Source organism: Sarcophilus harrisii, chromosome 2 (genome assembly GCF_902635505.1).
Source record: "Sarcophilus harrisii chromosome 2, mSarHar1.11, whole genome shotgun sequence".
Lineage (NCBI taxonomy): Eukaryota > Metazoa > Chordata > Mammalia > Dasyuromorphia > Dasyuridae > Sarcophilus > Sarcophilus harrisii.
This window is the reverse complement of record NC_045427.1, coordinates 661664418-661734249: the sequence shown is the minus strand read 5'-3', so window position 1 is coordinate 661734249 and position 69832 is coordinate 661664418. Positions and strand designations below refer to the sequence as shown.

The 69832-nt window shown below is 49.4% G+C and overlaps 1 protein-coding gene and 2 non-coding genes across 3 annotated transcripts; 1 reads left to right on the top strand and 2 right to left on the bottom strand.

Annotated features, from left to right (window-relative positions):
• Positions 1-18226: 18226 nt before the first annotated feature.
• On the top strand, positions 18227-18309 carry TRNAL-UAA. Its single transcript has one exon. It is a non-coding gene; the product is annotated as a tRNA-Leu (tRNA).
• Positions 18310-18846: 537 nt separating this feature from the next.
• Positions 18847-18918, bottom strand: TRNAW-CCA. Its single transcript has one exon. It is a non-coding gene; the product is annotated as a tRNA-Trp (tRNA).
• A 1827-nt stretch (positions 18919-20745) lies between these two features.
• On the bottom strand, positions 20746-51084 carry LOC100930484 (scavenger receptor cysteine-rich type 1 protein M130). The gene is made up of 17 exons (XM_031957083.1): positions 50926-51084; positions 49701-49790; positions 47819-48139; positions 44549-44869; positions 43132-43440; positions 39254-39568; positions 32602-32916; positions 32045-32353; positions 31726-31818; positions 31335-31649; positions 29571-29888; positions 26431-26739; positions 26184-26213; positions 25449-25556; positions 24819-24911; positions 23727-23857; positions 20746-21153 (listed from the first exon to the last, which is right to left on the bottom strand). The coding sequence occupies exons 1-16, from the start codon at positions 50969-50971 to the stop codon at positions 23751-23753; spliced, it is 3399 nt and encodes a 1132-aa protein (XP_031812943.1). The 5' UTR covers positions 50972-51084; the 3' UTR covers positions 20746-21153; positions 23727-23750.
• Positions 51085-69832: the final 18748 nt, after the last annotated feature.

Sequence of the window (69832 nt, the reverse complement as noted above, 5' to 3'; positions counted from 1 at the left end):
CATCCATCCCTCCATTCATTCATGTATCCATCTATCCATCCATCCATCCATCCCCCTAGAAGCAAAATGAGGAAAAGGCAGCACGCAGCCCACACTTGTCACAGACGGACCACTCTGCTTTGCTCTCTGCTTTGTTCTACTATTTAGCCCCCACCCCTCATAAAGAGAGTAAGACAATTCATCTTGTTGTGGGTTTTCTGTTTGCCGCATCAGAAGATTTGGGCAAAGGTGGCGAGAAAAAGCAGAAGACACATCCAGTCTCAGAGCAAAGCCCAGGGAGACTGCGATGATCTTGTCTTCCCCTCCCCCTCCTCCTCTCACCTGAATTACACACGGATGCCAGTCTGCAGCAATATTGCCTAGCCGGATCAAGAAAGGTGAGCAGCAGGGGGAGATTAATGGCCTGCTGCCCTTAGGAAGAGGGCGAGAATTGTGCAGACCAGCCTGGGACCACGGAGGAGCCTCTCGTGGGCATTAAGCTGGTCCTCCTTGGATCCATTGCTAATGTCCACAGAGGCTCTCCCAGACAGACTTCCCCTCCCACTCACGAGTGGGAGAGAATTACTGGGGAAGGAGTCCCCTGGAGCCACAGCCATATAGCAATCCCACAGGGAGGGAAAGCCAGCTCTCTATGCCCACCAACACTCGCACACACGGACACACGGACACACACACTCAGAAGCACACGCACATCTGCACTATGTCAATATTTACATGGACAGTCACATGTAAGCGAATATTACGTGTGACAGCGGGGACTGGATCAGCTTTCCTCATCTCCCTCCGTCTCTTTTATTCTCTTACGGTAAAAAAAAAATCGCCCAAAGCAGGAATCGGGGCTTTCACATATCACCTTTCTGGTGAGTCTGCATCTGGAAAGGCTCAGCTTCGTGGATGTTTGTCAGGGGAAAAACTGGGGAAAATGAGAACGACAACGGCCGAGCGGGGAGAGAACTGAGGGGCCCCCGCCTTTCTCCCAGCTCCCCTGGCAACCTCTCCACGCGCATTCTCTCATTCTGCCCTCTCCCCAGGCTCCCCCGGGAGGCAGGACTGCGGACCTGCCAAGTGCCATAATGGCGATGACAGTCACCGATAGCCTGACAAGCATCAGGGAGGGGCAGAGGCACAAGTCTGGGGCCCCCAAATGTCAGAGAACATCCTCCCACGCGCGGTAACCCACGAGCAAAGGCTACCATGTATCGGGCACTTATTACGCGCCAGGCCCTGGGCTAACTGCCTCACAATGCTTCGCTCACTTCTATCCCACCCGGGAGGGAAGAGCTGTCGGGAGCTCCCCGTTGCAGAGGAGAAAACTGAGGCCGGAGGGACTTGTCCCCCAGCCTGCGCCCGAGGCCGCGTTTGAGCCCCGAGGCCCTCACCGCTGGCAGACGGAGCTCCCAACGCCGCAGAGCGCAGGGAAGCCTGGGCAGCCGGGAGCGCGCTCCCGCAGCCCCGGGGCTCCATCAGCCCGCATCTGGCCACACACAAAGGAGGGCTTTCACATAAAGCCGAGCGCGCTCCGGAATCGCCCATAATGCGCCGCAGCCTCTTATCCAACATTCATAGCTGCACATTAATAATTGGCATTGTATGGTCTCCTTGGCAACCACTTGTCCCATTTTTCTGGGAACAGCCTGAATAGAGCTGCTTCTGGTGAAATAAGCCCGGCCCTGCCCCCACAGCCCCTTGAAGTCGGGGGCCGGCCCCCATACGGGCCCCCACAGATCTCCAGTCCTGCCGGCCCTGGTGAGTGGGGGCGGGGCACAGACTCCGCAGCTTGGAGCCTCCTCACCCGGCGATGAGGAAACCGAGGGGCCGCGCTCAACCCTCCCCCCCAGCCCGAGCCCCCTCAAAACCCGGGTCCGCTGGCCGGGCACACTGGCCCTTTGCTGCCCCCAGACCTTCTTCCTCCGGCGCCCAGGCGACGCCAGGAGAAAGAGCCGGCCCTGGAGGCAGAAAGACGAGTTCAAATCCCGCCTCGGATGCGTCCCAGCTGGGCAGGGTGTCTGGAGGAGCCCCGAGATCGTAGATGTCGGGGGCTGGCGAACCTGAAGGTGCCATTACGTCACCTGAAGGTGCCCGCGGGGCGCACCCCCCAGCAGGGGGTCTCTGCTCCCAACCGCTGTGTGAGGGGAGGGCGCCCGTGCTGACTTTCTGCCCCGCTTCCCTATTCTGGAGGAGCCCCTTAGGCCACGAGAGAGGTCATTTCTCCCCCTTTCCTCCAGCGGGAGCCTCCCCAGCCCTTTGGAAGGCTCACACAAGAATGGCTTTGTAGGGAAAGGGTGAGGGATCGCGGAGCTGTCCTCAGTCCTGATCAAGAAAAGGGAGCTTCCGAAGGGCCATTTGGGGAAAAATGCAAGATTTCCCTCCGGGAAGGGTTCCAGAAGTGAGAGCAGGCCCTGGAACTGATGGGGAAGGGGGAGGAAGGAGGAATGGCCAGTGTGGAAAATCAGGAACACCTGTAAAGCTGGTTACTGAGAGCAGCAGTCTACCCGACCTAGTCACATTCAGCCGAGCCCCGAAGGGAAGAAGCATTTGCAGAGTGCCCACTGTACTGTGCCTTTAGAAACGTGAACTCGGTGATCCTCAACGGCTTGCAAGATTGTTTTATTATCTCCATAATAATGGGTATGACATCTCCACTTTACAATGGAATAAATGAAGGCAAATAGGCTGGATGATTTGCCGAGCTAGAAAGTGTCTGAAGCCGGTTTCAATTCAGGTTTCCTTGATTCTGGGATCAATGCTTTAGCCACTGGGCTTCCTAATTATAGCCAAAATAAAGCCATATTAAGATAATTAATAAAATGAATGCAAAGAGACAAATTACACTTCTTTAACCTCTCTCTCCCTCTCTCTCCCTCCCTCCCTTCCTCTCCCTCTCTCTCTCTCTCTCTCTCTCTCTCTCTCTCTCTTTCTCTCCCTCTCTCTCACACAAACACAGACACACACGTGTTCTTTTATTGTTTGCTGGGGGACTGACAAGAGAACAATTTTTAATGATTATATTGACCTCACCATTATTTTCTGTATAAAAATGTTTAAAAGGCAGATGAAGGGCATTAGGGTCTGAGAAATAAGACATTGGGCATTTAGGGTTAGAAATAATGATGGGCTCAAAGGTTCAGATGCTCTTTTCAAAATTTGGCAAAGAATGGATAGCAATCAGTATTCACTTCACAAAAGGTCAGTAGGCATTCAATAGAATGGGTTAAAACAAATCCCCAGCATGGTCTGAGGCTCTTTCCAGTCTAAATCTAAGATTCTGTGATTAGAGATACATGAGCAACAAAATGGCAGACTAACCATTTCCTTACTCCCACAACCCCTCAAACCTCCTCAAAACAGAAATTATGCAGCAAAATAAAGCAACGTCAGCGGTTTCTATGGGTTGGAACACCCCAAGTCCAAAAGACTGTTTTAAAAATCCATGAACTGACACACTCCCTGAGCTCACTCAGTACCCCTCCCCCACCTCCATGTTACCAGCACCAGGGCTACACTAGCAGACTCAGGGAAACACATGGGCTCATATTAAAGGCTATCTCTGTACCACAGTCCCCTCCTTCCTCTTTCCAGTGCCAGGGAGACTTTGTTCAGGTTTCTGCAGTATGACCACAATCCTTTGGAGCAAAACCCGGTGATCCAAAGCTCTGCCTCTGCAGTGGCAGGAAAAGCAGGGTCTGAACTGGACCCAAGGCTACGTGTGGGGTTATGTGCAGCACTCTGCCAAGCCCAAGACGAGCATAGCATCCTGCTGACCTCCTAAAAGTCACTTGGAACAATGAATCAGGAATTGTCTTGTATGGGAGAAGCTGAAATCGTCTGATATCGAGGCCCCCCAGGATACTAATCATCCAGAGAGGGGGGAATCAGAAAGTAAGCAATTAAGAAAAAAGGAGGAAAAAAAAAAAAACTAAAAGGACTAAAAGGAAGAAGTAATCTCAAAGACCTTGAACAAAAACAGATAAATCAACAGTGAAAGTAGTAACAACAGAAGGAAATATGGCCTCTAGATTGAACAAACAAGCTCAGCCATCAAAGAATCAATGCTGCAAGCAAAGAAAAATTATGTGATGAGACAGAATTCTGGAGAATGGGGAATGTGTCCCCATGTGGTTTCAAAGGAAAACGAAAATTATGAAAATGAACAGGATTTCTGGCCTGAATAACAGTTCTAGTGGGCAGCCCAGAAGATTGGGATTGTGTGAATGGTGATCTAGAAGACAAGAAGAAAAAAAAAAAAAAGACCCTCCAGAGAAAATCTATGCCAGGATGCATAGAAAAAAACAGAACAGGGCAAAAGACCTTGTTGTTCATCCTTCAATTTTGAAGAGGATCAATGACATAGATTGAAAGGAAGCAGAAGTGCATGAAATCATTCACCTCTCTCTCTCTCTCTCTCTCTCTCTCTCTCTCTCTCTCTCTCTCTCTCTCTCTTTCTCTCTCTGTTTCTTTTCTCTTTCTCTGTGTGTGTGTGTGTGTCTCCCCCCACTCCTATCTTCAAAGCCTGGTGACAGAACAAAAGTCCAGATGACAGGTCACAGCCCAGGGCGCCCAGATGCTCCCGACGTTTTCTGTATCTGGCCAAGTTCCAAGCACTCCACAGCACCTGCAGCAACCACCTTCCTGCCCATGGAAACAAATTGTTCTCATTCTCCCTTTCCACCAGGGGAATTATTCGCCTGCTTAGAGAACACAGGCACGTTTGAGGCTCCTAGAGTTACTCTTCACTTGGTTTAGTCTGTCTGCTGAGAGGTTTTACTGGGGTATGGCCTCTGTGCATGTTACAGCTTCTTGGAGCCAGAGGGGAGAGCTGAGTGACAGGTGCATGAGCGGCCCTGCCAAGGCCTCAGAAAGCCTTTATCCCAGAGGTGCTAGTTCTCTCTGCTCACCCCATGCACTCTCCCTCCAAAAAATCCTTAACATCATAGTGAAAGAAATAATAGGATTGCCCAGCACTTCTGACTATGGAAAATGTAATTCTAATTGAAAAAAGTTTACAGGTCATTTCTGGGGGAAAAAAAACAACCAATCTCAAGACTAAAAAGTCCAAGAGTTTGTTCTGAAAGCCATCAAGAGAAAGACCTTCAGATACAAATAGAGCGGAGGAATAGAATTATATGTTTTGAAGAACAATGGAGCTCAGGCTGCAGCCCACAGTGAGCTCTACTGCAGATCTGAGCTTAAACATAAAGAGAAAATTGAAGCATTTTTCAAAAGCAAGCCAGAACTGAAGAGGTTCTTTGCTTCTCCAACGGAAATGCAGGAGCAGTGACTCAACACAGATAATAGCAACAATGATAACAGAAAGTCAGTAAGAAAGAGGCTTCTAAATATATGCAAGAAGACCATGGGGCAGGTGAAAAATCTAGGAGAGGCAGCAGTGATGAGGGGACCAGGGACCATGATGGATGGAACAGGCCCACAAGTGAAAGAGGGAGATAAAGAGCAGTCGGGCGAAATCAAGAATGAGCAACATAGTCTCAGAAAAAAAGAGAGGGGAGTGGGTGAGGAGGAAGAGGGAAAGAGGGAAAGGGAGGAAGAAGACCTTACTCTGGAGGTGGGAAAATGTTCCACTGAGGGAAAGAGGGAAAGGGAGAAAGAAGGCCCTACTCTGGAGGTGGGAAAATGTCCCACTGAGGGAAAGAGGGAAAGGGAGAAAGAAGGTCTTACTCTGGAGGTGAGAAAATGTCCCACTGAGGAAAAGAAGGAAAGGGAGGAAGAAGGCCTTACTTTGGAGGTGGGAAAAGGTTCCACTGATAAATAAGCCTCTAAGTGAAAGGAAGTGAGGACTTCATGAAGGGTGAGGCCTTGAGCACTTGGTGCTTAGAAAGGTGCTCATCAGGAAGAGAGGGTCAGGACCTCTGGGGGCAACTGGCACCTGGAGGAGTGGGAGATCATGAGCACAGAGAGGAGATTCCCAAGGAAATGTAAAAGTAAAACAAAAGTCAACAAGAGAGTGCCTAGATCTGAGATATCCTCTCTGACACAGCAATGACTGGCATTGTCCTGCCCCTAAGGAATGATGACCTAAACCCTAAAAGGCAGTGCTGCAAAGAGCCTTTAGGGGAGAGCCTAGAAATGAGATCTTGGAAGCTTTGACTATATGAAGAAAAAAAAGAAGAGAGACCAAATAAGTATGAGGATCATGAATCAGAGAATAAGGGTCTAGAGTTAACTGGAAAAAGATGGATAATGAAGCATGAGAAAAAAAATCCTTTTTTAAGAGAGGTGCAAGCATGATAAATGAGGAAATACATTGGGAAGAATTGCACATGTTTAATCTATATTGGATTGCTTGCTGTTTGGGGCAGAGGGTGAAGGGAAGGGAGAGAAAAAATTTGGAACACAAGGCTTCGCAAAGGTGAATGTTGAAAATTATCTTTGCATGTATTTTGAAAACAATTATTATTAAAAAACATTTTAAAGAGCAAATAATAAAGCAAAAAAAAAAATGTAAAGACTAATGACATTAATAAGACTAGCTGAGGGGGAGGGAAGGAAGAGGGAATTTACTTTACTGAGAGGACCAGATAAAATCAGGAGAGGAAAGTTAAGAAACAAAAACCTAAAGGGAAAGGGATGACAAATGAGAGGAGAAGATCAGGCATGAGGGAAGAGAGCCCATGGAACCAGAGTCATCTTTTTTTAAAATAAATAAAGTGATTGAAGGAACATAACACACTGTATTTATAGCAGAAGGGGGGAGAGATCATAACTTAATAAAAACAATTTTAGAGATGGAGGAAAATATAAACCTAAATCATAACTTAAATCTGAATAGATTAAACAAGATTGGATAAGAAAACAAAACTCTGAGTTGTTGCTTTGCGCTGGCAGAACGAGTCAGTAGATCCTTTATAGAACATAATGTATAAGAATAAAAATTGTTTCAGTGACCACAAATAAAAGATACAGACCCAAATGAGACTTAACAATGAATCTTAAATAACATATGGGTCAGGGAACAGATTAAAAAAAAATAACTATGTAAAATAAAATGATAATGATAAAACTACATACCAAAATTTCTGAGATGAAGCTAAAGCAGTCCTCAGGGGGGAAATCATAGCCTTACAATCATACATTAACAAAATGGAAAAAGAATTAATGAACTAAAACTGCATTTTAAAAAATCAGAGATGGAGGATTCTGGGAAGACGCTGGAGTAGGTCAAAAAAGGTCTAAACTCTCCAGATTTCCCCCCACAAACAAAACAAAATTGTACCTTAGGGCTAACAGACTAGTAGAGGAAAAGAAATAAGAGTTGGGGCAGAATAGAGGTCCTCCTGGGACTACCAGAGAAGACCCAAAGAAAGACTCCAGGACTAGGGTTTGACTAGTGTGAAGTATAAACAACCCCAAACGAGCTCCACTGAAACCACAAGCTAAATCTGGAGTTAGGCTCAGTCCCAGCTGGGACCACAGGAACTTTCACCACCTGGACAGCATGGGGAGTCAGCAGTCTGAGTGCAGGAAGTCTGCGGGGGCCTGGGCTGATAAGGAACACCAGGCCCAGCTATGCTGCAGAGACAGGCCTCTAGGCCAGAAGGAGCCAGCCCAGCTGGTGGGTGAGTGGGGCAGAGAAGCTGCTGGCTGCCAGTACCTGCAGAAGGATGTGGTTCTTAGCTCAGGTTCCAGATCAAAAGGAGAACTGAAGTGAAACCAGAGGTGCCATCCCCACCACCACCCCAGAACTGGAAGTGGTTACACACTACTAAGTGCCCCTAAAAGTAATAATGAGCAGGCAAAGAAAGACCCCAGCCATAGGGGGTACTATGAGAGCAGGGAAGGCTGGGCTCATCTTTAGAGAAGAACATTGAAGTAAAAAAGAAAAAGCTACTCCTATCTTAAAAAGCAACATTAAAGGGTTACCTGCTCTGAAAGAACTCAAAAAAGATTTAAAAAAAAAAAAAATGAGAGAGATCAAGGGTGGAAAAAAAAGCAATCTAAGAAAAACAAGATTATGAAAGGAAAGTCAACCAACTAGAAAAGGAGATTGGGAGTCTTAAAAAAGATAATGACTCTTTAAAAATTAAGATTAGGCAAGGAGAAGTCATGAAGCTATGAGAGACCAAGAAACAACAAAACAAAATATAAAGAATGAAAAAATAGAACAGAATGTGAAACGTGTTATAAGAAAAACAACAGATTTGGAAAACAGACCCAGAAGAGAAAAAAAAAAAGAATAATTAGACTGCTTGAAAGCTTTACCAAAAAAATAATCTTGACACAATAATGCAAAAAATAACAATAATAATAATTGAAGAAAATTTTCCTGGAGTAATAGAACAAAGAGGAAATTAGAAATAGAAAAAATCCACCAATCACCACGTCAAAGAAATCCTACAAGGAAAAGATGGAGGAACATCACTGGTAAATTTCAAAACCTCCAGATAAAAGAAAAAATTTTATAACAAAAAAGAAACAATTCAAATATGCTGGAGCTAGAATTAAAATTGTACAGGATTTATATGCAACTACTATTAAAGTTCACAGGACCTCAAATACTATATGTTGACAATCAAAAGAAGTAGGGTTGTGGCTGAAAATATTATAATTCAGAACAATTAAGTATAATATTAAATGAAAAAAACAAAAAGACATCCAATGAACTCTCTATTTGGGGTATTTTCTTTTAAGCAAACCTGAACTCAATAGAAAATTTAACCTGTAAGAGTTGATATCAAAGACCAACTTCAAGGGACTCAATAAGGACAAACTGTTTATATTTTATATGTGGAAATGTAAACCATATGTCCAAGGTTGACAATAGTAGTCAGGTAGTTCAAAAGAAAGATTGGGGCAGAGCTTAATATGAGGTAAGTCTGAAAAACCAAAACTATCAAGGAAAAGGTTGTGTGAGTGTGCACACATAAGCACATCCATGGTTTTTTTTGTTTGTTTTGCTGAGGCAGTGGGGTAAAGTGACTTGCCCAGGATCACACAGGTTAAGTATTAAGTGATTGAGACCAGACTTGAACTCAGGTTTTATGGACTTCAGGACCAGCACACTATCTACTGTACCATCTAACTGCCCTGATGTATCCATGTTTAATTGTAGACTGCAGAGGGGAGATAGGAGGAAAGAAAGGGGGGGAAAGTATAAAGCAAAAAGTACACAACAGAGAACAAGAGAACTTACAAGGAAGCAAAGAAAAGGTGGGTAGTCATGAATATGATTCTAATCTTCTAATATTATATAAACTTGCTTGAAATGGAAATTTATTATTATATATTTTGAATCCTCCCTGATGTTCTGTGGACACATAATTTTTTTTCTTTTTATATTTTGTGTTTTCTTTCTTTATGTTTGTTTTAAATAAACTAAAAGCCAACAAATAAACTTTTTTTTAAAAAGAGGAATGTTAAATGTTAGAGAGGATATAGATATATTGAAAATAAAAAATATATAGAAATAACCCAATCAAAAGATGGTGCTTTGAAAATATTGATAAGACTTTAGCTAATCTAATTAAAATGAAGAGAGTAGAAAATCAAATCAATAAAGTAGCAATTGAGCAGGGTGAATTCACAGCAAAATCAGGATAAATAAGAATAATATCAAAACATTATATGGACACTTTTATGTTAATAAAACTGAGGATATAAAAGCAAAGGAGAAGTATTTTAAAAGAATATAACATCTCAAATTATGAGAAGACCAGATAGAGAAGTTAAATAACCCCCATCTCAGAAAAGGAGATAAAGGGAACATCCCCCAAATCCCAACCTTACTTCCAAATCAACGTTTTGAAAGAGTAGAAGTAAGTAATGGGGGCACTCTTTCAGTCCCTTAGTTGTTTGGGGAATCTAAGAATTTATATAGAGGGAAGCAACCCAGGCCTGCTTTGTAATTATGATGTGGGTGTGGTCCCTTTAAGAATTGATTATACCTTTCTTTCTGATTCCCAATCCCTCCTAGTTGATGTAATTATCAATCAAGGACCTTTTGATTCATAAATCCTGGTCCCTTTGAATTCCAATAGAAGATCCGGATCTGAGCCAACTTGGGGCTGCACCCACTGGCCCCCCTAGCTAAATCTCCCATTATAAAAGGGCCATGCGGGGGACCCCCCCTTTGCAGAGGTCCCAAACATGGCAGCCTCAAGCCTGGCATGTCAGGACCCTCTGTCTGCTGGAACTCTGTGTCTGGTGCCCTCTTATCTCTTCCTTCACCTATTTCCTTAACTATACTTTAACCTTACTTCCAAAGGCCATAATGAACCTCTTTTATCAGTCTAGCTTTTCAGGCCAATAAATGCTTTTATTGGGGACTCACACCGCCACTAGACTTATTTAACTCAGTATCCTGGGGTTGCAGGGGAGCTCTATTTGACTTCCTGTACCCCGAACCTGCCACTAGACCTCAATAGGTACCCCATATCTAGACCTCATCAATTACAGAAAAAGGAAAAGGGACCCCCTTTTCCTTTCTGCATCAAGAGTTTGACAATTTGTAGGTCCCTTCCCTGAGTTTCCCTAAATGAATAGCCTGATTAACAGAATGTCAGTCACATGGGCTCCATTCTCCTGTTGAGACATGTTCCAATTTTAGGTAGCCAGGGTGGGTTGATTAGACATTTCTCAATCTGAATGTGGTATCATATTCAATTTCACAACGTTAAAATGCTGACATTTAGCTTGAACAAATCAGGCTCTTTGGGAATTCTTCGTTATTAGCGAGGCAGAATCAATTTCAGGGAAGGATTAAGTTAAGAGTACCAATGCTGTGGGTAAGTAAGAACCAAACTACACGGAGTAGATAAAATTTTGAGAAAAATTCACATTGCTGTCCTTTTTACACTTTCTTTTTTATATTAAATAGGCTCCCATAAGCCAAGTTGTCATCATCCTGTTCATCTTTAATGGTATGAAGGAGAAAACCATTCATGAAAATTAGCATTTACTCAATTACCATTTAACAAAAGCAGTGTTTGTGCTGATAAATAACTCTTGATTGTAATGATTCATACTCACATGAGAGAATAATTAGCCCTGGCTCACCTGGCTAAGCCCAGGAGGCTTTTTATCCAGTAATTATCTAGACATGGCCAGATCAAGAAAGGGTTATAATTCTTATGAGTTTGGAAACTGATAAATAAATCCAGCAGTCCATGACTGTTTTGGCTTTGTCAAGTCAGCTGCTTACCTGACTGATCTTCAAAAACAGATGCTGGAAGAGAATTGTATAAATGTGTTTACATATATTGGATTTAACATATATTTTAACATGCATAACATATATTGGATTGCTAGCCATCTAAGGGAAGGAGTGGGGGAAGGAGGGGAAATTTTGCAGCACAAGGCTATGCAAGAGTCAATGTTGAAAAATTATCCGTGCATATGTTTTGAAAATAAAAAGCTTTAATAAAAAAGAAAGAAAGAAAGAAGGGGAGGAAAAAAGAAGAAAATTGGCAGAATGTGATACCTAACTTAGAAAGGGTTCCTGCCTCCAATTTTCCTTTTCCTTTAAATTGGTTTCAGTATAGAATGCTATGCATAAGGTACACTTCTGATTTGAAACAAAGATTATGAATTTGTGAATTTACTTTATTATAGAACCTTGTAAAATAAAAGATTAGAAACAAAATTAAAAAACAAAAACAGAGGCTGTGCAATTTCATGGCTGAACACTGCAGGGTGGGGCCCCCCCACAGAGGAGGGGGAACCTCCCCAGAGGGTGGGACCAAACTGATCCCTATCAATGCCCTGCCCCAGAGAGCAATTCCATCAATATTTCATTCTTTCTTTGACAACCGGGATCTCATCAACTTCATACATGACAAAGATGGTCTTAGAGGAAAAACCCAATGGCGAGCGCTTTTAAAAGAGTTCTTTGTATTTTTTATTTTTACTCAGTGTAAGATATCTGAGTGTGAGAGATTTAGGATTAGGTGAAACTTTGCGGCAATCTAGTTTAACAAAAGAATCTGCTAGAGGCATGATGTCAGAGTATTCCAAAGCTTGGGAAATCTGTTTTAGGAAGTCAAAAGACCCAGAGAGCAGGTTTGCATTTTTATCTGATTTGGGACAAAAGGGGCACACTTTGGTTCAGCTCCAGTGGCCTAGAAATTATTAGGCCTAAGTCTTGATGTCTCATTTTTAAAATCCCAGGAAGATAGGGAGGGAGAAGGGAACATTTTTCAGTAACGTGAATTTCCACCCAAGTTCCCTTAGTTCAGTTTTTAGAAGAAAATCAGAATGATTTTCCCATGGAATGGAAATGGGGGGTTCCTTGTGATTTTCTTATTAGAATAAGTCTCTGCAAATGATTTCCTTCAGTCAAGTTGATTTTGGCCACATGAGGGTGAACAGCGAGAATGGTGAGAGAAATTCAATAAAACTGGCCAATGAAATCTACATGGCCATACCCAGTAATTTCTGTTTTTTCAATTCTCACACAATTCTCTCCATGAAATAAGTTTGTTTTTTTAAAAGCCTCTTATTCTTTAATGGCATAAAGGGAAAAGTGTAAAACCACTTTCTGTTACTACAGATAAAGCCTTAATCTTTTTCTTCTACATTAGCCACAGATCCCCATCCCTGGACAAAATTTTAGAGGAATTGGTTATGGCAATGCTGTGAGCAAGAGTGGGGTTTCTGTTCCAGTGATTATCAGAAACCTGCCAAGTCAAGAGAGAGAGACTCGAACTCCTAGGATGTTAAATAATCATAGACCTTCAGAACTGGACTTGGCCCCAGTAGAACACCGCAGGTGTTAAAGAAATGCTTTCCATTAATTATCGGCACCTTTGAAAGCTCACTTTTGCTGGGTAGCCCTATTTGTCAAACCCACTTTTTCCCTGTTGTGGGAGATTACCGGGTTGATGAGTTGGAATCTGCCAGGTCACCACAGAAAGAATGAATGTCCTGAGAAGGCTGGTCTGTCACATGATCTTAGCGCCCCAGTTGAGCCTCTGTTTATAGATCATACATGGACTTGATGTATAGACCTGAGTAGGGAATTTTCTCAGAGTTTAGCTTTCCTATTCCTATGGGATTTCTAATCCCAAATTTGGCACTTTTGCTTATTGCACATTAAAGAAACTAAGAATGGCCACGGAATGATGTGGGGCAGCCCTGGCTGATGGGCCACGTCCATTGCTCTTGGAAGGGTCTGCTTCTGACTCTTCTGTCCTGACTGGGGGGTCCCCTCCAGCCCATTATTTACTACTCCTCCCTATTCCTTCCACTGTGGTAGAACCCTAACTTCTTCCAGACAAAAGGGACCAGGTGCTGTGGTTTTCTTTTCTAAAAGACATTTATAACTGATGCTACCCAGGTGGGGAAAATGATACACTTAAAACTCTCTTTTGTTAACCCACAAATTATCCAACATGAAGGAAGAGAGAAAGAAAATTTATAGAAACCTGATTCAATCTTGGCCACTGCCCAAATGTCTCTGGCTCCTTTTTGAGCCTCGCCACAAGGGAATGGAACGTTTTTATTGCCACAAAAGAAAGCATTTTTACTAGAGATTGCAGAAAGAAAAAAGAGGGATTTCCAGAATAAGAATAAAAATGAGATACTGGAAGAATCTAAGAAAAATTTACAGCACGAAAATATGGGTTTAAACATCTGTCTTGTCTGTATGTTGTGCTTGTTCACTTTCCACGGCCTAACAATTCAATCTACCTTTTTTCCTTTAGTTTGATCGGCCAAGAGAAAGATTGTAAAAAGTGAAACTTCCAAAAGTCTTCAGAAAAGACAAGTCTCCTTTTTCTCTATAGATTTGCAACCCTGGACACACTGACAATTGCAGAGATGGGAGACAGATACAAAAACGAATTAGAGACTAAATTTGAGATCAACATGATTTTTTCTCCTGAAAATCTCTAAATTATGATTGGAATGTTTTTTAAAATTTTTGGTGAGTGTTAGGGGTTTCAGGCTATAGAGAGTCTCTGAATAGCAATAAAATATTGTTAAGTTTGATGAAAACAAAAATCGACAGATTAGGTTACTTAGAAAAAAAGAAATATGTTTGCTATTTAACATAGGTAACATGCTGGTGAATTTAAGGCTAAGATTAGATCACTACCTGCTCAGCTCCACCTGCCCAAAGCTGTTTCAGTTTGTTAGCCTATGAGTCTAAAGTTTTGGGGTGCCATTGTATGAAAAAGACTAACCCCTAAATGGAACTTAAAAGGAATGACAAATTAATTTCAAGAGAGAAATAGGAATTTTTTTCCTTATTAAAAGGCAGAAGAGGAAAATTTTACACTTTCAGTTCCCTTTCTCCAAAATAATAAAAGTAAGTAAAGTTGGAATTTATTTACTCTTCTTTTTTTTTAAAAACAACAAACCTGAAAACACCAAGTGAGCTGAGCCCTGTTATCGGCTCCTACACAGCGCCTCCAGATTGCAGACAAATAACAAAGAGTAGACAGGGAAAACTTGTTTTGAAAACAGAAAGAAACTGCAAAGTGTTGGGATTTGGGAGTGAGCCCACTAAATGATGGGATCCAGGGTTTGAAACAAACAACAAAAAAATTGGAGTTTCAGGACTCCCTGTACAATCCACCAAATATTGGGGGGCGGGGAGGGGGGAAGTGTTGGACTTTAAAAGTGTGAAGGGGTTTTAAGTGAGTCTCTGGCTTCGAGGTTTCTCAAAAGAATTTGTAGGCTTAGACTTTATCCAAATCAAGAGGTAATGATTTTATTATCATAAACAGCAGTTTATTTTCCAGATGGATTTTAGTTGATTACCAGGGAACATACTCCCTGTAAGAACTTGCCATTGATAAAGGGGGAAGACTTCATAACAAGGGGGAGGAAAGCAATGCTCCTGAAGAACTTACTACCATAAGGTGAGCAGTTCCTAATGAACTGGCAACACCATCAGGCAGACTAAATTCCTGTAAAGGAGTTTAATGGGGCAGTTACACCATTAACTGACTGGCTAACCTAAAGCCATTTAGGGAGTTAGCCAGGGACTGGGGTACAAGTAGGTTCTTTTATAGGAAAAGAATAATTTGGGGGATTGACATCATAACTTGGCCTTCTGATTGGATCCAGTAACTGTGAGGTCACAATAATTTTGTCAACCTGAGGAACTAGACAAGAAACAAAAGACCCACTTAGAGATAATTGTCTCAGTGCTCCTTCCTGCTTACCTTCTGGGAGTAGTTTGGACAGTAATTCAGGCTCTGTCTTTTCAATTCCCCACTAGCTGCCAAGGACCAAGGGTCCCATTAAAAAGTAAGCAAAATGTAATGTTTTCCTGTGAAGGTTATAAGTTAGGCTCAGTTACCAAGGAAGAACACTGAAGAAATGGATTAGCCTTTGCAGTTTCAAAGGAAATAGAGAGCTCTTGAGCTTTTCAGAAAATTACAATGAATCCCAGGCAGAAGCTCCCCAAGGTCAGGGGACCACAAAATCATATTACATCAAAGCTAATTGAAATTTTTAATTCTGGCAGATACACACACACACACACACATACACACACACACACACACACACACATATATATATATATATATATATATATATATAATAGTTGGGATTTGAAATTGTTAACATTAGTGGTTATATATCTATCTTGGATTTAGTTGAATTCAAAAATTAATGTGATCAGTGATGTGATCTCTGGTGTGGGGTTTGTCATCGAATGATGAAGGAACCAAAAGTTGGGGTTCGATCTTGTGAAGAATCCACCATGGCCATTCTCTTTGGCAAAAGGCAGGTTTGTTCAGGGGAGAGGTTACAGACCAAATAAAGGGAGACAATAAACAACTGGAAAGGTAGATAGGAAATAGAGTGGGAGAGCATATGAAAGACATATTCCTCCATGGACTCACAATTATCCAATAGAAAGGGAGCTCCCCAGGAGGTGCCCTTGGCTGGCAGGCTCAATCCCAAAGGGAACTCAGCACCCCAGAAGAGTTAGTTAGCTGTAAAGAAGAGAATTGGGGTTGGGAAGCCTGGTGGAGTTAGGGGAGATAGCCTGTGGCATGGGGAAAGGGGAAGGAGAACGACACCACAATTATATCGCCAGTTGAAGCAGGCTAAATTCCAAAATAATTTAGCAAAGAACCAGGGCCAAGAAAACAAATTTAGAGCTCAAGTTAGAGAGACCAGAGCTTCATATTACTTATTTGCTCATTTTATGGCTCCCTGGCAGGTTCCAGCTGTGGTTTGTTCACTATTGTCTCAGGAACTTGGTGATCACTGACCAACAGATTGTAACCAGATTATTATCTTCTTAAAGCCAGGAGACTTTAGAATCATCTACAGATTGTTAGAACTCTTAAGGTCAGAGGACTTTGGGGATTACTGCTATATTTCCCCTGGGAGCTGTAGCCCATCAATAAGGATTTCTATTCATTTAAAATCATCACAGATTAGTTCTTCTTTTGATGAGAGACAAATATAAAACTCCCAACTGCTTAATTAGGTACAATTATTTAATAACCTACAGTACCGGAAAATAACACAAATTTTGTAAAAGGGGAGGTAATTAGGAACAAAGATCTTTCACAGTTAAAGAAAAATGCTTCCTAGTTTCTTGACACATTTAAGTACCAGCAGTCAACATGGGAGTTGCTTTTATACAATAGACTAGACACTGAGAAAGAAAATAGTAAAAATGAGAAGAAAGCTGTTGGATGTCTGACAAAGTTGACAGCAATAAAAATTTCCTGCTCTGGGAGGAGCAGCAGAGAACCTGGAAGGTGGCAATTTTGGTGACATTCTGGTGTCCTGGTTGGACTCGGGCCCATGCCCCTGGTCTCCTTTGTGAACTTCTTTTGTGAATGTCTCTCTAGTAGAGGGAAGGGTACTTTGGGAGCGAGGGGAATGACGTCTTTCCAGGGTTATCCTGCTTACTGCACATCCTGATACTAGATTGGGGAAGCAGGAAGGAATCCCCAACTTTGGGAGGAAGTTAGTTCAGAAATCCCCCCCAAAGGATGAGCAAACACCCACTTTTACTTGGCCGTTAGCTTCAGGAACTGCAATCTTCACAATTAGACTCTGTGGAAAGGATTCTCTAGGACTTGGTGGTATCTGTCTCCTTCATAAACAAAAGTAGAATGTGGGACGTTAGGTTGGAATCCTAAAGGAAGGATCCAGGCAGAACTCTGTTCCCCTAACTGTAAAGTGTAGACTGCAGTGCTTGTCATGGGCTAAGCAGCAACTGCTGTGACTTAGGGCTCTTGAATGAATGAACGTCATGAAAACTAATGTGGAAACTTGTTCGGTGGAATTAACGGGCCCCAGATTGTCAGAAGCCTCGGTTCTCGTTTTATAATATATGAGATTGTGGTGAGAGACGACTTCCCTTCATCTTCCGCATTGGGCTGGGAGTTGCTGACTAGCTAACGAGCTCTCATTAACCTACACCTTAATCCTTGAATGAGGCATTTATCTTCTGAAATAATTAATGACAACGTACAGTGGGGAACTTCCTTAGACTTTTCACACCAGAAGTCCTGAGATCTTGTTAGCCAACAGCTGAAGTCGATCGAAAATCTAAGAAAGGAAACAAACCATCGGGAGACTCTCTGGGAGGCCATTGGCTTGCGCCTACTCTAAGTAATCGGTGACATTGATAGCCAGTGAGGAAATCTGTGTGACCATAAAGTCCTATCCTAGGCCCACTTAGGAACAATGGGCTTTAAATGGAATCCTTCCACAAGTGTCTCATTCATGACTTCATCCCATTTCCTTCCTTCCTTCCTCTCTTAAATTCGTCCACAGACTTCTCTCCTTCCTTCTTTCTGTCCTTGCTTCATCCTTCCACAAATGTCTCCTGCATTCTTTCTTCCTACTTTCATTAAGTACTAGATTCTTCCCTCTGTCCTTCCATTTTTCATTCCTTCCTTCTTCCTTCCATTCTTCCCACATTCCTGGCACAAATGTTCTCCTTCGGCCTTTCCTTCTTCCCATTCTTCCTGCAGCCCTTCTTTCCTTCCATGCTTCCTTCCTTTATCCACCTGCTTCCCCAAAGGCCTCCTGCACCCCTTCCTTCTGTGATGCCTTATATCCCTCCTATTTTTGTTCCATCTTTCTTTCCTTCTTTCCCACCTTCCTCCCATCCCACCTGCTTTCCTTCCTTCCTTCCTTCCTGCTTCTCTTCTATAAGCATCTCCCCATCGCTTCTCCGACATTCCTTCTCTCCGCGCCCCCTCTTCCCAGGGACATTTCAGGCGCCTCCAGAGACGCCCTGGGAGCCGGAGAATGACATGGAGGACATTATGGGAGGAGTAGCGTGTGGACCAGGGTGGCCGAGTGGTTAAGGCGTTGGACTTAAGATCCAATAAGCGTCTGCTTTCGTGGGTTCGAACCCCACCCCTGGTAGTCCCGGGCAACGTTTTGGCCCCTGCTGCCGGTAAAAATCACACACGCTTTGTCTACACCCGCGCACCCCACGGACCCCCTGAGGGGCCCGAGGCCCAGCTGCCCGGCCCTTCCTCCAGAGCTCGGGGCCCCCGCCCGCCCCGCACTGCCGACCTTTACTCAGGGCTGGGAAGAAGTAAAACCCCAGGAGAGCTTTCCCGGGATGGGGGCGGAGGGGCCGGGGGGAGCCCGGGACAGGCTCTGACCCGAGGAGGAAGGAGGGGGCTTGGAGCCCGGAAAGGCGGGGAAGGAGTAGGGCGGGCAGCCCCCTTCGTGTCCCGCTCCCTCCCCTGCTTTGCAAAGAGTGGGGGTGGGGCGGGCACTGTCCGCCGCGGCTCCGATTTCCCCAGCACTTGGAAGATTACGCTGAATTTTCGTTTTTCTGGTTTAAAACTTCGGTCACAATTTGGCGGGGGGGAAGGGAGAGGGCGGGACGTCGGGGCTGCGGATCTGCCGCAGGTTCCAAAATGTGTAACTGGAAAAAAACCTCCGCCGCGCTGACCTCGACGTGACTCGAACACGCAACCTTCTGATCTGGAGTCAGACGCGCTACCGTTGCGCCACGAGGTCCGTGCGGAGTTCTCCTGGCGCCGGCCCTTAGGACGTTAGGTCGCTCTTTGCCCCCGGGCAGACGCCCGATGGCGACCTTCCCAAGCGCGGTCCCGGCTGTCTGGCATCCCTGCAGCCCATCCCCCAGCTCTCCACGCTCTCCCGGGAGTAAAGGAAAGGGGGGAGGGGCCCCGGAACCCCCCTCCCCCAACCCCTTCCCCAGGGCCATTCGGGAAAAACGTCCGGACTATTCCCTCCCACAGAGGCTGGAGAGCGGCCCCCGCCCCCGGGCTCCCGCCGGCCTGGCTTGGGGGGAACCACAGTACCGGGGAAGCGGGGGGAGGGGACCTCTGTGCTCCCTCACCGCTACCCAGGCCCAGGCTCTCGTGAGCGTCTCTTAGACCCCGAGGGGGAATGGAACTAGGCCCGGGGGGGGGGGGGGGGGTGGGGAGGGAGGGAAAGGGGTCTTCCCCGCCCGCAGTCACCCCGCCGCCCCCGAAGGCTCTGCGCCCCCAAGCCCGCCCCGCCTGCCTCCAGGGTCCCGAGGCCGCGCTAGGTCCTTGCGGAGGCCTGATCCCCGGCCCCGCCGCGGCCCCTTCCAGCGGGGGTGCCTCGGGCCAGCAAGGGTGGCCCTGCTGCCCGAGACAGGATGGGGCGCCCGGCCCAGCTGGCCCTGCGGCCCCGCCCGCCCTTCCCCGGCCTCCGAGGAGTCATTTCTCCCCAGCTCTCCTCGAGCCCGAGGCCCGGCCTGGGCCTTGCCCGACTCTCGGGCCACCGGCGCCCTGGAGCGCCCGCTGCTACCTCTCGAGGCCTTTCTCCGGGGCCGCTTCCTCCTGCCCCGGGAGCTGCTCTTGGGCGGTTCGGGGGGTGACAGAGAGCGCTCCCGCCCCTTCTGTCCCTGCCTGCCCTTCGCCAGACTGAGAAGCGGGGACCCCCCCCCTCTCCTCCCCGGGGGTAGAATCCTCTGTGCTCCCCCAGACATCGTCAGTGTGAAGGAGCCCGGGAGGGGGGGGACCCCGTGCTGGGGGCTCGGAGCCCGACTCCCGCACCCCGAGGTACACGGGGGAGAAAGGCCACTCAGCCAAACGGGCAGAAAAGCAGAAAGCGGAGGAAGCGAATGTAGGAGCGCATGGGCCGGCAGGCAGCGGGAACGGCCTCCGCCGGCTTCGGGCCCGGCGCTCCCTCGGGGGCCAGTCCCCCAGGCCGGGCCGGAGCGCGATGGGCCGGCGGTAACAGCTCCATTTGTTAGCAAGGCCCGCGGCCGGCCAAGGCCCGAGTCCGGGCGCTCTGCGGGGGCCCAGAGGCGCAGCCAGGCCCCTTTAAATGTAGCTCTTCCCCAGCCCGCTCCTCGCAGGCCGCCCCTAGCAACACGGCCAGTCCCGGTTGGGGGAGGCTCAGGGACGGGGTGGGCCGAGCCCTCAAGTCCCATGACTTCTTTGGGAGAGAAGAATAGCTGGGGAACGTGGCCTGGGCCCCTGCGGCCATCCGGGCAGCCCCCTCTTCTGGGGCCCCCTCTTCTTTCCCCCGGCCCCAGTCCGTGTCCCCAAGCGCAAACAGGCCTAGGCCCAGGAGAGTGATGTGACCACTCAGGAGCAAAAGAGTTGGCGCAGGGACTAGCGAGCAAAGGTAACAGTAACAAAAGCGAGCACTCCCGGCCTCCCTGGGCTATTACCGTATCCCGCCTCCCCCACTGCTGTTCATGCCCATTTCACAGATGAGACAAACGGATGTTGAGGGACTCACTGCTAGCAAGTATGGGAGCTGGATTTGGACTGGGGCCTTTGGACTGGGGCCGGCCCAGCCCTGCTCCATTGTGCCCAAGTTGTCCCCAAGGAAAGAGAGGAAAGATCTCATTGGGACCCATTTATTTACATGTAAATAGTTACCAAGAAATGTGATTGTGACTCTGCTCCCCGATGTCTAAAACAATTCAGCCTCTTTGCCCCCAAATGGCCAACGACCCTAAAGGTCCCGGGGCTACAAGGCCCATGATTTTTATAGTCTACAAACAGCAACTGTTGCTGCTCCCACCGAGAGCTCTGTTGTCCAAAGAGCAGGAAACGATGTGCCTTAGGTCACCGGAGCCATCCTCGGACAGCCGAGGACGCAGGGGCTCCTGGGAAGCGGGTCTCCCGGCTCCCCTTGCCCAGGGAGGCCGACAGTTGCGGTGGCCACTTCCTCCTCCTCTCCAGGGTTCAGGATGATGAAGGAAATGGAAAAGGCCCAAGTGAAGGGCAGCGGCTCATGCACCAACATCTGTGAAAGGGGGACAGAAGAAACCGTGAAGGTCGCTCCGACAACGGAGCCAAGGAGATGGTCGCCGCCCTCGCAGAGCTGTTTCTGGGCCCCTTTTCCCAGGGGACTTGCCCCCAGAAAGGTTCGAGAAACATCTCAAAATATGGGGGGGGGGGTTAGGAAATAAGAGAGGACTGTGGCTCCTGCCCTTCTCCACCGTGAGCCAGGTGAGCAGCCAACACACAGAGGAGGCAGAACAAGACCAGGGCCATCAGAGCCGTCCTGTGGGAGCAGAGACCAAAAGCCAACTGCATGGACAAAACCCAAAGCCAACACAAAACTGCCTCCACCTCAGCTGGAGAAGGCCCCTGACGAAGGCCGGCCCCCAGGCCCACGGACACCCTACGGGCCCACGGGGCAGCCCCACAGGGCAGCCCCACAAGGCAGCCCCACAGGCCCATAGGCACCTCACAGGCCCACGGCCCCCCCACAGGCAGCCCCACAAGATGGAGGAATTTTCCAAGAGTTTCTGTCCTCCCAAGGAGGGAAGACGACAACCAGTGGGACACTTTTTGGGAGAGAAAGATGTCATAGGAAGGAAGAAGTCGAGTCCCCCAAAGTACGAAGCTTCTCTGCCATGTCCCCAAGCACATCTGGTCTCCCCTGAAACAAGGGCCCAAGTGTGAGTCTCTGCGGCCTCCAACGCCCTGCGGCCTCTGCCCCCACTGTGCCACGGAAGACCACCGGAACAGCTCTATCCCCTTTCTGAAGGAAACCAATGGCGGTCCGAAGGGGGATCCCCGACTTCTCTGGGTCCTGCTCTTCCTCATGTGGTGGAGGCCCCAGAAGGACCCTTGGGATCAGAAACCTTTTGACCCGGCTGATTTTACTAGTACCCCAGTGGAATTGGGGCTGGGGGGGCCAGAGCCCAGACAGGGTATAGTGCCGTCTCCCTCCCCACCAAGGGGAGCCCTTAACCGCTCTTGTGTCCGGGATGGCTTGGGCAGGTTGGGTAAGTTTTCTCATAATACTTTGAGAAACATAACATTAAACACATGGTAACAGGAAGGAAAACAGATTGAAATCTAATGATCCAACTAAAGAATCAGGGTGTGCACCCCACGTCAGCGCACCCCAGGCCCTTCCAAGTGGCATGGGGATGACTCCCAGGGAGAGGCTCTCAGGAGATCATTGACAGAAATGTAGACCACTCCCGGGAGGGTCTTCTGGGGAGAGGAAGTAGGTTGGAGGCCATTTGGGCTCTTTCCGAAATCTTTTTTTTGTATAATCATCGTTTCTATAAATCACTGGTCTTTTACCCCCAGTAAGACCCCTTGGAAAAACCTTTCTGCAGGGGCTTTATAATTTGTGGTCTCCCTCCCGGAGCCCCTGTGTGTGTCCCTGGTCCGGTTCTGCATCCCACCCAGCTTTTCCAGCCGCCATTTCAGCTTCCCACGGACAGGGAGCATGGAAGTTGGCTGCTAGAACAGATTGGGAGGTGACTCCATTCCCTGGGGTGCAGTGCTCTGGGGACAAGCTGGCTTGGGTGACTCGGACCCCCGGAATCTTCCCCTTCACCCAGAAGCCCGACTCCCCAGAGCCAGAGATGCTCTTCTCCCATCATTGCCTCCCAACCATTCTGTGAATGTCTCTTTTCTTGCCCTGAGGACGCTTTAAACCCCCTGGCCTCGGGTCAGGAGCCTCCTCGCCCTCCAGGCCCCGCATCCTGCCAGGACGTCCTCCCGCTGGCTGAACCACAGGCTCTCCCTCCGAGGCCGTTCAGCCCCACAACCGTTTAAATCACCGAGCAACCCAGCGCCAGTCCATCTCTCCGGTGACGGAGCCGCCACTGCGGGGACGGCTTCAGTGGGGGCAGGGATTCTGAGAGGAATGGGGGGGGGGACTGGCGCTGGGTTGCTGCGGGGGAGGGGTGTGGGGCACAGCTGTGCAAAGGCAGAAGCCGCAACGCATCCGGCCCGTGGCTGGCACCCCAGGGATGGGACGGCAGAGATGGCAGCCCCAGAGCCCAAGAACCAGGGCGGAGAGGGCAAAACCAGTGTGGAGGCCGGGAGGGGGTGCGGGGGGGGCTTGTCAGAACACTCCCGCGGCAGGCAGGGGACCCTGGGGAGCTGAGAGGAGCCTCAGCAAGGGCCGGGGTCAGCTTTGCGGGGAAGGGAGAGGCTCGGAGCGTGGCAGCCCCTCTGGGACACATGGGAGGGACCGGCTGGCAGGGCTCCCAGGCCACGGGCCACGGGCCACAGGCCATCTCAGTTTGAGGGATCTGGGTGCTATCCCCCACGGGCGAGAGGAGTGGGCAGAGCGGCGGCAGCGCCAGCCGGGGCCTCAGAGGCAGACAACGGAAGAGCCTTAGGTCACTGGAGCCATCCCCAGACGGACGAGGACTCCGGAGCCAGGGCAAGGGGTTTGGGCTCTGGGATAAGGGCAAGATTGGGGCGACATCCCAAGCAGGAGCGGCCCCAGAGCAGGGGCTGAGAGCAGGCAGAATCTTCCCTAGTCTCTGCTTGGGGTTGGGGGGTCTCTGTTCCCCGGGGGAGCCCCCGTAGGTGCAGGGGTTGCCAAACTGGCTTCCTCACCTGAAAGGACTTGCTTCCCCGCAGCTACCTCCTGAGCTGGGTCTTGTTTCTCCAAGGATTGAGAGGAGTTTCTGACTTGGACACCAGACTGGGACTGCTGTCTGAGGGGTCGGCGAGTCCCTCCAGAGTCTCTGGGGAGAGTCAGAGGGTCACAGGTGTAGCACCCCACGGAGCCGCAGGAACTGGAAAATGCAACTAGGCCCCACGGGTCGTGCAAACCACGCCCTGGACAACTGGGGCTTTGTCCGGGCGCCCCTAGAGAGGACCAGGCCTTACGCCTTATGTGCCCCATGGCGGCTGGCCCTGGGGGGCGGCAGGAAGGAGGACAAGCATGTCCCTGGGAAACCTGGGCCCCCCTCCAGGAGAGGGCACTGAGGTCCCTGAGAACTGCCCCCTTCCCTCCCCACTTTTAACCTGTGCTCCCCCCAAAGCACCCCGGCTCACAAGCAGGGTCTTCTGCCGGCTCCCACAAAGGGGCTCCGAGGGTGGGACTGAGGGGAGGGGGGAGCGCCGGCTTCATCAGTGCCCCCCCCCCACGTGCAGGCGGAGCACCTTGGCAGAGTCCTCTGGTGCGTTAAGTGCCTTGTCCATACTAATTGTCATGTGATAAATTAATCGTTACTTGGGAGGTGCGGGTATTGCTGTCCCCACTTTAGAAGGGGAGACTGAGGCAGGCAGGGGTGGTCACAGAGGCCCGAACCTGGCTCTCCCTGCCCAGGCCCACGGGTCCCAGGTAGAGTTTGAAGCCAGAGCCCCCAGGAGGGAGCAGAGGCTTTCCTGAATGGCCCCATCCCAGGGCACGGGGACCGAAGGTGGCCACTGCCGGGTGTGCCATCTCCCTGGATAAAATGGGGGCCCGTGGGGTCAGCATCCCCATTTTTCTATTTGTTCCCCAGCAAAGCTCCCAGAATGCTTCTTCCTTCCTCGCTCTGGGGACCCTGGATTGGGGACCCTGGCAGGACGGCATCTTCAGAGGCATCAAAAGCTGTTCTTTTTGGTTAATGCTACGAGCGACCCCTCTGCTGCCGTGTGAAGGGCCTTATGGGGGGGGGGTCCTCCCCCTCCGAGACAGTGGCCACTAAGCCCACAGACCTTCACTGCTCAGCAAGTTTTGGTCGTCCTTCCATTTGAAATCCGCCTTCTGGTACAGGTCCATGCGGTTCAGGTCCCCTCCGTTGGAAAGGGCTGTGGACAGAGCATCCTCCTGATCGGGGGCTTCAGAGACCGCTCCCCGACCCTGGCCCGCCCCGCCCAGGCTCAGTCACCCCCCCCGCCCGACTTCCTGCCTGCCCCCTGCAGCTGGGCCCAGGAAGGCCTCCCACTGCCCTCGGCCTTCACAAAGCTGCTGTCCTGCCCGGCCTGGCTCGAGCCCAATCCCACCTTCTTTGGGGGCAAGGTGGAGCCCCCCAACATGCTCCTCCCCTTCCCCCAGGAATTCAGGGGGGAGTTAGCCAAGATTCCTGGGACGGTGTGAAGTGGGGAGCAAGGCAGAGCTTCTCCTCCGAATTTCAGCCCCCCACTCTTCCAGGCCCATTGCAGAGCAATACCCAGGATTCCCCTCAGCTGCCTTCCTCCTTACCAGTCCCCATGATCCCCAGGAAGGCAGATCTACTCTCCCACCCATTAGTCCCCCCCCCCAGCCGAGAGACTGATCATCCTCCTGCATCCTCACAGCCTGGGGGAGGGTTCTGGGGTCCAAGGGGTCTGGGGGGAGGGCCACACCTCTGACTTGCTGCCTCCGTCTTTTAGTCCAAACCCAAAAGGAGAGAACAAAAAGGAGGAGAACCACAACAAACACTGCGAAGATCCAGGACACCTCAAACCTCCGTCCTGCGAAAAGGAAGGGAGGGGGGGGGGGGGGGGGGGGGGGGGGGGGGGCGGGGGGGGGGGCGGGGGGGGGGGGGGGCGGGAAAAAAAGGGGGGGGGAAGGAAAGGGGGGAAGGAAAGAAGGAAGGGGGAAAGAAGGCGGGGGGGAAGGAGGGGAAGGCCAGGGGGGAGGAAGGAAGGGAAGGAGGTGGGGAGGAAAGGAAGGAAGGAGGGAGGAAGGAGGAAGATAAGAAAGTGGTGGCCGGGCAAAGGCCAGGGAGCAAGGTCGGGGCTCTGAGGGGCCCCAGGAAGGCCAGAGCATGCCAGTGCCCAGCCTGCCCTAACCCTCTCCCGAGCCCCAGGCTGCAGCTGTCACCAGGGAATCTTTGGGGTTCGGGAGCGCCACCCCAAAGATCGTTCTCATAGCCCCTGCTGGGAACCGTGGGATACTGGCCAGATTCCTGGAACAGTCAGCATGAGGGCTGAAGGAACAGGAACAAGAACCGGGTGGGGGGAGGGGGTCTGTTGGAGGAAGCCAGGAGCTAGCCAGCCTGAGACCCGGGCAAGGAGGGTGGGCAGGGCTGACCCCCACCCCCGCTTGTCTAGTGGCCTCCTCGGCACCCCGTCGCTGCATGGGCAGGGATGTCGTACCTTCAGAATGTTCAGGGGTCTTGGAAGTACCTGCAGGAAGGAGGAGAGGGAAAGCTGCAGTTGGGCCTGGGGGTCAGGGGTGGCCGATTCCTCCCTAAGACCCCCGGGGCCACCCCCAGGACTGAGGAGCTTCTGGGCAAAGGCAGCCTCCCGGGATGCCTGGGTGAAGGGCCCCTTCCTCCTCCCCTTGCCAGCCCAGCCCAGCGCCCAGCTCCCCTTGGGGGCCACGGTGCCAGCAGACCCTTACCAGAGCAGTGCACGCTGGCATCTTCCTTGTGCCCACAGGCTGCCTGCCCCCAAGAGTCCACAGGGCAGTCCCACAGAGATGACTCGTTTCCTTGACAACGGACATTGCTCAGCCAGACGGGCCCGGTGCCTTGCCCAAAGGCGGCCTCCAAGGGGGCATCCAGGGGGTCACCGCAGCCCAGCTGGCGGCACACCACCTCGGCGTCAGCCAGGTCCCAGGAGTCCCCACACACCGTGCCCCAGGAGCCTCCGTGCCAGACCTCCACACGCCCCGAGCACGAGGAGTTTCCCCCTTGCACGCGAATCTTCCCTGCAAAGACAGAAGCGTCTCGTCTGACTGGCAGGAAGGGCAGGGGGAGCTCACTCCCGGGCGCCGGGCACTCTGCTGGGCCGAGAGTCAGGGGGGCGCACGGGGGACGTGGGGGAATGAGCTTTCCCAAGATGCTTCCTGGGTGGTCACCAGGGGGGAGAGAGGAAAGCCCCGTGCCAGGGGGCAGCACGGGGGCATGGGCTGGTCCCGGCCAGTCGGGGGAAGGGTCAGCCCAGGCTGCTCATGGATGTAGAACCGAATCTCAGTGGATGCGGAGAAAGGAGACCAAAACCACCAGCTCAGCAGAGCTGGCAAAGCCTCCCTTCCCCCCTGCCCCGGATGAGGAGCCTTTCAGGACCTCTTTTGTGGCCCCTGAGGCAAGGGCCCCGGAGAGCAAAACGGGGGAGGTCCTGGTCTCCTGCGGGGCTGGCCCTAGGCCCCAGCTGTCAACAAGGTTTGAAGATGTCATGGGAGTCCTGTTTCTTTTCTCCTCGGAAGCAGGAGGGGCTCGCACCAGGGCTGCCTTTCTAACCATTTGGGTCTCAATGGACCAGTCATTTGGGGGGTGCTTAACAAAGGCCTCCTTCCTGCTCCCTCCCCCGGCCCAGTGGTGATGGAGCCGATGACCCAAAGACTGCCCTCGGAGTCCCCTCAGGATCATGGTCCGTAGGGGGCTTTCATCAGTACGGCCACGCCCTGGACAGAGACACGGACTGGGTGGGGCTCACAATAGAAAAGGCCAGAAGGGCTTCAAATGTTTGGGGGCCCCTTTGTGCCCCCCAGCAGCTCCCTGAATGAAGACCGCTGCTTGCCCCACCAGCGTTCTCTCAGTGTCCCTGGGAGTTCTCAGGCACTGGGCCTCGATGGTGGGAGGATGGGAGGGATTTGGTGGGTATGAGGCGGCCATATTTCTTCCCCAATAAGAAATTACCCCCACCCCAAAAAAAATCGGGACCTGGATATCAGAAAATAAATGAAAATGGAGAACTGGTCACACAGTGCAAGCAGCCCCAGCCCCCCGGGGCAGGGCCGCCACACTGACAAGAGCTAGATGGGACAGATCCATCCTGGAGCGGAGGACTGTGGGAACTGGACACTTTCAAGTGGGATTGGCAGGGACGGAGCAAGTGCTCCTCCGGGCCCCGGCTTCCCTCTGTGCTGTGGGAGTTCTTAACCCGTGGCTGCCGAACCTCGGGCACGGTCCCTTCCAGCCCCCACTGACCCACTCTCTCCTGCTCAGGGAAGCCAGGGAAAATCCCCCCAGTCTGCAGCCTGGGCCCCTTCCCTGTCCCTCGCCATCAGCTCAGCTGGGGCAGGAGCTTCATCCTAGCCCCTCCTAACAGCCTTCCCGGTGGGCGGCTCTGCCCGCGGCCGCCCAGCCTCTCCTGCTGCCACGGGGCCCTTTCTCCATCCTCGTCCTCCTTGACTCCCTGCCCATCAGCCTTCTCTTCAGCCTTCTGTGACCACTGTCTCCTCACTCTTCTGTGAGTGTCTTCTGTCTCCTGGAGAGATCCACCCAAACCATTCCCACTCACTGCCAGTGTCGGACCCATTCTGGGGCCCTTCTCCTTCCAGGCAATCTTCCTTCCCAGGATGCATCTGTGGTGATGGCTCACAGATCTCTGGCCCAACGGCTTACCCGGCCCCCAACCCAAATCCCTGACTGGCCACTGGGCATCTCGGACGGAACGTCTTCCAGAACAGAGATGTCGCTAAATTAAAATGTCGTCAGGAAATCTTCAATAATGAAGTAAAACCAACCGCGACAGAGGGCAGGTTCCCTCGGGGGTTTCCAGCCCAGAGCGGTTTCTATTTGGGTCCCCGGCTACTTGCTCTAGGCAGTTTAGACTCGAAGAGACCCATGCTCCTTTTCCCCCAGCCAGCCCCTCTTCCGGATCACTTTTTAGGGTATCACCCTCTTCCCAGCCCCTCATATTTACAAGGCAGGACATGGGAGCTCAGCCCCTGCGTCTGACCCATCGCCTGGCTTCTCGACTTGTAACCAGGCTCCCATAGCAGCCCCCTTCTCCCCACTGCTGCCGCCTCCACCCTGGGGCAGACCCCCATCGCTTCACACTTGCAATAGCCACTGGGGGCTCTCCCCCCAAGTCCCCCTCTAGTTACTCAGCCACCAAAGTGATTTTCCTAAAAATGGAGGTTTTATCCTGTGCGAATTTAGGGCTAGGGTTAGGGTGGCTCTGTCCCCTTCAAGACCAAATGCAAACTGCTTTGTCCGGGCTCCAAAGCCCTTCCTAACCCAGCCCCCGCCAGCTTTCCCCCACCTCCCTCCCCAGCATGTATTCTGGGATGCAGCAACACTCCAGCCACCATTTTCTCCTCTGTATCCCTGGAGACCTCCCCGTCTCCCTTCAAGTCCCCCTAAAACCCGTCTTCTCGGGGACGCTTTTCCTGCCCCCGTCTCTGCTTCTGGTTCTTCTGCTTCTTGCTCCCCGCTTCTGGGCTCCTTAAGTAGGAACTGTTGGTTCTTTTGAGCCAGTGCCCGCCCTCGGGCGCAATGATTTCTCAGTTTTACTGACTTAATCAATAGCTTGTATTGACCCTAAGTGTGATCACCTGGATAAACCCTGATTGACTGACTCCCCGGTGATGGAACTTGGAGCTGCCTGGGATTATTAAGATCCCATTAAACCAGAAGTTCTCCTATTAAAAAGGGGAAACCGAGACTCGGCGAGCACCAGTGACTTTCCCACACTGATACATAAATGCTGGGTCTGATGGCTGCCATGGGGAGAGAAGGGGGAAAAAAAGGGGCCCCCAGGCCTGCGACAGAGAGAAAAGGAAACGCGGGAATGGAGCCCAGGGCCACTGACCTGTGCAGGTGAGCCAGGCCTCCTCTGAGGGCCTCAGGTACTTCCTGTCCCAGGATGAGGACGGGCACTGCCAGAGGGTGGCCGGCCCCTCTGGGCACTCGACGTCATTCACCCAGGTGCGCTGGTAGTTCACCTGGCGAGAAGCGCTTTGCAGCTCCCCGCTATCTCCGCAGCCCAGCTGCCCGCACACCAGCCCCACGGTGAGCGAACTCATCTTGTTCTTGCCCACACTTGCCCAGCTCCCGTTGTAAAGCACCTCCAAGCGTCCAGCGCAGCCCTGAGTGCTGGCCCCGTTGTTCAGCCTCAGGTCCAGGACCCCTAGAGAGGAGAGGCGTCAGTGAGAGATTTCGGGGTGCTCACTCTGGCGTGGGCCTTCACACCAGGCCATTCCCACACTCAAAGTGATGCTCCCTTCAAGTACCCGAGTCCTCAGGGCTTCTCCTCAGAGCCCGCCCCATTGGGGATCCACCACAGAGACACAGCCCATTGGAGATCCTACACCCAGACACGGTCCCATCGGGGATCCTACACACAGAGACGGTCCCATCGGGGATCCTACACACAGAGACGGCCCCATCAGAGATCCATCACCCAGAGACAGCCCCATTGGGGATTTGGGATCCAGTACACACAGTTTCAGCCCCATTGGGGATTCTACACACAGAGACAGCCCCATCCAGGATCCAAGTCCATGAATTCTGGAATTCCTTTCTCTGATGACTAGTTCTTCTCATTCCAGTTTTCAATGTCTTCAGATCCTTTACCCCATTCTCCATCCTCTCTGGAAGCCTCCCGTCCTCTACCTCTCACCCTGCTGTGGCTACATATTCATTTTCAAATCCTGGCCTTTCCTGGAAAGATTTGCATGAACTGACGCAGAGTGAAACAAACAGAACCAGGAAAGCATTATACACAATCACAGCAAGAATAGGCCATGATCAGCCACAAAAGGCTTGGTCCTTCTCAGCGGTTCAGCAATCCAAAGCAATCCCAACAGACTTTGGACAGAAGATGCCATCTGCATCCAGAGAGTGAACTAGGGAGACTGAATGTAAATCAACACAAGCCATGTTCACATCTTTTCTCATTTTTTAAAAAAATCTCTCCCACAGTTTTTCCCTTTTGCTCTGATTTTTCTCCCAACATGATTCATAACGTGTATTAGAAATCAATAAATTTACCAGGAAAAAATTCTAAAAATTGCAAATAATAACAATAAAATTCTGGCCTCTTGGAGTATCAGGGCTACTCTGTAGCATGCTACTTACTCCCCAATTTCCCCTTGTCCAGTGGCCCATCACACTTGCTAAACACCCCGCCGAATGATTCCCCCCCTTCACTCTGATTCTTCTGTACAAGTGTAACAATTTGGATCAGATTGCCCACTATTTGACCAAGGGCGGGAAGGGGAGGGAGGCGGGAAGGGGAGGGAGGCGGGAAGGACAGAATTTGGAACTCAGCATTTTTTAAAAATGTTCCCAAGTGTTTTAACATATAATCAGGGGGGAAGTAAAATATTGTTGCCAACAACAAGCAACCAGAGCTTGTAGCACTTGTGTCACTTCCAGGGGATTCTTTGTACAAGGGATAGGACTCCCACCTCCGCCCCCCATCCCGTTACTGTGCCCGGACATCCCGCCCTTTGGGAGGAGCGCCCCCCCCTCACAGCGCCAGATGGGACTTGTAGCCCACACCCACCCGTTTAAGGCCGGGGTTCAGTCTGGGGGTCCTCCCTCCCCTGTCCTTTCTTTTCTCTGGACAGACCTGCGCAGATGACTCCCGCGTCCTCCTTGTGACGACAGTTGTGTCGACCCCAGCCTCGAAAAGGACACTGCCACACCTGGGATTCGTTCCCAGAGCACTGCACGTCATCCAGCCAGACGGGCCCCGAGCCGGGTCCAAAGTGGGCTAAAACGGTGGCGTTGGAGGCCGCCCCGCAGTCCAGCTGCCTGCACACCACCTGGGCGTCGTTCAGGTCCCAGAAGTCGTCGCAGACGGTGCCCCAGGTGCCCTCGTGGAAGACCTCCACCCGCCCGGCACAGCGGTCTCCTCCGCCCACCAGGCGGATCTCCCGGATCTCTGCGGGGAGGCGTGGGGTGAGACCTCGGGCCGCTCCCCCTCGGAGCGCTGGCTCCCGGGGCGGGCCCCTTCTCACCTGAGCACGTGGTCGAGTTCCGAAGGCGCGTCCTGGCCCCGGCCGGGCTGTGCTGGGAGTCTCTGCAGGGCACCCACGGCTTAGTCCGGTTTCCTACAAACAGGAGATGTTCTGGGCCCACACCTGTGGGCCAGCGGGGAGGGGGAGGAGCTCCTGAGGTAGAGGTGGGGTCGCCCAGCAGGAATACGCTCCTCCTCCTGCTCCCTCTGAATGGTTCCCTCCCTTCTCCCAGGGGTGCCCCTCCATTTCCTGTTTTACCTGGGGCTGCCCCCCCTTCACCCCCAGAGTCCTCTGGCCCCCAGCCCATTCTCTCTCTCACCTGAGCAGATCACGGAGGCTGTGAGGGAACACGAGGGAGCGCCCAGAGCAGTCACGGGGCAGTCCCCCAAGTGGTGCTCCATCCCTGAGCAGTGAAACCTGTGCCCCCAGGTCGGGTTGTCTTCCTTCCCCAGATAGGCTCCTTTGGGAATTGAGAGAGCCACCCCGCAGTCGAGCTGGTTGCAAAGGACGTTGGCGTTAGCCAGGTCCCAGGAAGAGTCACACAGGGCTCCCCACTTGTTTTGGATCTTAATTTCCACTCGGCCTTCGCATTTAGAGTTTCCATCCACCAGCTGGGAGTCTATGTACCCTGGAGAGGAGACGGCGTGTCCAGCGGCGCCCAGAGCCAAATGCGGCTGGAGGGGGCCACAGGCCAGGGGGAGGTCTAAGGGCGGGCAGGAGGGCCCTCTTTACAGGATCCGGGAAACGGTGCCCCAGGCCGAGCTGGCGGAGAATCACCGGAACCCACTGGGGATCTGGGGAGGAAGCGCAGCTGGCCAGATGTGCCGGCCGGGGAGGGGGCGGAGGGGGGCAGCCCGGGGGCTCGCTAATCCTCACGTGAGCAGATGACTCCGATGTCCCTGCCGTCTTGGCAGCTGCCCTCGGGGAGGAGCACCCTGGGACACAGCGACAGGTTGGTCTCGTTGCCCGTACACCGGAGCTCTTCGTCCAGGATCGAGCCACTTCTTTTTCCAAAACGACTCCCCTCCACCACCGAGGTCAAGGAGCCGCACCCCAGCTCGCGGCACAGCACCTGGGCCGTGGCCAGGGGGAAGTCGTGGGCGCACACGGAAGCCAACTGGTCTTTGTGCTTGACCTGAACGCGGCCGGAGCACTGGAAGTCTCCACCCACCAGCGACGGCTGCATGTGGCCTGGGGGACAAAGGGAGCAGAGTGGGCGCTGGGACCCAGCCGGACAGGGGCGCCGCGGCCGAGGCCGAGGTCCCACCACCGCGCTCCAAGTGAGGAACAACTGTGAGCGTTGGCTGTGAGGCTGGAGCCCCAGGTTCCGTTCCTTGGCCCCTCCCGAGTTAGGGAGATTCTAGGGGCGCCCCTGGACAGCATGCCCGTGTTTGTCCCTCTGTGTCTGACCAAACGCAGGTGCGGGGCCAAAATGTGCCAGAAAGGAAAGTCACCCTTAAGTCTCTGTGGCTCCCCCACCCCCAAGGCTCCCCTTTGCCCTTGTTCCTTGCCAGACGGTGCAGGCTGCCTATTCTGCCCAAGGGCTCTCCTTTCCTCTGTACCATGGCCTCCACAAGCAGTTATCGAACCCCTCCGAGGTGCTGGGGGAGCGGACAAACCCATGAGCTGCTGAGCCCGCTGGGTTCAGCTCCCAGTGAAGAGAAAGCCCTCTGGTTAGCTTCCAAGACAGAAGTGAGGATGTGAACGCTACAGGAGAGTCTTCTCTTGGTATTAATGTCAGCAATGATTTACACAATCCCCTGGAGGAGGGGGGTCGGGGCCCATGAACACACAGCACCTCTCCTTCTTGCCTGTTTGGACTTGCTTGGTGTTCCTAATATTAGAGTCCCAGAAGACTGGGCTTTTTGACCTTTTGAGCTTCAAAGGGTCAGGAGAGAAGAAACTGAGAAGAAACTAACCAAGATGGCGGGACACTGAAGCCCACTGGGCGCCACTTCCACAACTACAACAGAGACTCCAGACCCAGGATTCGGTGGGAAATCCAAGAGAAAATCAGCATTAGCCATTTTTTCTAGCCCAGATAGATAGAAGTAGACCAGGGAACACAGACACCGGAGACAAGATTTAGTCAGAACACCCGGTGGCAAGGGGCACTGAGCCGGGGCTCGAGGCTGTGCATTTGGCACAGAGGCCAGAGCTACGAGCTAAGCCAGCCTGGGATGGTGTGCCAATTGTCACTTCTGTTCCAGCCCAGAGCCGGGTCACAGGTCCAGAGCCGGGTCACAGGTCCAGAGCCAGGTCACAGGTCCAGAGCAGACGCAGCGACTGTGTACCTCAGAGCAGAGGGCTACCCAGCCACAGGTCCCAGGCTATGGCCAAGGAGCAAGATCACAAGGGACCTGAAAGCAAGGCTCCCAACCCTGACCTGAAACCTACAGTTAAATAACTAGGACTGATAGCTGAGAGGGAAGTTAGCCTTCAGCCCTGTCTCTGAATCTACCCCAATTTACAGTTGGCTAATGGCTGCCAGGACCAGCTGAGTCTGTGGGAGCCCCAGCCAGGGCCAAGCAGATGGTTGAAAAGCTCAGCTCAGCAGGGCAGTGATCAGACTTTGCAAGGAATCAGACAGCTCTGGACACACTACAGACTCACTGGTCTCCACAATGAGTTTCCCCAGAGATTTCTGAAGAATACAGCACTCCATGCCTTGAAAAAGCAGCAATAGGACCCAAGAGTATAAAAGATCTATTCAAGACCCAGACATTCCCTTTAGAAATTTCCCAAAGCAGGCCCTAACACAAAATCCCAACCCAGGAAGTAAGTCTGGAAGAATAAGTAAACTCAAAAAAATCCCACCACAAAACATTGTTAACATGACAGATAAGCCAGAAAAAGAGAATGACTCAAAATATCTACTAGTAAAACCTAAGGAAAAAAAAAATGCACAGGCACAAATTCAAGTAGAATTCCTAGAAGAAATGAAGGGAAAAAATTGTTAAAGAGTTTAAAATTATTTCCTACATTAAATGAGAGTGATAGAGGAAAGAATTGGAAAGATATGAGAACAATGGAGGAAATACTTGGAAAAATAATTAATACATTAGCACATTAAGTATAAAATTTTACTCAAACAACAAGTCCCTTGAAAAGCAAATTGCTAAAATACATTTAATCAAGAGAAAGATAGGAAAACTATACTATGTGTCAGCCATCTTAGTCAATATTGGTTAAGACTACTTAAAACTAGACAGTATAAGTTACTTGAGAGTACATCTGCCAAAACAGACAAGGGAACCAAAACATAAACATAAGCATAAAGTACTTTTTATCCAAATAACTGAAATAGTACTTCTTGTTCATGAGTAAGTAAAAATGACGATTTTACTTAAATGATCTATTTATGTAATGCCATCCCAATCAAATTACTAAACAAATTATCTTACTGAGTTAGAAAAAAAAAATAACAACAAAGTTCATTTGGAAGAACAAAAGGACAAGAACTTAAAAAAAACAACAGGGAAAATAAGATGTAAAAGAAATAGATTCAGCAGTATCAGACTTTAAACTATACTAGAAGGTAAGAGCATTACAGAAGTGCAAAATGGATAATGTCAATTATTTTAAATTAAATTTTTTCTTGTATAAATAAAACCTACTTAGCAAAGGATAGAAAGAATGAATAAAATTGGAGAGAAGCCTTCATAGATAATCTTCCAGATTGTACTGTGATTGCACTGGAATATTGCTGTAGTGTAGGAAATGAGCTGAGCTGGGTGATTTTAGATTTGGCTTTTATGAATAAAGATGCTATCTACTTCAGAGAAACAAATAACAGGAGGAAATAAGCAGAGTATGGTCATATATATATATATATATATATATATATATATATATATATACACTTAATTGTAATCTGATGGAAGTGAGGAATAAAGCATAAAAAATGCACAGCAGAGAACAAAAAAAAAAAAACTACAAGGAAGCAAAGAAAAGCTGGGCAGCTTTTGAAATCAAGTATTTCTTATACAAGTTTTCTTGAAATGAAAATTTATTTTATATTGAACCTCTATGTTCTGCTGTGTACATGGCCTTTTTTCTTTTTCTTTTTCATTTTGTACTTGAGTTTAAAATTAAATTTAAAACTTACAAGAAAGAACAAAGGAAGAAAGGAAGGAAAGAAAAAAAGAAAGAAAGAAAGAAAAGGGGAATGCACCAAACAGAAGTGAATAATTCCATGTAATTACAAGAATTTTTTTAAGTCAAAAGGCTAGAAGAAAATAGAACATGTAAGACACTTAATTAAAAACAAAACCAAACCTGACTCAAAAAACCAACTAAGAGAACACAGTTTAAGAATCATATGAGTTATGACTTTAAAAAGAGCCTAAATACCCTATTTCAAGATTTTAAACTGCTCTTAGAACCTGAGGGCAAAATGAAAATAGAAATAGAAAATAGAAGAAAAAAAAATGGTGCTAGTTGTCTCCTAAAGGGAACAAAGTGAAAACTACCAGAAACATTACAGTTGAAATGTAGAGGTTCTAGGTTATATATATTACAAGCATCCAGAAAGAATTCAAGTCCCAAAGAGCCACAGTCAGAATCACATAAGACTTAATAGCCACCATAACATAGGAGTAGAGGATTTGAAATAACCTTACAACCAAGAATAACTTACCCAGAAAAACTGAAGATAATCCTGCAGGAGAACAAAAAACTTTTCATAAAATATTATAGAGTTTCTAAACAATTGTCAGAGCTGATTAATAACTTTGAAATACAAATGCAGGAGTCAAGAGAAATACGAAAAGGTAAAAAGGACCAAGTAAGAATGAAGTGTTGACTTTCGATTGGTAGGAGAGTCCATCCATCAGAATCCTATTATGCTCAGGAGACATAGTAGGAGTTAAGTAAAACAAAGCACCTGGGAGTGATTTTGTTATTTTTAAATTATCTTAAAAGAAGAAAGGAAAGGAATAAGAAAGTGGAATTGATAAAATGGAGGTGGAGTGACGAGAAAGAGTGGGGAAAGTAACTTCACATAATGTATAAGAGAAAGAAAATACAAATGAGGAGACCAAGGTAGGGAAGCAGGCAAAACTTGAGCCTCACTTTCATTTGTGAAGCCATTTGGCAATTGGCTTCATTGTGAAGCACAGATGTGCTAGGGAAGAGACTAGAACTACATATCACAAGAATAATACAGGTCTGATTTGTACCAAGGATGCAAGGCTAATTCAACATTATGGAAATGATCAACATAATAGTATTGATTACAGTAACAATGGAAATCACCTGATTATATCAATAGATATATTGATATAATCTAATATATCAATTGATATATTAGAAACCGTCTCTGACATGATACTGCACTCATTCATGTTTAAATACTTTAAAATAAAGAAATAAATGGACTTTTCCTTGCTATGAGATATAGTATCTAGATAAATTAAAAGGGGCAGGATTATATGTAATAGAGATAATTAAATAAGAGATAAAGCAAAGGTATCTGCTATCACCACTGCCATTTGATGTAATTCTATAAATGCTATTTATTAGCGATCAAACAAGAAAAATAAATTAAGAAAATAATTTACATGGACAAAATAAAATGGACACTTTTGAAAATGATATGGCTTAAAGAATCTTAGAGGGTCAGCTAGGAACCGATTGAAACAACAAATCCAACAGTTTAGGATGTAAAATAAATCCATATAAGTCATCAACAAATCTGTATATTGAAAACAAAACCTGGCAGGAAGAAGGAAAAAAAGATAAATAGCATATGACTATATCATCAGAGAAATATTAATTGTTCATGATAGGTTGAGCCAATATAATAAAATATTTTAAAATAAAATAAAAATTTTAAGATTACCTTATGTTTTCAGTACTAAATTCATCAAAGTACCAAAAGAGTATAAATAACAAAATTTATATGGAGGAAAGAAAGGTCAAGAATCTCAAGGGAAATCAGGAAAAGAAATAGCAAGGAAGTACCAGAAGTAAAAAAAAAAATACTAGAAATTGCTAACCATCAGTGGAGGTTTGGTATTGGTTAAGAGCTATAAAGGCTAATTATTGGAACAGATTAAGTACAAAATATGCAGAAGCAAAGAAACCTGAGAGATTGATGCTTGATAAACCCCCAACCCCCAGGGACTTGGACAGGAAGGCAATATTTTTTTAACCCTGCTTGAAAACTTGAAAAGTCTTCTGGAAGTTATGAGCATCTCATAATTGACAAGAAAGAAAAGAATAAATATCAGTTTGTTTTTTGATAAGAGAGATGCTGTAAGGGGCTGCTGTTGTACCTGGAACTCTGTGCAGTCATTTGATGCAGCAACACTATTACTAGATCTATATCCCAAAGAAATCGAAGCAAGAGAGGGAAAATTATATGCAAAAGCAATCATAGCAGCTGTTTTTGTGCTCCAAAGAACTGGAGTCTAAGGGGCCGCCCATTCATTGGAAAATGGCTAAGCAGATCGAGTGATATAAATTACATGGAATACACAGATGCTCTAAGAAATGATGAAAGGGACAGTTGCAGAGAAACCTGGGAAGACGGACATGAATGGATGCAAACTAGGGGGGACCCCAGCAAGAGTCTGTACATCCATAAGCGTGGGGCCGACGTGAACGACTTTGCGCTTCAGAACTCTGGTCCACTTAGTGGACGGGCTCTCCACTTCAGAACTCTGGTCCATTTGGTGGACGGGCTCTCTGCTCCCCGACACAGATGGCCACACCTGGCTGGGGATGGGCTCCCATTCTCTTGGATTCGGGCCAGTGTAGGGATGTGTTTTGTTTGGCCGTGAGTACTTACTCCAGGACTGTTGTTGTAGCAAGTTTTTCTGACAGGGGAATGAGTGTAGGAAAGGAAAGACATGTTTGTTATATGACCTGGAGTCTGAGCCAGAGTTTGCCAGCAGGGAGGCAGCAACCTCCCATGGGTGGGCAGGTCCCCGACAAGAGACTCCTTGCAAGCTTCTGGCTCCTCTGGAAGTGGACAGGGTGAGCCCTCAGGAGCAGCGGACTTACATGTAATCTAGATGAGCAGGACCAGAAGATCATTTTTTACTTCAACAACGATACTATATGATGATCGATTCTGATGGACGTGGCCATCCTCAGCAATGAGATGAACCAATAGAGCAGGAATGAATTGAACCAGCCACACCCAGCGCAAGAACTCTGGGAGGTGACTGTGAACCACTACATAGAATTCCCAATCCCTCTCTTTTTGTCCGCCTGCATTTTTGATTTCCTTCACAGGTTGATTGCTCACTATCTCAAAGTCCAACTCTTTTTGTTTGGACATATATACATATATTGTATTTAACTTATACTTTAACATATTTAACCTGTATTGGTCAACCTGCCATGGAGGGAGGGGATGGGGGGAAGGAGGGGAAAAATTGGAACAAAAGGATTTGCAGCTGTCAATACTGAAAAATTACATATGCGCATATCTTGTAAATAAAAAGCTATTAAAAAAAAAAAAAACCATGATCCAGAAAGATGAGGGAGGGGGGGTAATGGAAGGGGGAGGGGGTCTCACCTGAACAGATGACCTTTGCCTCTGTTCCGCAGGGCTGTGTTCCCCACCTCCAGGTCTTGCAGTCCCAAAAGGAGGCCTCCTCCCCAGTGCAGGAGACCTTGGTGAGCCCCCTGTGGATGGTGACCTCCTCGAAGCCGTCCCGGTGGGAGATGCTGACGGCGGAGCCGCACTGCAGGTGCTTACAGATCACCTCGGCTTCGTCCATGTCGATGGCTTGCTGGCACGCGGTGCCCACCACCTTCTGCATCTCCACCTCCACGGCCCCGGCGCATGGGCTGCCCCCGCCGACAAGCCGCAGCTCCAGATCGTCCTTCTCTGTGAACGGGAGATTCCCGGACCATGGAGGAACTGCAAGAGCCAGATCTCGCTCCCTCCTCCCTTACCTGCCCCCCCACATGCAAAGCGGAGCCCCTTGGGGGGGCTTCCTGAGTGTGTCTGGCCTGGCCCGTGGACAGGGGGCTACATGTGGGATGGATGCTCTTTCCTCCTCCTCCACTTCCTCTTCCTCATTATTATTTTGGGGTTTTTTTGGGGGGGGCGCAGTCAGCGCCTTGTCCAGGGTCACATAGCTAGCAAGTCTCCAAGGCTGGATTTGAATCAGAGCCTCCTGCCTCCAGGGCTGTACTCTACCCACTGAACCACCCAGCTCTCTCCTCCTTCTCGGGGGCCAGACTTCGGGACAGAGTCCGGCAGTTCCTCTAAGTGCACGGTTCATATGCTCAGAGACTAAGCGCGTGCTTAGAGAAGACTGGTCTGCTTGGGGAGAGTGGAATGGGAGAGTGGGAAGAAGGGGAGGAGGTGCAAGAACCCGTGCCAGGAAGGAAGTGGGAGGGGCTGCTCCTGTGGGCAGTCTTCCTCCACTGGCACGGAAGCTCTGAGCACTGGCACCAACTTGCCTTGTGCCCCCAGTTTGTTCCCAGTGTCTGGCATACAGTAGGTATTCAATAAATGCCTGTTGACTGCCCACTAGTCCCTTCCTGGAGCAGAAGTCCAAGGACCGGGAGACTCCGTATGAGGAAAGTGAAGTGTTCCCGAAGGGAGCCAGACCAGAAGGGAGCTACCAAAGAAAGGGCCCGTGTCTGCGAGGGTGGAGGGAGGAAGCTGGAGAGGGAAACGGGGTCTCAGAGAGGAGGAGGGGAAGCAGAAGGAGCCCCTGTCCGGGCGACAGGGGAAGTGGACGGGGGAGCCCAGCCCAAGTGGGATCGGCTGTGTGGGGAGCCCCCCACTTGGCGCTGGGCGCTCAGCCTGGCTCTCCCAGATTTGGATCATTAACGTCCGAGGTAAGAGGCCATCTCGGCAGCCCAGGTCACTGGCCTGAATTCCAAGATGAAATGAATGAGGGCAATTCCCCCAAAATCCACCTCACCAGGACAAGACTAGAAAGCAGAGCTAGACCCAACAAAGCAGCCGGCAAGGAAAAATAAAAAGTTCTGGGGGTCTGGGAGGACTCAAGGCCGAGAGCAAGGTGACAAAGCCGCAAGGGAGAAGCAGAACCCACAGGAGCCGATCTGATGCCGGGCACAGCCGGACCGGGAGCTGCGCTCGGCTGGGCACAGGCTGCCTGGCCTCCCACAGACTGAGGAAGAGGGCTCCCGTGCTTCAAGTGGGATTGGGAAAGCTCCCCGCCGTCAGGAGACGCCACTGGGCCACGTGATCTGTGGCCGGACGCTGCTGGACAGACGCAGCCCTCAGCTCCTCTCCCCCCCATTCAGCCTTCTGCTGATAGCCCCATTTCTGGGGGACTCCTAACTCAGGGGGCTAGACTTGGCTCCCTCTAAGAGTAAGGGGGAAGCCAGATGCAGAAGGCACAGATGGTCCAACGCTCAAACAGGCGCCAAGTGGCCTCTGTTCCTGGCCCTGTGTGAGGGGGTCGTGGGTTGTGCCGGCGGACCTGTTGTCCTCAATCCTTAGGGTCCCTAAGGCACCAACACCCGGAGAGCCCGGTTCCAATGCTGTTTTTGGCTGAGCTCCGATCGGCGCCGTGAGCAAATAGTGGGTCGTCGTCGAGGAGCAACGCCGAGTGCCGGGCCGAGCCGCCTCACCAAGCTCGGGAGGCGCAAAGGAAGGCCCCCAGCTTGTGGTAACCCCGCTTCCCCAAGCGCCGGCAGGGCCCGCCTTCTGCTTCCTCCCGGCCGATCACACGCACCTCGGAAGGATGCCCTCAGACCTCCCGCAGCTGCCAACTGCCCACAGCATTTAAGGAAGAGAAAGCCAGCCTTCCCTTAAGACCAGAAACGAGGTCACCATTTCCCCCTCTCTTAGACCTTGCCTGTGGGGCGGCCCTGAGACGAAACTCCCGGGGACAGTGGGCAGGGCGCAGGCAGTGTTCACAGATACTGGATGTGGGGAAGTTGCGCTGTCCTGGGGCGCAGGGGCTTCCTCCAGGAGGTGGCCAGCCCCAGAGCCCAGGGGCTCTTCCAGCAGAGGCGAGGCGCCTTTTATTGTGGGGAAGGCCACTAGGGTCCCTTCCAGCTCTCAGATTCCGAGATTCCGAGTTCTTGGGCAGGAGGGGGCAGCCCCTGGCCATCCCAGAGGCCGGAGGAGAGGGAGGGGAACCAGCAACGGCCTGAAGCGGGATTGTGTGGTTGCTGGAGGGGAAAAGAGTTCAAAGAAAGAATGGGGAGGATCCAAGGAAGGACAGGAACATTGAAAGCTGAAATTCTAGACACAGAGGAAGACACAAAGGAAGCTGCACAGAGACTCCCGGCGGTGACCAGGGATCTCCTCAGCCAAGATGGAAGGAGCAGCTGGGAGATGGGGCAGACTGGGCACAGACGCCTGACTGAACCTCCCCAGCTCATAGAATCACCTGTTATAAGGAGGCACTTATATGCCTGGGGAGAGTTTCCACACCGAGGGTCTCAGGGACTCAATTCTTGAGGCAACTGCCTGGTACAGTGGGATAGAGCTCTGGGAAGACCCGAGCTCAAATGTGGCCTCAAACACCTAGTTGCTAGTGGTATGACCTTAGGTAAGTCACTTAACCCCTGCCTCAGTCTCTTCACCTATAAAATGGGGATAATAACATCACCTTCCTCTCAGATCTGTTGTGAGGTTCAAATGAGATAAATTTATAGTCACCAAGGCCATTGCCTGACCTATGTATAGCACACCCTTAGTAAACACTCATTCCCTTCCCCTTATAATCTTCCACCCTAATAATTCTCAAATTTCCCAACCTCTCTGCTGACCTCCAATCTCTCAGGTGCAATTGGACATTGAGTAGACTCTGAAATCCCAAACTCCCTGCTCCTCCTTCCCAGCATCATTGGGTGTCATCCTCAGTGACTCCCATGTCCAATCAATGTCTCTCCAATGAGCCCCTTCCCTCCTCTTTCCCCCCATGCTGGTGCAGACCCTCATCATCTCACACATGGGACTATTCCAATAGCTGCTTTTGAGGGGGGGGTCTACCTGCCTCAAATATCCTCCCACTCTGGTCTATCCTTTATCCAGCCGTCCAATCCACCCTTCTAAAGATCAGGTCGGACTTGTTACCTCCATAACCCCCAGCGCCTTCCCCCTCTGGGTCTTTCTTGGTTTGTTCTGCATCTGGCTAATGTTTGCACGCCCTTATCATGGGCCAGGCCCCGTGCTTGACAATGATTATCTTATGTGATCCCCAAAACAGCACGGCAGGCAGGATCTCGATTCCCATTCTAGAGATGAGGGACGCGGGCCCGGGACTTGCTCGGGTCATGGAGACTGAATCTAAACTCAGGTTTTCTGGCCAGCCGACACTGGACAGAGGTAAGGAGAAAGGCCAGACAAGGCTGAGGAGAAAGGGCCAGACGGGGCTGAGGAGAAAGGGGCAGACGGGGCTGAGGAGAAAGGGCCAGACGCACCTCCCCGCCCACCCTGCCAGGGCTCGGGCTTACCAGAACAGATGACCTTGGCGTGGCTCTCAGGCCTGCAGTTCCAGTTGTCGTACTCACAGTCCCAAAGGGCTGACTCATTGCCATGGCAGCGGATGTTCCCGAACCAGATGTGCTCCTGCTCACCGCCGTCGAACCAGCTCACGGCCTTCTTGGGCGCTGGGCAGCCCAGCTGGCGGCACACCACGGTGGCTGCCTCCATGTTCCAGTTGGTGTCGCAGATCCGACCCCACTCCCCATGCACCCGGATCTCCACCAGCCCAGAACAGTTTGTGGTTCCGCCCACCAGTCTCAACTCCATGTTTGCTCCTTCTGCAAGAAAGACCCGAGAGCAAGAGGAATCAGCGCTGGGAAGGGGGTGGAGAGAGAGAAGGGAACTTCCTGGTGAGGGCTGCGATGGGGGGGAAGAGAAGGGATGTGGGAGGGGGGAGGCTGGCACCGAGCCTGTGAGGAGTGCAGACTCAATCTCAGGGCCAGAGTGGGCCGGAGTCCCAGCTGAGGGGCCCTGGCCCGTTTGGAGCGGCTCTCTGCTGTCCAGTGGATCCCCCATTATGGAACTGCAGGACCCTCATCCCCCAGCACTTTGGGAGCCTTCCCTGGGTTATGGCTCGATACTCTCACGGTGACCCCAGAACCAAAAAAGCTCTCTGAGCACCTGCTGGCCACACCTGGGGCTCACCCCATTATGGAAGTGGGGGTCCCTAAATAGAAACCATGAGGTTACAAGGACTGGCCAATAGGGAGCAGAGATGGCCGTGGGGTGGGGCAGCAGTGGGCAACCATAACTTCCCGAGTTATGCCCAAAGTTGGTGACTTCCTGAGGGCAGGACCAAGGGGGCCGGGGTGGGAGGGAAATGTGCAGGGAAGGGGAGACCCCCAAGGAGAGGCACAAGGACGGAGGGAAAGCCGCCTTTGGTCCCCCTCTTCCCACTGCCCGGCCATGAAGACAGCCGGTCTGCTTCCATCCTGGGTCCCAGCGCCTGGCGCAGACTGACCAGGGACACCCGGCAGCCTGGCCTGGGATGGGAAGAACAAATAAGGTCGGCCCTTGACACTGCCGGGCCTGCTGCATGTGCAGCATAGCTAGAAAACATGGCGGCTCAAAAAGAGGAACCCAGGGAACCCTTGGCAATCCCACACACCCTCCGGGTCCATAGTCTGCAGGCCCGGGGGAGTCCTCCTGAAAGTGGGGGCGGGAGCAGCCGAGCCTGAGGGGACACCTAAGAGTTTCCTCTGAAAGTTAGCCCAGCTCCTGCAGAACTCCCCAAAAGTGAATACAAAGGAGGGGGCCTTGGCTGCCAGGAGAAGGGCCCCTGGGGCCAGGCTTCCCCTCCCAGGGAGTGACCCAGCCAGGGCACCCGCTGCGGGGAGGGGGGCCGGCGGAAGCCCCTGCGGGCCCGAGGCCTGCCCGGAGCCTCACCTGAGCAGACCAGCCCCACGTCCTCGTGGTGGTTGCAGTTGTGCTGGCCCCAGCCCCGGTGGCGGCACTCCCAAAGAGCACTCTCGTTCCCGTAGCAGTTGACGTCGTCCATCCAGATGGGGCCGGTGCCAATGTTAATACCCAGGGGCCTCCGCACATTGTAGGCCGTTCCACAGCCCAGCTGGCGGCACACGACCTCCGCATCCTCCTTGCCCCAAAGGTCGTCGCACACCGTCCCCCACTGACCCTGGGCCTTCACTTCCAAACGGCCTGTACAGCGGTTCACGCCGTTGGCCAGCCTCAGGGCCATGTTGGCTCCCTCTGTGCCGGGAAGAAGCTTTCGTGAGCAGGGAGAAGGTGCAGATACACTCACCCACGCACATGCACTCGCACTCACACAGTTACACACATATACACACACACTCACACACACACTCACACACATTCACAGTCACATACACACTTATACACACACACACTCACACTCACACACATTCACAGTCACATACACACTTACACACACACACACTCACATGCACTCAGTTACACACACACACACACTCCTACTCACAGTTACACACACATGCACACACTCACAGTCACATACACACTTACACACACACTCTCACACACACATGCACTTGCACTCACAAAATTACACACGCACACACACTCACACTCACTCACACAGTTACACACAAATGCACACACACACACAGTTACACACTTACACACACTCACACACAGTTACACTCACACATACAGTTACACACACTTACTCACAGTTACACACACATTGCACCCACTCACACATGCGCAGTTACACACTCACTCACACTCACACACACATACACAGTTACACACACACAGTTACACACACACAGTTATACACACACTCACACACACATACACAGTTACACACACACTCACACACACATGCACCACCACTCACATCACACACACCCTACACTTGACTCACAAGTTACACACACCTTGCACCCACACGCAGTTACACCCTCCCTCCACCTACAGTCCTTACACACTCACACACACAATCCAGTTACACACACACACCTCCCCACCCACTCACACATTCACAGTCACATACACACTTACACACACACACACTCACATGCACTCAGTTACACACACACACACACTCCTACTCACAGTTACACACACATGCACACACTCACAGTCACATACACACTTACACACACACTCTCACACACACATGCACTTGCACTCACAAAATTACACACGCACACACACTCACACTCACTCACACAGTTACACACAAATGCACACACACACACAGTTACACACTTACACACACTCACACACAGTTACACTCACACATACAGTTACACACACTTACTCACAGTTACACACACATTGCACCCACTCACACATGCGCAGTTACACACTCACTCACACTCACACACACATACACAGTTACACACACACAGTTACACACACACAGTTATACACACACTCACACACACATACACAGTTACACACACACTCACACACACACACATGCACACACACTCACAGTCACATACACACACACACTCACACACTTGCACTCACAAAGTTACACACACACTTGCACACACTCACACACGCAGTTACACACTCACACTCACACTCACATACAGTCATACACACTCACACACACATATACAGTTACACACACATACAGTTACACACACACACTCACACAGTTACACACACACAAAAGTTACACCCCCTCACCCTGATCCCCACTTCCCTGACCCCTCTAGATCCATCTGCCCCCAGCCTCGGCTCCAAGTCTCCGCGCCCCTCACCACAGGTGCCAGCAGAAATCCCGAGCTCCCAACAAGCCCCTGTGGACCAGACCTCAGCACCTGGGAGCCCTGGGCAATCCCGCACACCCTTGGGGTCCATAGTCTGCAGGCCCGGGGAATCCTTGGGTGCCATCATGGCCACAGAGGAGGAAGGGCAGGGACGTGGCGGTGGTGGCAGCGTGTGCCAGGCCCTGGGATAAGTGCTTTGCCAGCGTCCCTTCCTTTGATCCCAAGGCGCAGAATGCCCCCTGCCCTGCTCACCCCCCCAGGAGGCAGGCTGCCCCGGGCGGAGGTGACCCTTCTCACCCCAGTTCCTGGTCTGCTCGCTCCCCAGGCCCCCAGGCCACCTCAAACTTGCTGCCCAGTCCCGGTGGGCACGGGTGCCCTTCTGAGCCCTGCCCCTCGCCAAGGCAGCTGCTCCACCTCGCACCTCACCTAATTCAGCAGGGATGCTCCTGGCCCTTGAGCCACATTCAGATGCCCCTCCTCAAGCTGGCCCCCCCCACTCCCCTCTTGCTGTACCCTGGCCCCCTCTCTGATTCCCACTCATTCCCCCCCATCTGCCCCAGCCTCGGCCGTCCGTCTCGCACCTTCCTCTCCGGCTCCCCCCCACTCCAGATCACCCTTGCCTCCGTCTCCGGGGCAGCAGGGCCCAGGCTGGCCCAGAGCAGTCAGGCCAGACAGTATTAATGAGACTGGCTTTCTATGGGGCACACACAGCCCCCCAGCTCCCGCCTCAGCTCGCCAGAAGCCATGCCTTTCTCCGGGAAGCACGGGCAAGGAGACTGGCAGTGGCCCCCAACAGAAGCGTTCCCAGCTGGAGGGGACGGGACACTCAGGGACGGGCACTCAGGGACAGCCCCAGAGCAGCCTCAGGGCCTGCAGGGCCCACAGACCAAGCCCGAGCTTGGGATCCTCGCCAGAGAGAAGGTGGGTGAGGGGAGACGGGCCCACACCAAGCCCCATCAGCTTGGCCCCCGTTTTGTCACATAAACTCCCGGGGCCAGGGGCTCTCAGCTAACCTTTGCCAAGCTGACCGTGAACAAACCCCGGTCCTGTCTGTGGGACTCCAGGTGCAGAAACCACCTGGGCTGAGGGGGCTCGGGGAAGGCCACGGTCTCACTGGCACAGTGCCCGCCTACCTCAACGCCTCTTCCTCCCGTTCCCTAATTAAGCTTGAGAACCCCCAACTTTGACTTGGCTGGGATGAAAGGAGGTGAGGCTGGGTCAGGGAGGAGGGGGCTCCCTCTTGTTCCCACTGACCCGCTGAGGGCCTTTGAGAGGTGGGGGGCCAGGGCTCCACTCTTGGGAGGGTCCCTGGGCTTCGGCTGGGAGGGGAACTGGCCAGGCTGGCGGAGGCCGGGGGAGGGCGGAGGCCCAGGGAGGGCACAGGCCCGGATGCGGCCCCAGGGATGGGAGAGGGGCTGCTGGGGCTCACCGGAGCAGTTCACTAGGATCTCCTGCCCCGGTGCGCAGGGCTGCTGCCGCCACTGGCTGAGCCTGCAGTCCTGCAGGGCCGACTCGTTCCCGTGGCAGGAAACGTTTCCCGACCACGAGTGTCCGGCCGCGTCGCTCATATTAGCCCCGGACGAGCTGCCCGCAGCCAGGGGGCAGCCCAGCTGCTGACAGACCACCGAAACCTCGTCGCTGCTCCAGTGGCTGCTGCACAGCGTCCCCCACTGGCCCTGCACCTTCAGCTGCACCAGGCCTTCACAGGGGCTGCTTCCGCTGACCAGCCTCAGCTCCGGGTCCGGAGCCCCTGCAAGAGACCAGAGCCATATCCCACCGGAGCCCACAGGCTGCAGGACCTGCCATGGGGGAGCGGACATGTGGCACCGGGAAGTACCAGGGGCGGCACCAGGCGTTCGGGCTTAGCCTGCCACGGGAGTGGGGGCCATCCCGGGGAAACCCTGGTCTCTAAAGCTGCCAGGCCGAGCCCTACCCAGGCTTCTCCCCCCCCCCCACCCCTGCCCCAGTAGAGGATACAGCACTGTTGCCATCGCTCCGGGTGGTCCGGGGGAGACCCTCAGAGCCACCTTCCCTCTCCCACTCCGTCAGATCGTGGGCCCCTGAGAAACAGCTGGCTCCCGTGCAGATGTGGCCTGGGCGCTAAGACAGCGATCCGGGAGGCCAGGGGACCCCGGCTGGACCCTGCAGCTCCAGCCTGAGGAGTGTAACCAGTGACGTCGTCTGCAGACAACTCCGAGGGCTCCGAGGAGGCCTGAAGCTGGAGCCCCCAGATGAAGTGGCCAGGAAGGGCAGGGTCTAGAAAAGGCCCTCGAGGAGATCTCCCCAAAGGGCGGGGGTGGCTCGGCGAATGCTCCTCCTTGCCTTGGCTGTGAAGCAAGCGCCCCTTGCGAGAACAATCTGGTGCCGAGCGGCACCCAGGGGCGGGAGGCTGGTCACTGTGGCCCCCCATGCGGGACCAAGCTTAGCAGAGAGGAGCAATGACCCCCAGCTCTCCAGAGCACATCCCAGAGCCCCGTGGGGGTCAAGTAAAGCTGCCCCAGCCCTGAAAGGAGTTCAGGGTCCCTGCCGCTTGCCCCATTCCCTTGGCTCGTCCAGAAACCGTGCAGAGACAGAAATGGGGGAGCCCCAGTGTGACGCCCCAGCTCAGATCTGTTCTCTCACCCCCATTTTCTCTCTCAATCATATTTACTTTCTAAACCAGGGGTTCTAGGGTCACTCATTTAGAACTGGAAAGAACCCCAGAGGGTTTTACAGATAAAGAAACTGAGGCACCACGTAATGCCTGGTGGTGCAGCCCAGAAGCCACTGAGCAGTCCCATCCCCAAGGCCAGCCAGGGCTGCCCAGAGCTCCCTGGGAGAGGGGCCGTCCTGCACGGTGCGGTCGCAGCCTCAGCTCCCAGAGGCTCAGGTCCCCCCTGCCCTAAGGAGGGACTTCACAGCCTGGTCTCCAAGGAGGCCGCTGGCCCCGAGCATCTGGTGCCCGGCCTCTCTCTGCACCCTTCCTTCCTCTCCCTTCCCGGGGAACGGTCGAAAGCTCGCTCAGTTCCTCTGGCCGCCATCGGGGCTGCACGTTTCAGGGTCTGGAGGAGCATCTGGCTTTTCAGTTCCTGGAGGCCTGGGGGGCTCCCGGCCGGAGAAGGCTCCGGAGGCAAGCGGCCCGAATGCCAGCTGCACCAACCAGACCCCGTGATAGTGGGAAAGGAACTCGGAAAATGGGAGCCTCCCGCCCATTCTGTCTCAAAGGGCGGGGCTGCAAAGTCTCCCCGAAGGGCCAGCTCCTGGGCTGCACTGGGCTGGCTTCTTTAAGGCTCCAGGCTAGGAAAGGGGGAGCAGAGGGACCCCGAACCTACCAGCACAGCTGCTGAGGAAGCAGGTACCGAGCAGCAGGAGGGAAAAGCCGCCCGTTAGGGCGGGCAGTGGGTCCCGGCGCCTTCCAAGTTCTGTGGGAGTGAGAAAGCACCAAGGCGGAGTCAGTGACCCCAGGGCCCGGGCTTCCTTCCCCAGAAAGGAGTCACAGTCACAGACTCAGATGGGCCAGCCCAGGGGATCCCAAGCCTCCAGCCAAGTTCTGGAGCAAGAAGGGCTTTTGGGAACAGTGGGAAAGTGCGGGCTTCCAGATGGCCCGTTCCAAGCATCTGCCCCCAAACACATCTGTGTCCCACGACTGGACCCGGATCCGTTGCTACCCTGCTGGCCGACACTGGGCGGGAAGATGGTGCTGCCCCATCTGATTCACCACTTTCCCCTTCCTCATATATACACAGCCCGGGCAACACTTCCATCCCTCCTCCTCTTTCCTTCCCTCTGTCTTCTCCCCACTGACCACTGGACCATGAGCTCCCTCACTGCCAGGCCCACCTCCCTCCCCCAGTCCATTTGTTCCCTTTCCACACCTATCCAAGGTTCACGGGCGTTCCTAGCACCCCCCACGCATATACCCAGAAGCTCTAAGACCATGGTGATGGCCAGATCTTCCAGCCACTGCCCCCCTCCCCCCTCCCCGCTCTAAGCCTTGGACCAGATGAACCTGCTCTAGTAAGGAGGATGTGCCATAAGGAGGCCTTCTATCCCTCCTGCCATCTGGGGCTGGTAAGACACCCTCCTTCCTCTTTCCTCCTTTTCTCTTCCTCTATCCTTTTCCTTCTTTCCTACCCCGTGCTTCCTCTTGTCTTGTCATCCCTGTGGATTTTGCCTAGAAGTTCACCAGATTGTGAAAATTTCACTGGGAACACTGACGCCTCAAGGCTCGATTTCTTGTTTTGTTGTTTAGACTTAGGAAAGTGAAAATAATTCAGATTCAACTTAAAAATGTTTCCTGTGACTTTGGAAAGCCAGTCGTTAAACACTGATGGCTACCTCCCCCGCAGCTTTATCCCTCAAGGCCAGCTTTGCTCTTGTCCTGGTCACCTGAAACCTTACTGTGCCTTCAGCCCTGTTCTGAGCTGGCTCGAACTTTCCACAAGCTTTACAAGTTTCAGATCCTTTTCCTTACCCCCGTGTTCATGTTCCTGGTCCACAAGAGTCTCTGAAGCTATCCCAACCAACATGGATGGAGAGAAAACAGGAAACCTTTACCTGCGTGCCAGGAGTATCCAGGGAGCCAAATGGTGGCTCTGCCCATCTCTCTTTTGTGATGTTCACAGCCCCGCAAAGAAGGGACACAGCTGAGCTCTGACAGTTCCCTCCAAGCATCAAGAGTCTCACTTCAAAAGGAGAAGTTACTTGGAGAGCTGACGCTCCTTTTTATCCTTGCCTTCTGATCGTGGAACAAGGAACAACAAGAGGAAATTGAGAAATCTGGCCCACAGATTTATTTTTTTAAGAATTAGGACATTGTAAATTAACATACTGAATTCTGATGAATTTTCATCTTTGTGTTTCTTCATTTTACTTCATTATGTCTACACTTGCCATGTCTAAGAGGAGGGATTCATAATAGTTCTTTCCAAAAAAAGAGGGAGGAAAGGGAAAATCTAAAGGAAAACAGGTTCAATAAACTTGACCAAATAAACAATCCCTCTCCTCTCATCCCAGAAGCTGGAGTTTGGGGGCTTATCAAATAACAGATTATTGAAGGCACAGGTTATTGTGTCCTGTGGATCCAACCTATTCCCCTGATCCACCACTCATATTTCTTAGCTAGTGTCAAATGGTTTGATGACTGCTTCTTTATAATGTAGGTTTTAGGCTAAACCACCATCCTTTGTATTTTTTTTTTTCGTTTATGCCCTTGATATTCTTCACCTTTTGTTCTTCCAGATGAATTCTGTTATCATTTTTTCTAGCTCTCTAAAGTAATTGTTTGGCAGTTTTATTAGTATGGCACTGAACAGGTAGACCAATTTAGGCAGAATTGTCATTTTTATCATATTAGCTCAGTCTATCCATGAGCAATTGATAATTTTCTAGTTGATTAGCTCTGACTTTATCTGTGTGAGAAGTGTTTTGTAAGTGTGTTCTTATAATCCCTGCATTTGTCTTAGCAGGTGTTTTATTTTGTCTACAGTTATTTTAAATAGAATTTCTCTTTCTATTTCTTGTCAATGGGCTTTGTCAGTAATATATAGAAATGCTGATTTGTGTGGGTTTGTTTTATATCCTACAACTTTGCTAAAGCTGTTAATTGTTTCAAGTAGGTTTGGGGATTATTTTCTAGGATTTTCTAAGTATGTTGTTATATCATCTGCAAAGAGTGATCGTTTTATCTTCTCACTACCTATTCTAATTTCTTTAATTTCTTTTTTTTTCCTTATTGCTGAAGTCAATATTTCTAGTACAATATAATAGTGGTGATAATGGGCATCTTTGTTTCGCCCTTGATCTTATAGGGAATGCGTCCAGCTTCGTTCCCTTATAAATAATACTTGTTATTGGGTTTCGATAGATACTACTTATTATTTTAAAGAAAACTCCCTTTATCCCCATGCTCTCTAATGTTTTTAATAGGAATGGGTGCTACGTTTTGTCAAAAGCTTTTTCTGCATCTATTAAAATTATCATAAAGTGATTTCTGCTGGGTTTGTTATTGATGTGGTCGATTACAGCAATAGTTTTCCTGATTTTGAAACAGCCCTGCATTCCTGTTATGAATCCCACTTGGTCGTAGTGTATTATTCTGCTGATAAATTGCTGTAATCTCTCTGCTAATATTTTATTTAAAATTTTTGCATCGATATTCATCATACAGATTGGTCTGTAATTTTCTTTCTCTGTTTTGGCTCTTCCTAGTTTAGGTATCAGTGCCATATTTGTGTCATAGAAGGAATTTGGCAGGACTCCTTCTTTACCTGTTTTTTCCAAATAGCTTACATAGTATTGGAATGAATTGTAATTTAAATGTTTAGTAGAATTCATTTATAAATCCATCTTGCCCTGGATATTTTTTCTTAGGGTGTTCAGTGATGACTTGTTCAATATCTTTTTTTTTTTTTTTTTAAGATAAGGGAGGGGTGGTTAAGGTGGTCAGGCTCTGGGTGGGGTGCAAACTACAAGAAATTAGTCATGAGTGAATTAACAAAGTGACAGCCTTAAGAGGAACCCAGCTTCCAGGAACTGTAAAAGAAATTCAGGAGAGTGCAGGCAAATTTTTAACAATCAACTCTCCAAAATTTAGTTGACAGCATTATTGGCTTTTCTCCTTCACTTTCTTAAGTCTAAACAATCAATAAAATCAAATAAATCAAGTCCCGACACATTTACCAACTTCTGTGTAAATGCTCACACTGAAATGCAGGAGCTAGCCGAAGCACACCCTGGAAGCCATGGAGTCCCTCACCCCAGGACGCTAAGCTGGTCCTGCAGATTCCAAATAGAAGATTGTTTGAGATTCGGGCGAGCACATTCATGAATTAGTGTCCAGAGAAAACCACCAGGAGGGCGAAGTATCTCAAGGACTTTTCATCTGAGAATTGGTTATCGATCGAGTCCGAGTGGGGGGTACAGGGACTATCATGGGCAAGCCTGATGAGACTTGTTCCAGAAAGCAAAACCACAATCGACAGGAAGGGCATTTTGGCTCGAAGTCAGGAAAAATCACTGCACGCTTTCCAGGCAGCTTCAGCTTGGGGTGAGTGAGTTGCTTCCCTCACCGGAAGTCTTTAAGCAGAAGCTGGATTACCACACGACTCTGTGATGGTAAGGGTACCTCTGGGGAGATGGTCATGGAGTCTCTCTAACATCTCAGCTAGTTTTAGTTTTAATTTTTTATTGAAGTTTTTATTTTCAAAAAATGTGCAAGGATAATTTTTCAACACGCACCCTTGAAAAAACCTTGTGTTCTAATTCCTCTCCCTTCCCTTCACCTCCTCCCCTAGATGTCAACTATTTTTAATTCTATGATTCTGTGATGGGACTGTGTGATTTGGATGGCAAGGGGGCTACCCAGGCAAATATACACTATCCAAACATAATCTTGCAGAGCCCTAGTCTTCATTCCCATCACAGCCTTCAATCTCCTGACCCTTGCATTTTTTCCTGGGCCACCTGCTCTGTGCAAGTCACTAACTCCTCTTCCTCTATTTTGACCCTTTAGAAAACCAATTCAACGCTACTTCCTCCTCTCTTGAACCCTTATCCCCTTATCATCTCGGGGCATTCTGACTAGGCAAGCCTCAGCCTTGGATCCCTCCCCTCAGGCACTGTCTTCCCTTCTTTCCACGAGATTCAGGACAACAGTGCAGAAAATCACACACCTGTTCGGACTGGGTTCATCCCAAATTGATGCTACCCAAGCTTACCTGGGCTCTCACTGTGGGGAGGAAAGTCTTTTACTCTCTCCCACTGCCCACTGAGACTCTTCCAAGTCTTCTCCTTCCACAAACCTCCCTCTCCCTGCCTGCTCCCCTCCCCTTCACCTTCTCGGGTGAGACCCTCCCCTGGACATGGACAGAAGTAACTGAGGCCACTGCCCAGGCTCTTCTCTCCTAACGCCTTTCTCTCAGCCCATCTCCCGTAATAAAGCGATCTTTCCCCTTACCAAGGACAACCCGTCCGCCTGTCTAGTGATCACCCTGTCATCCCCATCACCCCGTCATCCCCATCCCACACTTTATCTCCCTCTCTCTCTCACTCCTTTCCTCTCAGCCCTCAAACGTGCCCGCAGCTCCCCTCAGTCCTTTCATCTTAGATCACTCTTGCCCTTTGTGGTGGAACTCCCCAGAAAGGCTTTTTCCAATCAGCACCTCCATTCTCTCTCCCTGCCCTCTCTCCTTAACTCCTTCCAGTCCAGCCTCTGACCTCATCCTTTCACCAAACAAGTCACCAGTGACCTGGTCACCACATCCAAAATGGTCTTTTCTCCATCCTCATTGTCCCTGATCTCTCAGCAGTTTGGGCCCTAGGGCATCCTTGGGCACTATGGGCATCCTTGGGCACTATGGGCATCCTTGGGCACTATGGGAAGCCTTGGGCACTATGGGCAGCCTTGGGCACTACAGGAAGCTTTGGGCCCTAGGGGAAGCCTTGGGCATTATGGCCACCCTTTCCTTGGTACTCTTCTCAAGGTCTTCATGGTGCCCTCCCTCCTCCTCCTGGTTCTTCTCCTTTTCTGACTGCCTCTCCTCTCTCTCCTTTACTGGTTCCCCACCCCAATTATGTCCTGCGTCCCTCCCTCTGTACTTCATGATCTCATTAGTTCTCTCGCATTTCTGTGCTGACAATTCTCAAATCTCTCCTCCAATCCATTTTTCTAAAGCTCTGGTCTAACTGCATCACCCCCTCCTCATACACTCCAGTGTCTCCCTTCAGGAGCAACTACACAGTCCTCAGTGGCTCCCTCAGCCCCTCCTAACTTTCCGGTTTTTTATTCTCATGTACTCTTCAGTCCAGTGGCCCTGCCCCTGGCTCTCCCACAGACAGGACACTCCATCTCTCATCTCTGGGATTATTTCTGAGTGTCTTCCATGCCTGAAATGCTCCCCACCCCCATCTCTAACTCCTAGCTTCCTTTATGTCCCACTGAAATCCCATATTCTCTGGGAAGCCTTTATGAATCTGCCTTGATTCTAGTATTTTCCCTGGGTTAATTGTTTCATATTTATCCTATATCTAGCTTCCTTTGTGCATATCCCCCCCCCATTAGATGCTATTTCCTTAAGGTCAGGGACTATCTTTGTACCCTTTTTTATTCCCAGTGCTTAATATAGAACCTGGCACATAGTAGGAGCTTTAGTCAATGTTTATTGATTAAACAAATGTTCACATGAAAAGATTCTCAGGTTTCTGATTTGAAAAATGTAAGAGTAGGGGAAGGTTTAGGGCCATTCACTCACTCAACAGGCTTTCATAAATCTACTGGTGAAAAAAAAAAAGGGAAATAGCCCAGTGAGGAGAAGGGTGAGACTTTGGGCAATAGCTGTGGAGAGGACTTAGATTTCTAGATGGTGAAACTGGAATCACCAAGACTACGTAGCTGCTCAGAGATGGGGGGCTGAGAAGGACAAGGGTACGGTCAACACAAATAAGGCAACGCAGACAGAGTTTTAGGAGGAATAGCAATGAGTTCCATTTTACACAGGCTGATGGTGAGATGTTCATGGGAAATGTGGAAATGACCAAAAAATAGCCAACAATCACTGGACTCAGAGGAAAGAGGAGGCCTGGATGGGTAGCTTTAGATGTCATCTGCATTGAAATATATCATTCAATCCCTGGAAACTAATTAAATCACCTAGCAAGTGTAGACACAGAAAAGAAGCCATCCAGACTGAACTTTGGGTCCACGCCTGGTAAACCAGGGAAGAGTCAACAATCAATAAGCATTGGCACTGTTCAAGATTGCGGGGTACATGTGAAGGCAAAACCAAAACATCTCCTTGCTTATTGCTCGGTGTAATGGGGAAGATGACATGCATATCTTGGCAAATATAAAACACATTAAAAGCTCACATGAGATCACCTGAACTGGGCAAGGAAAGAAATGGAAGGGATGAAAAGGAATACTAAGTGAGGTTTGTGGGAGAATGGCAGTCTCACAAACATCCCAGTAGGCTCAGGTAAAAAGAAATCAAAATCCATTCTAGATCCCAATGCCCTTGCCCAGGGATCCAGAGAAGGCTCTCCAGAATCCTGTGTTGACACTGAGATATAGAAGCTAGGGTGGGACAGAAAGGGAGTACAATGTGTCCCTGAAGGCTGTGGGCAGATGCTACTCAGCACCTGTGGTCCAGCCCTGTTCCCAGTGTCGGGAGAAAGGCCAGTGTCAGGCTTGTGGCCCTGTAGCAAGCCTGTAGCAAGAAGGCGTCTCTGAGCAGAACTCAGAACCTGAGCAGCCTGGGATCCTTTGAAAAAGAGGCCTGAACCAAAGAAAATATACAGAGCATTACAAAATGCAAAAGAGATAAATATGATCATAAAAAATTGAAAAGTTTTTGCACAAACAAAGCCAATGCAGCCAAACATATAAGGAAAGCAGAAAGCTGGGGGAAAGAGGAATTTGCAACAAATATCTCTGATAAAGGCCTCATTTTTCTTTTTCTTTTTTTTTTTTTTTTTAATTTAATAGCCTTTTATTTACAGGTTATATGCATGGGTAACTTTACAGCGTTAACAATTGCCAAACCTCTTGTTCCAATTTTTCACCTCTTACCCCCCACCCCCTCCCCTAGATGGCAGGATGACCAGTAGATGTTAAATACATTAAAATATAAATTACATACACAATAAGTATACATGACCAAAACATTATTTTGCTGTATAAAAAGAATCAGACTCTGAAATACTGTACAATTAGCTTGTGAAGGAAATCAAAAATGCAGGTGGGCATAAATATAGGGATTGGGAATTCAATGTAATGGTTTTTAGTCATCTCCCAGAGTTCTTTCTCTGGGCATAGCTGGTTCAGTTCATTGCTGCTCCACTGGAAATGATTTGGTTGATCTCGTTGCTGAGGATGGCCAGGTCCATCAGAACTGGTCATCATATAGTATTGTTGTTGAAGTATATAATGATCTCCTGGTCCTGCTCATTTCACTCAGCATCAGTTCGTGTAAGTCTCTCCAGGCCTTTCTGAAATCATCCTGTTGGTCATTTCTTACAGAACAGTAATATTCCATAACATTCATATACCACAATTTATTCAGCCATTCTCCAACTGATGGGCATCCACTCAGTTTCCAGTTTTTAGCCACTACGAAAAGGGCTGCCACAAACATTCGTGCACATACAGGTCCCTTTCCCTTCTTTATAATCTCTTTGGGATATAATCCCAGTAGTAACACTGCTGGATCAAAGGGTATGCACAGTTTGATAACTTTTGAGCATAGTTCCAAACTACTCTCCAAAATGGTTGGATTCTGTTCACAACTCCACCAACAATGAATCAATGTCCCAGTTTTCCCACATCCCTCCAACAATCATCATTATTTTTTCCTGTCATCTTAGCCAATCTGACAGGTGTGTAGTGGTATCTTAGAGTTGTCTTAATTTGCATTTCTCTGATTAATAATGGCTTGGAGCATCTTTTCATATGACTAGAAATAGTTTCAATTTCTTCATCTGAGAATTGTCTGTTCATATCCTTTGACCATTTTTCAATTGGAGAATGGCTTGATTTTTTATAAATTAGAGTTAATTTCATATATTTCGAAATGGGCCTTTATCAGAACCTTTGACTGTAAAAATATTTTCCCAGTTTATTGCTTCCCTTCTAATCTTGTCTGCATTAGTTTTGTTTGTACAAAAACTTTTCAGTTTGGTATAATCGAAATTTTCTATTTTGTGATCAGTAATGATCTCTAGTTCTGCTTTGGTCATAAAGTCCTTCCCCTTCCACAGGTCTGAGAGGTAAACTATCCTGTGTTCCTCTAATTTATTAATAATTTCATTCTTTATGCCTAGGTCATGAACCCATTTTGACCTTATCTTGGTGTACGGTGTTAAGTGTGGATCAATAAGGCCTCATTTTTCAAATATATAGAGAACAGAAGCAAATTTATAAAAAATACAAGTCGATCTTCAATTGATAAATGGTCAGAAGATATGAATAGGCATTTTTCAGATGAAGAAATCAAAGCTATTTATAGTCCTATAAAAATGTTCTAAATCACTATTGATCAGAGAAATGCAAATTAAAACGACTTTGAGGGACTATCTCATATCTTCAGCATGGCTAATAGAACAAAAAAAAAGATATTGGAAAGAGAAGATGTAGGAAAACTGGGAAGTTAATGAATGCATTGTTGTTGGACTTGGATGAACTGATCAAATCATTCTAGAGAATAATTTGGAACTATGTCCAAAAGGCTACAAACTGTGCATACCTTTTGATCAATACCACTGATAGGGCTATATCCCAAAGATGTCCAAAAAAGGGAGAAAGGACTTATTTGCACAAAAAAAAATTTATAGCAGCGTTTTCTGTGGTGCTAAGAATTAGACATCAAACTAATACCTATCTACTGGGGAATAGGTAAACAAGCTGTGGTAAAGGATTATGATGAAATGTTATGGTGCTATAAGAAATGACAAGTACGATGGTTTCAGAAAAATAAAAAGACTTCCATGAACTGGTACACAGTGAACAGTGAAGTGGAAAGAAAGAAAGAAAGAAAGAAAGAAAGAAAGAAAGAAAGAAAGAAAGAAAGAAAGAAAGAAAGAAAGAAAGAAAGAAAGAAAGAAAGAAAGAAAGAAAGAAAGAAAGAAAGAAAGAAAGAAAGAAAGAAAGAAAGAAAGAAAGAAAGAAAGAAAGAAAGAAAGAAAGAAAGAAAGAAAGAAAGAAAGAAAGAAGAAAAGAAAGAAAGAAAGAAAGAAAAAGAAAAAGAAAGAAAAGAAGAAAAGAAAGAAAAGAAAAGAAAAGAAAAGAAAAAAGAAAGAGAGAAAGATAGAAACAAAGACAGAAACAAAGAAAAAAGAGAGAGAGAGAGAAAGAAAGAAAAAGAACAAAGAACAAAAGAAAAAAGAAAGAAAGAAAGAAAAGGAGGGAGGGAGAGAGGGAGGGAGGAAGGAAGGAAGGAAGAAAAAAGGAAGGAAAGAAAGAAAAGGAAGGAAGGAAGGAAGAGAGAGAGAGAGAGAGAGAGGTTATCATATTCAAACAGGACCTGCCCCATCATTCAGTAGTAGACCTTGACCCCATCCCCTAGCCTAGAGAGTAATGTGAATGAAATAAGCAAGCAACCAAACCTCCAAATACCTCGGTGGGTATATCTTGAATTAAGGGATGCCCAGGAGAGAAACCCTGAGGAAGATTATGTCCCCAAAACAAATCCAATTAAAGCCGCAGACAAAACTCTCCTGGAGAGCAGGCAGATTTCGCTGATCTTTGTATCCCTATCATCTAGTACTGTCCCTGGTAGACACTGGGACCTTCACCCATTTTTAATGAATCCCTTGTGCTCCCATTGACACCCCCCCTTGAGGAGGGGTGAGCTGCTTGCTGGCATACCTGCCACACTCCTGAGCCTTACATTACAGATGCTGTCAGTTCCCTGAATTCCCTGAATTGTGGGGTGCCTTATTACATCCTGCTCCAGTCCTGAGACTGGGTATCCGAATGTCTCCTGTGGCAATGGGAAGATTGTCCTGAGAACGGACCCTTTTGTCTCCAACTTGTCCCTCTCATCAGCACGTCCTCCCCAGGCAGGACGGCTTCCTAATTTCTGTGCCTCTCATACTCAGATGCAAAGGCACGCTGGGATGGACATGCAGAGGAATCGTCGGGTTCACTCAGTTCTCTCTCTCCTCTCTTGCCAAGTACACATTCTTGCTGCTATCAACAAGAGCCCAACTAGCCTCATTTCCTTCCTCCTCATCTCCATGTTGTTGACATTCTCCCAGCTTGCAAATTACAGGATTTCATACTAAATTCTGTTCCAAGGAGGAAGCTACAACCCACAGGACTTGATTCTACCCCTTTACTGGTGTTAGAGTCAGCAGAAACTCATACTTAGATGCAGGGTGAGGAGCTAGAGGCTACTATCTCTTGGGCCCTGAAAAAATGGGCTGCTGCTACTGGGGCTGTATCCCAAGGAAATCATAAAGGCACTCGCACAAAAATGTTTGCAGCGGCTCCTTTGTGGTAGCAAAGAACTGGAAAATGAATGGATGCCCACTGATGGGGGAAATGGCTGAACAAGTTGTGGTCCACGAAGCTTATAGATTATTATTGTTCTATAAGAAATGATAGACAAGCTGGTTTTAGAAAGGCCTGGAAAGATTTATACAAACTGATGCTGAGGGAAACAAGCACAACCAGGGATACATCATACACAACAGCAAGCTCGTGCGATGACCAACTGGGAAAGACTCAGTTCTTCTCAGTGGGTCAGTGATCCAAGGTAATCTCAATAAACTTTATGACAGAAACCCCATCTGCATCCAGAAAAGGAAATATGGAGATTGAATGTTAATCAATACATGCTAAATTCACTTCTTTTTTCTGTATTTTTCTCTCCTGTGGTTTTATTCCTTTTGTTCTGATTTTTCCCTCCCAACATAATTCATAAAGAAATGTGTTTTTAAAAAGTTAAGAAAAAGAAAAAATGGGCTATGCCATTTTTTAGCCTGAAGAGTGAGCATCCATAAATAGAGTTTTGTGGAGTAATCAAAGAAAATTTACCAGTTGGGTTAGCATAGTTTCTAAGAAAGATTGTACATTATTAAAGATGCTAATGAAAAGATACCCAATTCTGAAGGAACTGTATGAGCAACAAATGATACTCCCTCACACAGAAAATCAGGGTAAGATCCTGCTTGAGTAAGAACCTGGGCGCTTCCGTTAAGATGGCCAAGAGAAGAGTTACGGCTGAGCCTAAGAAATAGGTTAAAGAAAGTAAAAGACAAAAAAGAGGGAAAATGCTGGAGAACATCACATGAAAAACTCCAGGGGGAATGGGGGGGGGAACAGAATACAGGAGAAGTAAGAAGGGCAAAAGCTCCTGTGGCATAAGAGACCACCCAGAAAAAAATGCAGAAGAGAGTTCTGAGGCAACTGCGTAAACTCAGCGCCCTCTTCCCTTGCGATTAGAGCATGAAGGAAGCCTCAAGGGTAAGGTTCAGAGCTGCAGCAGTCAGACGTCCTCTGCACCTATATGGGGAGCCCTGGTGATTAGGGGTCCCCCAGGCTGCCTACAGAGGGGGTGAAATGAGCCAGATCAGAAAACCAAGCAGGATAGAGCCCCCCAAAAGCTGTCAGGAGAATAAAGCCTCTTTGGGACCATGGTTTTCTGGCCTAGGCAAGACAATGAGGAGGAGGGCCAAACCATCCCAGGATCTCTGCCAAGAAAGCCCCCAACGGGCTCATAGAGAGTCAGACATACGGAAATGGCAGAGTGCAAGCTCCTTGTGGGCAGGAGCTGTCGCTCTTTTTTCATGTTTGTATCCCTAGATACTTAATAAAAGCACTGCTTAATAAAAGTTTACTGATTGGGACCCTGCACCCTAAGGAAGGGAGCCAGGTGATACGTGGGATAGGGTACCAGGTCTTGGGTCAGAAAGACTCCTCTCCCCGAGTTCAAATGTAGTCTCAAATATCAACTGTGTGATCCCAGCCAAGTCATTTTGCCTCAGTTTTCCCATCTGTAAAATGAGCTGGAGAAAGAAATGGCCAACCACTTCAGTGTCTCAGCCAGGAAAACCCCAAACGGGATCATGACAGTTGGGACAATACTGAAACACAATTGAACAACAACCCTACAAGGGCCGAAGAGCCCATGGTCCAGCCCTGTTGAATAACCCTGGGAGTCCTAGTGAGCTCTGTGTGGGAACCCCAGGGTTCCAAGAAGCAGAAAAAGGCTGAACCCTGGGCACTGGGACAGTGCTGCAAAGGCATTAAAAGGGGACAGAACGTCCTCCAGGGAATGGCAAATTTGGCAGGAGCCCAGGGTGCTTGGGGGAGACAGATGGGCTCTAAGCCCGGAGACCGGGACAGGGCGTTCATTGGAAAGGGCTTTAAAGGCTCCTCAGGGACTTGGCAAATGATCTCAAAGGCAAGAAGGCACAGCAGCCCCAACACTGCCTGGGACAGTGACAGGACTAGATTGCCCTAGAAATACCCGTCTATTTATTAGTTGTGGGGAGGAGGGACTCAGGAGGGAAAAGAAGTTTCTCTTTGTGGCTTTTTTCTTTGTTCTCTATTACAAGTTTCATTTATGAATGCTCTTGGCAGGAGAAGCCCCTCCTCGGTCTCACCCCAAGCTTCCTGTAAACCCATTTCCCAGAGGCTGCAGTTCACAAAATCACATCAGCAAACAGCTCCGGACCACTTTGTTGCACAGTAGGTTGGGAATAGGGAAAATGGGAACGATGATTTGTGTCCCCTAACCTCCAGTCAAATGGAGGTTTAAGTAGCTTGCTCAAACAGCTGGTTACTTACTGAGGTAGAATTGGAACTCAGATCTCTCTAACTCCAGGTTCAGCACTCTATCCACTGCACAACCTAGTATCTTAAAAGGTTAGAGGTTATTCTCTATAATATGTGGGTACAATGTATATAATAAAGTTTCTTATATATTATAGATAGAATGTATGATAAAGTTTATTATCTAAAATATATAGATAGAATGTATATAATAAAGTTTCTTATATATTAAAGATAGAATGTATGATAAAGTTTATTATCTAAAACATATAGATAGAATGTATATAATAAAGTTTCTTATCTATAATATATAGCTAGAATGTATATAATAAAGTTTCTTATATCTACTATATAGCTAGAATGTATGTAATAGTTTCTTATCTATAATATATAGCTAGAATGTATATAATAAAGTTTATTATATCTACTATATAGCTAGAATGTATATAATAAAGTTTCTTATCTATAATATATAGCTAGAATGTATATAATAAAGTTTCTTATCTATAATATATAGCTAGAATGTATATAATAAAGTTTATGATATCTACTATATAGATAGAATGTATATAATAGAGTTTCCTATCTATAATATATAGATAGAATATATATAATAAAGTTTATGATATCTACTATATAGATAGAATGTATAAAATAAAGTTTATTATCTATAATATATAGATAGACTGTATATAATAAAATTTCTTATATCTACTATATAGCTAGAATGTATATAATAAAGTTTCTTATATAGAATATATAGAATATATGTAATAAAGTTTATTATATCTATTATATAGATAGAATACATGTAATAAAGTTTATTATATATAGTATTTAGATAGAATATATACAATAAACTTTCTTATATATAATATATAGATAAAATGTATATGATAAAATTTCTTATATAGAAGATAGAATATATATAATATAGAATGTATATAATGTATACATTATACATTAGAATGTATACAGTATATAGACTGTATATAACAAAGTTTCTTATATATAATATACGATAAAATTTCTTATGTATAGTATATAGATAGAATATATATAATAAAGTTTCTTATATATAATATATAGATAGAATGTATATAATAAAGTTTCTTACATATAATAAAATATATAATGAAGTTTATTATATCTACTATATAGATAGAATATATGTAATTAAGTTTCTTTTATATAATATTTAGATAGACTCTATATAATAAAGTTTCTTATATATAATATATAGATAAAATATATATGATAAAGTTTATTATATATTATATGACTAGAATATATAATAAAGTTTATTATATATAATATATAGCTAGAACAAATATAGATATAAGAAATACAATAAAGTTTATTTTATATAGATATAATATATAATAAAGTTTATTATAAAAATATGAAATGGGGAGGAGGCACAAAAGGGGGCCCGATCCTTAGAGCATTGCCGATGTTCTCTGGGGCCCCATATCCACGTGGAGGCTTGGAGAGGCCCCCATGATGAGAGTCTACCCCAGTTGCAATCAAGTACAGAAGATGTCCTTTGACAAACACCGGCCCGATCAAATAGCAAAGTAATCCAGGGACGTCTGGAAAGCAAGCTCATTCAGAGCTGTGCTGCCCTCCAGAAATGAATGGTGGGAGGCAATATTTAGTAGTCACCATTCTAAGTCCCTAGGGACTGAGTGGGCTCATGGGGAGGGACTATTCTTCTGTCTTCATTCTACTTTCCATCAGCAAAGGGGTCACAGCCAGAGATCAGTGCAGGGGATGGCAGGGACATATTACCTGGTTGAGAGATCGTGGAGGAGCGCCCTCCCAAGCCCACGGGGCCCCTCTAGGACACTGAGAAGTAGGCAAATTCTGGGGACCCTCCAGCCTACGGACTCTTAAGTGCAGTTGGGAGAGTGAACCAGAGCCCCAAGCTAGATGTAGCCAGATTTGAAGAAGTACCTCCCCCTCCCAAATCAACATCCTGAGCTAACTGTCCACCGGCCCTCTCCTCAAGGCCACCCTTCTCGAGGGGACCAATGGGGCTGTGAAATCCTGGAAACCCATACCTGAGGACTGGAACCCTGTTCTTACGGCGCCGGTATGAAAGATAGTGACTGATCTTAGCTACTATGGGGTTCTGCCCCGCACTGTTTGCCTTCCGCTTGATTTTGCCCAAAGACAGAGGCTGGGGAGCCAATGAAAAGAGTGGCCAGGCTTTGAGATGGAGCAGGGTTCCAAGGGTGGGTGTCCACAAAGCTTGGTTTTTCCTGTGGGTGAGCTACTGCTCTTCCTCCCACTCCTTGCCAGGAAATGTGGATGAGGAAGTAAGGATCATGAATCCGGGAACGATTCGACGTCCTCCCTCTCTGGGCTCCCGAATCAGAGGAGGGGAGTCTTCCTAGAAGTCAAGCTTAGAAAGACATGTGGGTGGCAGGCCAGCAGAGACTGCTTCCCCTTTTTTTCAGCAAAGGTCTGCAAAAAACCAGGAACACAAACTCCCAAGATCCTTGGAAGCAAAAGCTTCTGGGTCGGCTTTCTGCAAAACGTGGGTGGAGAGCAAGGGAGATGTGGACAGTCTGAGTCCCACCACCCAGCCCCAGTCAAGACCACATGGTCCTCTGACTCCCACATGAGGGAAAATGAGGAGAAATGGACCGCCCTCATCCCGAACCCTCATCGGAGGGCTGGGTGAGCCAGAGAAGGCTGGGAAAATCGAATGGGGCCCACGGCGCATCCCTTACCTTCTCACCTGGCCGTTGAGGGCCACATACACTCCCTGGAGTCCCTAGGATGATCAGCCTCCCGTCCCTCAGGACTCCAGAAGCCCAGAGGTTTCCTCACTGTGGGCATCTCCAGAAGTTCTGCCGGTGTGAGACCGGCCCAAGGTGCTTCAACAGAGAAGAGCACAAGTCCTGGGGCAAAGGTCCTCATGGAATCCCTTCTGGGGCACTTCTTGGCTGGGGTGGGGGGTCAGTGGAGAATAGACACAGCATCCCTCACCGGGACAGAAGCCAGGTCCTTGTCCACCCTGGGGGGCGAGAGCCTGAAAAACGCCGAGTGGTTTCAGAGAGGCCAGAGAGACCGACAGGACCCGATGCTGAGAGAAGGGACAGAGCTAAGAGACCGTGGCGCACGACAACGAGACTATTCGGTCCCGGTTCTGATGGACCACTCGGGCCAGTTCTGGTGCTCTTGGGACGGAGGGAGCCATCCCCACCCAGAGAGGCCGGTGGGAGCCGAGCGGAGCCACAACTCAGCCCCTTCACTCTCTGTTACTCTGCTTGTTTTTCTTTCTCATTTGTCCCCTTTATGATCTGGTTTTTCTTATGCAGTGAGACAAACAGTTTAGGAGCGGCTCATTTTTGACCTCTATTGGATTATCTGCTGTCTGGAGCAGGGGGGAGGGGAGAGGGAAGGGAGAAAAATCTGGGATACAAGGGGTTGCAAGGGTGAATGCTGAAAACTGCCAGATTCTGAAAAAGAAAAGGCTTTTAGCTTAATACAGCTGAGTAAATGTAAAAAAAGAAAAAGCTCTGAATTGTACAGATGTGGTCGCTCCTCCCCCACATGTTATCAAGCCAGGCTTGCTGACCTCACCTCTCCTCTGAAACCAGGCCCCTGGTGCGGACCCTCATCACCCCGCACCCAGGCTCGGGCAGGGGCAGCTAGTGGGGCTGCCTGCCTTTCCCCTGGGCCAGTTATCTCCCCCCTCGCCCTTACCTCTCTCATTCTTTCTCTCTGTCTCTGTGTCTCTCTCACACCCACACACCCACACACCCCACTCAATAAGCCCCAGGGGCTCCCTGTGCCCTCTGGGATCAGATACAGAGTCCAAGCCCTCCAGCTTACAAGCCCTTGCCAGTTTCCTTAGCCCTTGCCCTCTCCCAGCCCCCATCCCTCGGACTCTGGCGCCCCGGCTGCTCCCCAAACAAGCGCTGCCATGTCCCAGCTGCGGGCATTTTCTCTGGCCTGACTCCCAACCTCCCCAAAGTTCCCGCTAAAATCCTCACCCTGTCTTACACCCACGGGCCAGGCGGTGATCTCCTGTTTCCCTACAGAGACTTCTTTGCCGGCTCCCCCACTAGGCTGCTCAACATCAAGGACCTTCTTTTGCCTCTTTGCCTCCATAGCCATTTGCACACTCCCCTGTACACAGTAGGTGCTTAATAAGTGACTATCGGCCGACTGGGTGATTGACCGCCCTGAGGGTGCCCAGGAAAGCAAAAGTGGCTACTAAGGGATCAGGTTTGCCGCCCACGAAGCCTAAAGCTGAGGGGGCCGACGGAGCAGGTGACAGAATGGCACAAAGAGCCCTTTGTCACAGTCTGGAGGGCCCTGGGCTGACCCCGCCTCGGTGCCTTCCGGCCTGCCCACCTGTGGGTGAGTCCCCAAGATCCCTCCTTTCCACAGAGGAGACCAGCGCATGGCCTCCAAAGTGCTCCTGTGTGGAGGCCCATGAGGAGGGGCCAGTAAAACGCAGCCTTGAATCCTTGCCGTCGGACCAGGCCTCCCCCCCACACCCCGATGGCCTTCGGTCCACTCGCGTGTGCCATGGGTACGGAGAAGCAGCCTGGCAGATCCTCTCCAGACTTCCGCTCTCCACGAGGGTCAGAGAACGCATGGGAGCTGGGGTGGGGGGGAAGTTAGGGGCAAAATGGAGCCCGGCCCCTGGAAGCCAGCGCGCTTCCCTCCCTGAGAGAGGCTAGCTGGGGCTCGGGGAAGAGCTGAAGCCCCCCGTGGGCCCGCCTAGTGACCCTCGGACAACAAACACGGGGTCTGTGGCACTCGAGGCCAGCCTGGGAACCCTTCCCCTGAGGCAAGGTGTCTCGGGCCAGGAGAGCTTCCAAAGCTCCCAGAGGCCAGAAGGTGAAATCCGGGCCAGGGGCTCCCCACATCCCTGGGCTCGCCCTCTCGGCCGAGACTCGGCCTGCCCCGAGATCTCCTGCCCCTGCCGGCTCCCTCCGCCCTCACCCTGGGCAGACAGCACCACCTGGTGACTGGTGTGGGGAGCTCTCTGACCCGGATCGTTGGCCCGCCTCTCGCTGTTGCATCCAACTTCAAGACCTCATGGAGTGTCTTCTTGGCAAAATGATTTGCCATTTCCTCCTCCACCCACTTTACAGATGAGCAAATGGAGGCAAGCAGGGCTTTGCCCAGAGTTGCAGAGCTAGTGAGTGTCGGAGGCTGGATTTGAACTCAGTCAAAGGAGGCCTCCTGATTCCAGGCCTGGTGCCCTGTGCATCCCGGCCACCAGCTGCCCACCGTTTTTTGGTTTCCCCCAGAGGGGTCCTCCCCTTACTGTGCTGCCCTCCTGCTTCACAGACTTCCTCATCCCCTTCCCGTTTTCTGTCCATCTTCCACCTCTCCTCATTTCACGCTATGGAGCCAAGAATGGGTCACATGTAGAGGCACCAGAGCCTGGACCATCATCACTGGCTGCCATCCCTGCCCCCGCCAGCCCCGGTGCCGCCATCCCGCCATCCACCCAGAAAGCCGCCGGCAATGCCACGACCCATTCCCAGAGCACCCTGCCCAGGGCAGGCCCGAAGTCCTGGGAGCCAAGCAAGAGCAGGGGAGACAGAAGCAGATCCCCTTCCATCAGGCTCCTTGGAGAGAACTCCCACGGGGCAAAGGGGCCGACCTTCCTCACTTCCGCCCCCAACAACTGCTGCCCAACTGCCCCAGCGCCAGCAGCCCCCTCGCCCCCACCAGCATCAATCCTGCCTAGCACCCTCAGTCACACTCCAGGGAAGTGATTCGCCCCACAACCAGGGCAAGATCAGATTCGAACTCGGACTTCCTGACTCCAAGCCTGGCACTCCCTCTGTGCCACCTCACTACCCGTTAGTCTGGGGTCCTTTTGCACATCTGTCCGGTGATTCTGAAAATCTGCTTGGAGCGTGGTACGGTAGCTGGCACCAAGTAGGCACTGAATACCTCCTCCCACGGTTACTGAACCCGGCGTCCCCCAGACCCAGGTCCCAGAGATCCAGGGAAGAGGAGAGGACCCATCCGAACACGTGTTTGTAGCCAATTGTTCTGTGCTGGCAAAGAGCTGAAAGCCGAAGCGGGGGCCATTAGGTAAAGAATGGATGAATACATCGGCAAATGAATGGACCCGGGCTCTCCTGGGCAGCAAGAATGAATAGTAAAATAGTATAATAGCAAAATGGATGGTCTGAAAGGAAACAGGGATGTTCTCCGGGAATGGACGCGAAGCACAGAGAGAAGAACGTATACAGTAAAGAAAAAACCCAGCTTTGAAAGGCCTCTGACCCAGACAATGAGCCAAGCTCTCTACCTCCAGAGAGAACTGAGGAACTCTGAGTGCAGCTGGAAGCAGGGTTTTTTCCTTTTACTTCTTTTTGTTGCTTTATCTTGTGTTTTCTTTTGCAACACGACAAATAAGGACATCTGTTTGACAAGACCTCGTGTGGATAATCAAAATCAAATTGCCTTTCTTCTTGAGGGGAGAAAGGAGAATGAAAATGGAACTCAAAAAAAAAAAAAAAGATTGTTTTAAAAATGATACATGTAATTGGGAAATATTTAATGAAATAAAAATAATTTTTGACAAAGGAAAGATGAGAACTTTAATCCATGTAATGACTAACCCCAGAGGAGAGTTTGTTGGTTAGGGGATTTGTCTGCCCCTGGGGAGTGCTGATCCCAAGAAGCTGGTGCAAGGAGAGACAGGGAAGCAGCCCACAGAGTTCAGGAGGCCAGGCCAGCTAGGCTGGGATGATTCAAGGCTATTCCAATAGACTTGTGATGGAGAGAGCCATTTGCATCCAGAGAGAGGGCTGTGGATGGATCACAATGTAGTATTTTCACCCTTTTTTGTTCTTTGCTTTTTTCTTCTCATTTTTTTTTTTTCCTATTTGATCCAATTTTTGTTGTACAGCATGATAAATGTGGAAATGCATTGAGAAGAATTGCACAAGTTTAACCTATATTGGATTATTTGCTGTTTGGGGAGGGGAGGGAGGAAAATTTGGAACACAGAGTTTTGCAAGGGTGAATGTTGAAAAATATCTTTGCATGTATTTTGAAAAATTAAAAAAAATTTTAAATTTCTATTATTACATTAAAAAAGAAAGAAAGAAAGAAAATCCCAGCTCACCCCAAGCATAAACACAATAACTGAAGTAGAGCGAGGATACCATCCCTTCATTCTCTCTTTTACTCAGGATT

Coding starts and splice junctions, on each gene's coding strand:
- LOC100930484 (XM_031957083.1), bottom strand. CDS start 50,971: ATGGGCAGAGCCACCATTTGGCTCCCTGGATACTCCTGGCACGCAG. Junction 48,140..49,700: donor CTTCCTCAGCAGCTGTGCTG/GTAGGTTCGGGG, acceptor GGTCTCTTGCAG/GGGCTCCGGACCCGGAGCTG. Junction 26,740..29,570: donor GGCCTGGCTCACCTGCACAG/GTCAGTGGCCCT, acceptor CTGTCTTTGCAG/GGAAGATTCGCGTGCAAGGG.